This window comes from Bidens hawaiensis, unplaced genomic scaffold (assembly GCF_021521415.1).
Source record: "Bidens hawaiensis isolate Kalapana, Puna unplaced genomic scaffold, B.hawaiensis_p1.1 tig00031086_1, whole genome shotgun sequence".
In the NCBI taxonomy this organism is placed as follows: Eukaryota; Viridiplantae; Streptophyta; class Magnoliopsida; order Asterales; family Asteraceae; genus Bidens; species Bidens hawaiensis.
The window spans coordinates 203,026-275,114 of NW_027505200.1; the positions used below are offsets into that span (position 1 = coordinate 203,026).

Here is a 72,089-nt window from a genome sequence, read left to right on the forward strand (position 1 = left end):
ATGCGAAATTGAGCCCAAAGTTTCCAACTCCCATAAATGAGCAAGTGAAAATTGTCTTGGTATTTTCGTTGATAATATCTCCTTGGTGTTATTATCTTCATTAGGGGTATTTTGGGTATTTATATTTTCTTCTCTTTGTTCGAAAGGTCTTTCGACACTCTTTTTCTTGTAAATTCGACATAAAACCCAATCATCCAACTGAAAAAAAAACATGCATAATTAGATACATCTTACTATTCTTTATCTAATAACAATAAACATGTCATGGAGTTAATGAGCTTACCCGCATGGACCCGATTTTCTTAGTAGGTTGTGATTTTGACTCGTTTAATCGGTATTCATGCATAATCCAATCAGTCTTAGTCCCCTTTGGAGGCCTACCTTTATAGAACACCAAAGCTTTCTTTACACCAACGTATTTTGATCCATTATAGATTGCTTTATCCGTCCCAGTTGCTTTCCAATATCCTGACACAGCCGCCCTATTGGGTCGAACCCCATTAGGGTATTTTCTATCACGAGGTGTAAAGAAATACCATTCTTTTTCTCCAAATTCAGCTTTCTCTACATGCCATAAGTTTAATACTATTTAACACAAACTTCTCCAATAAAATAAAAATAAATACATAAACAAAAAAATCATACTATTAAATAAAAGACAATTTCATTTTAAAAACTAACCAGGCAATTCCCAAGGATCAAACTTGTAAATATCAACTTCGGGAATAATAGAAACCGGACACGGTTTTGATAACGCTTGGTTTCGTAAATAATACATGATCAATTCTTCGTCGGTTGGATGAAACCGAAAACCCGGAGGGAGACTAGAGTTGTCCCTTCCAACCATGTTAATTAAAAGTTATGAAAAGGGTGTTAAAAGACAAGAGAAGAGAGTCGATAAATTTAGAAAGAGGGGGAAGAGAAGTAAGAGTGTTTGAAATGTTTGCAAGGAGAAGGGATGGGAATTTATTGTAAGTTTTTTTTGTCCACTTGTGAAGAGATTACATCACTCATGATTTTGATAGGCTGATTTGACTTTATTAATGCATTCCAATGGGGACTTGGCGTGTGCCCATACTTGGCAGGATTAGGTCACACTTGTATTAATTTAATAGGAATTATCCATACCATACTTACCCATATGGGAGAATATATATTCTTTGTGTGGAGCTTACAAAATTCTTTTGTATGGGCATGCCAAGTCTTGATTAAGTTACCTATACTTGTTGAAAATAAGGACCAACTATATATTTTTTTCTGTTCACATTTTTTTTTCTTTTATTTGTTTGTCAAAGACAAAACACAATTTTCTTTTAACTATTGGGTCTAATCAAAGAAAAGTTGTGTTTGCAGCTTGATTTATTCTTAGTACAAATGTTTTCAAGAAAATGAAGCATTTCTGGTTAAAAGTCATTAGCCAATGATTTCCTGTTCAAATGATTATGATGATACATTTAGAAACTTCTTTTATGAAACAAGGAGATTTTAGATTCAACCTTCATATGTGATGAAAAAATAAGGGTTTCATGTGAATCATGGGATTTTCTCACATATGAAGGATTTCCTTAGAAGGGTTGTTTTCTGGTCGGAACCGATGGGATAAACTGATAAACGAGCTTCCATTCAGGGAAAACCAGGGAATGATGATGATCTGGTGGGTCCGTGGCTGTCAGTGATCTAAATAACCATTTAAATAAAAATTTAAAAGTTAATAGACTTACTACGACCGGCCGATATCCTTGTGTTTGGGTTGACGAGGAAAACACGCTTGTGTGGACATTACAGGAGTGTCCCCTTATGTTGGGCTCAAAGATAGTGTGTTTGGGTTGCAAGTGGCGTTGAAGGCAGAATTGGAGAAAGTGGCTAAACAAGAGAAAACTTGCTTAGAGAATCAGCATGTATCCATCTCTTTCGCTTTTGATACATTTGATTTCTTAACCTTGAGGCTATGGAATTTTTGAAAACGTTCAGCGGGTGGTGCATTCTTTGGCCTCTAAGACCTCAAACTTTGTTTTTTGTAGGATTAGTTTCAGCGCAATTTGTTGTCCACTTACCTGTCGTTTTATTGTAATCAAATTATTTTTAAATGGAATGCTAGTTTCACTAAAAAAAATAAAAATAGGTTCATTAATACTGTTGTATTTATCATGATACATGATTAAGAAAATGGCATTTGTAATGGCATATGATGTAATGCATGTTTGGAAGTTAATTAATTGCGAATCAAATGTTGATCAAGATCAAGTCCAAGGTTATCTGCAAAAGTAAAGGCCACATGTGATATTATATTAATATATACACACACATATTGAAGTTTTGAGAGTTGAAACTTCAATTAAAAGTACTCGTATCGTATGAACCTACAAAAGTTGTTGTATGTGGTATGGCCACATTAGTCAATGAAAGTATATAAATGTGTAGCTATTATAAAAATTATTTGGAAAGCCACGCGTTAGTTTCATTTCAATATTATTAGATACATTCAAGATATTTTTTAATAAGAAAAGTATTCATTGAAGTTTTATCGACCATGTTGCATCATAAGTTTTGGACATATATTAAGGATTTAGATTAGATACTTCGTCTAAAGATACAACCTCATATAGTTATCAACTCATATATTAAACAATAAAACAAATTAGGTAATTCATTTCAAAATTTGAATATTTTTACATTTTGTGGGAGTTTTATTTATACTTTTATGTTTTGTCACAATTTGTGTTTAGACTCCTTTGGGGAAGATGTGGTGCATTATAGAGAGTTTTAGGGGTTCAAGTAACGACACGATTTGATTAGGATGTTTTTTGGCGTATTCAGGTTTACGGAGATTTCTCTTAAGAAAGGAGTACTTATTAATTCTTAACAGACTAGTTCGAAGGAATGTTAACACTCAAACCAGTTGACATTTTGGTCTTTGGATGAATAAGAAGGAAGCAAACATGTGTAGATCTAACAAGGCCCCCCCCCCCCCCCCCCCTCTTGTGATATTGGGGAGTAATCTCTTTACAGTACGCCAGACTGCATAAAAATATGTTTCATGCAAAGTGATCAAACATGAGAATACGTGTCTTGACAACCAACATATGTTTATAGCTTTATGCATTTGCATTTGATACTTTAGATCTTCTTGTTACTGAAGCTATGAAGCTAGTTAGTCATATCAATGAGTCATGAATACCAGCCTAATTTTACTATGAAAAGGAGTTAATAGCGTAACTTATTACCCATTTATCTTCAATTTCAATTTAAACAATACAAAAAATTCTCCATTTATGATTTTTGTTTACCCAAATGGATAAGGATGGTGTAAAGGGTTTGAAATACAAATGTGGGCGGCTGCTATCCTGCCACATCATAAACAAGAGTTCCTATTGGACATTTAACCGTCAAGATTAAAGAAACATCATCGGATGTAATGTTAGTTGTCCGCATGACATAGGATTACAGTTGCCAACACGTGGCGTGGTTGAATTGTTCATCTCTATGAATGGGATAAAGCAGAATATTCTAGTCAAACATTGACCGTTGGATTAGGATGAGTCACATGTTCAAGCTCAGTTGTGGGCGGCTTGTCTTTATCGACCAACCTACCACCTTATAATATTATTGTTTGCACTCTTTTGTTTTTTTTCCTCATGTGACCAATAGTAATATAATATGATGTTATTATTTGCAATGCGTGTAGCGATTGAGTTGTATGTAATATGTAGTGATTTTTGTAATAGATATATGTTGGGAACATTTCTAAAATATTATATTTGTTCCCTTTAATTTTTGTTTATAGAATTTTCTTCAACCTATCGCGTTGTCGGTGAATTGTTTGATATTTTCGGCGACGTGTTAGCAAACCAATCATAGAAAGATGCGTGTATAGAATTAGTCGTCAGCGTTGTGTTATCCAGGCTATGATCATGTCGCACGGTATGTTGTCTGCAACCTATCGCGTCGTCGGGCTGCTCTTTAATTATGTCTACCCCTACCCAATGTAAGGCCCCGTTACCGGTAGCCCTACTTTCGTGTTGGATTTACTCATGAACACAGTTCTAAATATCAGAGTTAATTAAAACATTCGCGGAACATTAAAAACATTCAAACCATTACATTCCATAACCATAATTCTTGTCTTATCGAGCATTCATAGTCGTTCAAAAACAAAACATCGTCTTTTAAAATAAAACATCATAGCAAAATCTTCAGATGCCAGCTTCGTCCAACTCTGCCATGTGTCCTCCTCAAGCTACCTGCCTCATTCTACTCACCTGCTTGCATACTAAAAGTCAGCTACGCTGAGTGAGTTCTAGTTAATCACATAATCATACAATACCTTCTTACATTTCATATTTAACTTCTTAACTTTCTTTCATACACACGTAAGTGCATATACTTTCATTCTTACCTTCATACTTTCTTTACATACATAATCATACGTTTTAAAGAGCCTTTCGCCCTATAACCTCACAGATATTATAAGGGTCTGGTCCCTAACATCACAGATATGATAAGGGTCTGGTCCCTAACATCACAGATATTATAAGGTTCTGGTCCCTAACATCACAGATATTATTAGGATCTGGTCCCTCTTCGTTACCATACAACCATGCCTTTCCTTCGTTTATTAACTTTTTCGCATTCATACATATAAGCAAATACATTATACTTACCTTATACGTAACACTACAACCTGACAGTACGTGCAATATCCGAAGATCGTTCACGTACTAACCAGCAATCACTCATACATTTCACATCATTCATATAAGGCATACACTTATCACTTAGGATAAGTGTATTAACAAACATATCGAGTATGCACACAGCCCCGAAAACATAACACAGAAGTGGGGCTAGAAACTCACCTGAATCCTGTTACGCTCTCCGTTAATCGTTATTCCCTTCTTGAGCTGTGCACGGCTAACTGTATAATATTTACATGTATCAATTAACTACTACTACTCATGTTGTATTTCTATCTTTATATAACCCACAACGAACGGGGGTCCGGGGGCAGCGCCCCTGGCAGCGGGGTCTAGGGGCGGCAGCCCCTAGCAGGGTCCAAGGGGCAGAGCCCCTGGCTGGGGTCGAGCTGCCAGGTCAGCTTGAAAATATTTTATTTCCATTAACGGTCTTAACACATTTTTCATTAGGTTTTTAATTTATTTTCCAATTTGCTAACTCCAGCGAACTTATCATTAAGCGAACTTAACAACAATAAGCGAACTTAATCATTAAGCGAACTTACTGTAAGCGAACTTAGTGTTAAGCGAACTTAACATTAAGCGAACTTACTGTAAGCGAACTTAGTGTTAAGCGAACATATCACCAGGCAAAATTATGGCTTGGCGAACATATAGATAGGCGAAGTTGTTGCTAGGCGAAGTTATCCTCCAGCGAACTTAGCTTTGCAGGCGAAGTTGCCTACCATGAACCTGCTTACAGCGAAGTTATCCAGTGACGGCCACTGGTTTGGTTTTAACTCCGCTAATCGGCTATATTTCAACATATAAACCTTTTAACCGTCCTCGTAAACATTCCCATAGCCAACCTCGGACAAGACTTGACTCGGATAAGTGTAAAGTTTGGACCTTTAAGCTAGAACGTTTAACACTAGATCTTAGGGTTCCATTTTAACGAGCCGTTTATGTTCTTGGATTCGTTCGGTTCGTTTTAACATCAAGTTTATAACTTTACATTTTGTTTACACTCGATCTATCTCCGTTCTAAGTTTCGAGGCTAACCGATCCTAAAAACATAAACTTTAAGATCGAAATCTTACCTTTATGTGTTCGGTTTGCGTGGTTATCTCGTATCTAGCTCGTATATCGAAGGTCTAATAATGGTTGGCTTGATTTTGGTATCGGATCCCGTTCTCTCTCTCCCGGCCGTGTGAGGTGGAGGATGTGTGTGTTTTTGAGTGTGTAGAGATTAGGATGGAAAGAAATGAGGGTTTAGGGTTTTAGGTTGGTTTAAGAGGGTATTTATACCTCTTGAAGCCCATGGACCTAAAGCCCATTACCACTTAATCCACCTTAATTAATCTAAGTCCATGATTCGTTCTTTACTCGATATTAATTAATTAATAACGCGAAATCACTAAACGTAACTTTCTTTATTTAGCATTGTACTATTTTAGGATGTTACACCCAAAGATGTTAGTAGCAAATCACGTCATCTTCGTCTAATGTTAGTAGATCACGTCATCTTCGCCTTATTTTAGCAGTAGACCCCTAATATAAGGCCCAGACAACGTGATCTACTGCTAACATAAGGCGAAGATGACGTGATCTACTAATATAAGGCGAAGACGACATGATCTACTACTAACATAATGGGGTGACGACTAGATATAATTAAAGAGCAGCCCTGCGACATGATAGGTTGGGGACAACATACGGTCGACGACTAATTCCGACCACACGTCTTTTTATAATTGGTTTGCTAACATGTCGCCAGCGACGCGATAGGTTGGGGACAATTCTAGAAATAAAAACTAGAGGGGATAAATATGGAATCTCTCTCTTAAAAGCGGACATGTTAGAGTTTTCCCTTAGATATATTTATGAAAAACAAGATTGGAAGAGATGAAAATTACTATACTCTCTAAAATAGTTAGATGTTATGTCACTTGTGTGTTGATGATCATTTGCAAATGTTCTGTATCAATGTATCATGACCAGTATAGTACAATACATGTATCTATACCAACCGTCATACCTTTTCATGAAATGTTATAGTTCATGAACTTATGAAAGGTTACTTTAACTTCATAGTTACAGCGTTTGTGAAAATATGGCACCTTTTTGTTATGGTGTGAAAAACATTTGATGCATGCATAAGTCATAACAAGTTAACCACCATAAGGACTTATTAATGCATGTTGGGCAAAAATAGTTATTTAATTGAAAGAATCTTATTTTAATAAAAACACTTTACGTAAGTCTATAGGAGCGTTCATTCCGTCCTTCCTAACCTATATGATGGGTATAAAATAAGGTAATTGATGACTTTTAACAATTAAAAATCTAATTGTTCATGAAAAGGAATTAAAATACTTGATCATGCTTTTAGATTCTAATGTAAGAGACGCATATATAAGAAATTCCTTTTTCTGTTTAATTACCATTTAATAATCTTTGATTTCTTATTCTACGATCATTAATCAATCGCTAGTTCGTACCCGACAAACTAGTTGCCAAGTGCCAACTAATCACTATTGGTCATAATCGATCAAAATTAAAAATTTTATATATATAATATGGTATGTACATATGTATATTTGAAAAATTACATATAAATTTCAATCTGATTAATCGTTGGTCTCTACCCCGTAGTTCGAATAGCACCTAGTGAGTTCTACAACACTCATGATTAAAGATGAAAGACACTTAGGGTTGTGGTGAGTAATCGGAAAACAAGTAGAGCTAACAATAAAGTGAGTGGAAAACATATGTTTATCTCCTTTTTGTAATTAATAATACTAACAAAGTAACAACAACAATAATGATAATAGTACTAATAATACTAATAACAATATATTTCTTATATCAGAAGATAAGTTTAAAGGTGTGTATAATGATATGTATGCATTTCTTAAGTAAATATTTTATAACTTGATAGAAAGCGAAGCCCAAAAAATATATAGTAAAAGCTGAAGTTAGAAAAACGAAAGTACAAAACAAAATTCAAGTCAACTTCATTCTTTACTATGATTATGAAATCTTAGTTTTAATGCTTATCGTATATACCAAGTAATATACTTTTATTTTAAGTGGTAAAGGTAGGTGCACCTGGAATTAGTTTGTATTTTTGTTTTCCCTTCGATTAAATACATATACATATATGTCACATCGTATATTGCGTATAGACTTAGTATAACATGCCACAAACAATTCATTAATAAATATATGATTTTGATAGACTATTCATTGTCACATATTGGAATATTAGTTACTTTGACCCGTACCCGACCATTCGATATCACATATTGAAGTATGTACAATGTTCACTACGAGCATGGAGAATGTGGACCTATGTAGAATCAAAAGGGTTATACAATTAGCTTCTAGTAAAGAATAATAGTACTTGTAAGTTGTAACCACTCAATGGGTGTGGACATTACATGGCAAGTTGATTGAGACCTTAATGTGATCACACATGCTTAATAACTAAACAAATGGTTAATTTTACCTTAACATCATTCTTAATTAATCCGAATTATAATTTAATCATTTGATAGACTAACCAAGGGAATATTAATTTTAACACATGGAGGTGACAACAGGCTAGGGTGACGGGTTGCTACAACACCCTCTTTAGAGTCTCTTGAAGCCTACGATGTGCATACGTGACAACACTTTTTCATCTTAAAGTTCCTTTAGAGCCCCATACAACACTTACTCTTAGATAAGACACACTTATATGTATTTTTCAGCTCCATTTGACAGATGACATAGGCATATAGCTTTTCAATTTTATTTTTCTATAAGTGCTAGAAAAATAACTATATATTAGTTAACCTTTCATTTATACTTTAACCATTAATTTGTAACCAATAATTATTAATCATTTAATGTCTTACCCTTCTACTCAAAGACATGTCATCAGTGCCGGCCCTATAGTGTAATGGGGTGAAGCTTGGGCTTAGGGCCACCCAAAAAATTAGGGCCACATTTTACTAATTTTTTATGATATATATCCAATTAAACTGTTGGGAACTTGCAAAATTAAAGGAAACACCTTAGAAAATGGAAAAAAAAAATAGTGTTGTTCTTTTAGCAAATCAAAGCGTTAATACCAATTAGAATCGTAGCAGGCCCATGAATCTGTGCTTAATAATTAAATGAACTAATTGAATAACGAAAGGTATCAATTAGTATAGTGATATTTGCTTATCAGGAAATGTTTTTTTTTTTACTTTAATATGTTTGTTTCTGAGCATATATCATGTTATCTTGATTAAAATTTTGCATGCCTTGGAGTAACTAAATAAACTAAGCACACTAATGTTAGTCATCCTTTAATCTACCTATTTTTCTTCATGATGCAATGCAAAACAACTTTTTTACAAACATATATCAACATTAAAAGGTATTGTTTACATTGAAAAAAACGAACAACAACTTATTATATATTATTATTATTTTCTTGAAAGGCCCTAAATTTATCATCCGCTTTAGGCCTTCGAAAAGCTTGGGCCGGCCCTGCATGTCATCATGGTTTTCCATAATTAACCATCATGATGGTTTTGTAACTATGTTATGAAACATGCCTTAACAAAAAGAGATTGTAACTCAAGATTAGCTTCAATTATTAGTCTAAAATATTGCAAGAAAAAGGATATTAAGTACTTTAATAAAGTATAATTTAGTTACTTTTTTTCACAGTTGTTTTACTTATGATATATATGCCAACATGAAAGTCGTTTTCTTACTTCTATTTATAAGTTGTTGCGTCCATCTTAAGTTTATAACTTTGGTTCCTCATGCCAAAAGAGTGGGTCCTTTAATCACTGATAGTGTGTTCACACTAGATTGATTTGTCACATACTTTTCATTTAAGATTAAAGATTCTATAAAATTATTAAAGATGACGAAATTGATTTATAGAGTTTCAAATCGATGTTAAATAATTCAGTCTAACGGAAGATATCACCAATACACTAACCTTTCCCTAGTTTAAAGGTAGTAAGTAATTATCACCTTAGTACAATCGTTTCACTATTTCAAGAAAGTGATAACCTTCTTCGTTTCACTAATCTCAGTGATCGTCTCTCTCACAAATCGCCAAACAACCAAACTTCAAAGTTTTTTATAACATGTTTGTAATTGAGACAAAAGGGTTTTTGAGATATATTATTAGTTTATGATAAATCTTGACTTTTCAAATGGGAAAAAAAATCGAAAGGATGTTAAGAGACACACTATGATTCATCATTCTTCATTATCGTTGTAATTTAATTAAAAAGTGTAGAATATCCTGCCACATTGATGGTGAACTTTAACTAACCAATATTTAACAAGTTGTTATGTTTTAAAAGTAAATAAAATATTTTTTTAAATAAATGTGTGTGCATGTGATTGGTGGAGGGTAGTAGACTCAACCTCTTTTTTATTAATGCCTTCCTATATTTTGCCTTTATCAATGACCCACCATCCAATTGGTAGAATTTATATTTAGTTTTTGAAATATATAAATATATACCTAATTTTATATGAAAAATTTTCAATTTTATTCGAGTTTGACCAAATAACAATTAATCAATTACTAATCAATGAAGTAGAAAGTAGCGATTAATCGCAACCTGAACAAGATTTTTACAACCAGACCCACAACATATAATCTAAATCATCTAAGACAACATAATCAATTGCTATTTATGCTATGTGTGAGAGGTTAATGCCCTTTGTCAGATTGCTCAAAAGGGTTTAACTTGTATAATATGATCTTTTACCGTATTGTATAATATAATAATATTTGATCTTACATACTCATCTATCATCTTTTATTTATCTGTTCATAAATTAACTTGTATATATAAAATTTAACATGATATTTTATATTTTAAAAAATATTCCAAGATTGGCATGAAATATTTTTCTTTGCAATCTATAATTCTATATAACATAACATGAGAAAAAGAGATGTGAATTTCATGTTCAATATAATATTTATTTAGCTCATACCATCAATTTTAAGAGCCCTCAATTATTGAGATTCCATTTTATCTATTATCTATAATGTTATCCAATAATGAAATTATAAAAGTTTTTGAAACTGATGTTTTGGTTTACATTTCCATTTATGCTTAACAAATAGCCATGAAAAAACAGATATTTTCATAGGACTTCATATCTCAATCAAACAGGTCCTCAAATTCAAACTGTGTTGGATTACTTATTTGATTTTTAATTCTTTTAAACAACATATTCAAGTAACTTTAGTATCTAATTATGTTTTATTTGTAATAAACCACATAAACTCAGGGAAATTAGAAAAATGTCTTTTTAGAAGGGAGAGATTCAAGAATTGTTTTCAAAACGAAAAAATTTCAGGAATTTCGTCTCCAAACTTGGTGTCGGCGACTTGTCTTTTAGACGCCACAACGAGTTTCTTTTTCCAACAAAAACGAATCTTAAGATTTAAACCATACATATTTTTGGTCAGGACGCGTAGATTTTACAGATTGTTGGTTGGGACGCCTAGTTTCATAATTTTGGTTAGGAGACATAGATTTTTTAAAATTTTGGTCATGACACATGGATCTTTCAATTTTTTTTAATTACGCCACCCTGTTTTTAATTACAAGTGTTTTTTTGTTGGACAAAAAACTCGTCGTTATGACTAAACAATACTTTGCCGACGACGTGTAGGAGGGGACAAAATTGGAATTCGATTTTTTAGGGTATATATTGAATATCTGTCTTCAAAAGGGACATTTTGGGATTCCGTAATATCTCATTGTGTTCTTTTTCTATTTCCTACTATATTTATGAAACATTAGACACATAGACATATGTCTAGTCCCACCTCAAATACCACAACGTATTTTGGGCATATTGATTGTTGATGAAACAGGAAATCCATAAATAAGTGTATGTGCATGCATGAGAGTACATTTAGGATACGTGACTTAGTGCAAAGTCTTTATTTGACCAACCCAAACAACACTGTGAACTTATGACAAAACAGATAGTGTTAGCTTGTATGAGGGCCAAATGTTAGAAATGGTGCGTACCAGAACCATTTCTGTATTGTTACGAAAAATGGGAAAACCTCATGTACAATAAGTCCCAAAAGGTTCGTGACAAAAAAAATCCCGAATTATTCCTTCTACATAAGTAATATTCGAACATAAGGTATGTCCGCCTCAAGTACCATCTACGTGGTCTAGGTGAATCGGTTATAGACTAAATGAAAACTCCGCCCTTAATTGTTACTGAGTGGGAGTAATTCTAAAACGGATGATCTCATGAGAATTCTACATCAAGGCAACCAACAAATAAAGACAGGCTCCCGGTGGGAAAAATGTAAATAAATGGTTGGCATTAGAGATGTACCATATATATGTTACAATATCTAATAGCATTGCGTATAAATGTTTGTTTGATTATCTACTGAAAATTGGTTTTGTATAAATATGTCATATATTAATTAGGAAAAAAAGTTAAAAATATATAAAACCAATTTGAACTAATTTGAGTCATGCAAAATAAATATACAACATAGTGTAATTATATGAGACGGAAATATGAAATGTTACTAAACTTTTTTCTTTTAGGTATGTGGCATGTATACTAATATATATAGATGATGCTAACATATTTACTCTAGGTGTTTACCCATTTAAAAACCGAATATATATAGATGATACCAACATAGCTACTCTACGCGTTTACCCGTATAAAAACCGCATGTTATATTATATTATACAACTAGGGTATAGGCCCGCGTGACACGCGGGTGGAATAACATGTCACTAAACATAATCAACTTAAACATCAATTTAAACAAACATATATTTCTTTAATTATTAAAACTTGATAAATTTACATTGTCACTAAACACATCACCATACCAACCAAAAATTAATAGATTTACATTGTCTTAATATTAAAACTTTCAAATTACAAGAAGTTAATTTGAGCATAACAACCAAAACACATCAACAAAATAACTAATAATGTTCTTTGCTATTAAACCATCATCATCATCTTGAAAACTTCAATCAAAAGAAAATCATTTTTCCTAACATACCTGAAAATTGTTACAACACAATAGCAGATTATATAAAATATAAACCACACAAAACAACATGTATAATAATTAGTAACATATAAACATTACTAAAGTTGTTATATGTAACCAATAAATCTTAACTTTCAAATTATAGTTATTAGAAAGTGTAAAGAAGTGTTGATCATCTACTACTTGTATTAAATCTAACAACAATATCTAAGGAATTTATATTTTACCTTAAATTCGGAATATAACTGAAATCTTAAATGTTATTAAAATTATTAAATATTGTCTAAAAACTTTTTACACATATAATTATAATTAAAATTATGTAGTAACAAAAATTATATATTGTTGAATAAATTGTGTAAATTAATATTATTATTTACAAAACATGCATCATATCATGGATTTTAATTTGAATGGAATATTTTTTTTTCAATTTTGGCAGATATTTTGGGTTTGAGAAATTATTATGACTAAATTTTTAGTGCAATAATGTATGGTATAATCAGGGAATTTAAAGATAAAAAGAATATTACATGGTAAAATCTTTTGTGGTATATTTTAGGGATTCATTCAACATATATACCCTTAAAGATTAAATATGGAAGTTGTAATAATGTTAATTAAAATTGTGTAATAAAAAATAATATATTTTTTTTCTATGTTGATTTAGTTAAATCGTTAGAAATTATGATTATTAAAATTAAACTCTATAAGTTATGAATTTATATTATTTTGAGAATCAGAATTTGATATTTGGTTAGATATATATATATATATATATTATTTTTCACATCTAGGAATAAATATATTAATGAATTTAGTTGAAAGTGACATTAAAATCATAATAACTTGAAATATTTAGATATGGTTATTAAAAGTTATTTTTTTATTTAAGGCATGAATATTGAAAAAATTATAAAATGGTCAATTATTAATTAAAATTCGATTATTTATAAACTGGTGAAAGTCAAAACGTATAACATATTTTTGTAAACTTTATATAAATGGTGAGAATCCGAATTTGAATGGTAAAAATCGGTTTCTAAAATGTCATATTAAATATGTATTATTTAAAATGTAAAGTACGATAATATTGTAAAGTATAATAATGTTTTAAATTGAGTTGACATTGATGATTGGCAGTGATATTAAATTTCAAATGAATCAAAATAATTAAAATATAATAAATGGACTTTGACCCAATAATACAATATTGATTATATAAAAATCAAATAAATTACATAAATTGTGAAAAATACATGAATAATAACAAAAATATACATCAATATTAAACAAAAAATAAGAAATCGTATCAACAAATTCTTAATCCATGAAATTAACTATATCAAGTTGGAGACATAACCTGAAATGAGAAAATTAAATATTAATATTAATATTAATATCACAGTTAACTAAAATATTTGAAACATAAAAAAAGTTGTTAAAAGGGTAGGAGCTTACACTGTTGTAGAAAATTTGATTATGAAAAATATGATAAACGATTATGTGAAGGGTTCGTATTATATAGTAGGATGTGAAGAATATACATTTTGGTAAACGTATTATGTATAGAAACTTTCTAAACATAAGTTTGAATATAATAAAATCGATTTATTGTAAATATTTTTTTCCTAAAATAACCGATTAATTATATTGAAAATGTATATTTAAAATTGATTATTATATTTAAGGTTAATCAAAATCAGTTAACAAAGACAATAATAAGTTGCTTAATTTAAAAATTAAATAATAATAAGAATAATATATAAACATTAAACTCTCTCCTTAATTATCGTTTTTATAGTCAAACATTATAATATATTTGAATTTCAAATTAGTGAAAAATAAAAGATTAGTGTAAAATAAAGGATTAACATTTTTAGAAACTTCTAAAATATATTATATTTGGAAAAATAAAAAGATTGATCAGAAAACAAAGTATATTTAGAATCTATGATTATATACTATTATATAATTTTATTTAATATTATATAAAAACATAAATTATTTCCTTAATTACAGTGTTTTTAGTCAAAACTTTAAATATAGTACGTAATAATTTGAATTTGAATTTCAAATTATAGTCAAAAGGTCAACTAATAATGGAATCAGTTATCACCATTAATATTTGTATAAAATTCTATAATAAATTTTATTTGGAAGATGAATATTATAATTTAATATGTATCTTAAAGATCAATATTATAATTTAGTTTAGTAAGTTTAGTATATTTATAATTTACTAAATGTTAATAAAAAATTAGTAATTTTATAATTAATATTTCAGGAATATTGAATTAAAAATTAAAGATCATAACCCAATAAAACGTTAAACAGTATTGAAAGAAAACCGGCCGGAAAATATAAAAAATTGGACGGAATTTATGATTCTTAATATTTAGTAAAGAAAAAAATAAAAAATTGGACGGAAAAATAACATAAATTAGACATAATTTTAGAACTGGAAAAAAAAACAATAAAAAAGTTGGGCCAATTTGAAAAACAACATATTTGTGTTATAACATTGATATTATGGAAGATTATAATTACAATTTATAGCCGGATAATTTAAATGCGTCTTACCGAAAAACGAAATAATGATATTTCCAATGGATGAAGGCGATTTTTTTATTTAGAACCTAGAAGAAACGACATGTAAAACAAAAAAAACAGGAAAGAGAAATATAAAACTTCAAATAAATATAAAACAACCATTGTTATAGGTATAACAAATAACCGGAAAACATAACGGAAAAACTTACCGGAAAAATTTAACGAAAAACGTAAATACGTCCACATATTAGCTTCATCGCCGTTTTTGATTTACAACCTAAACTGATTTTAATAAAATCAGTTAACAATGAAAATAAAGATAAAATGTTAGAGAAAACAATAACCGGAAGAAAATATAATGTTGCCGAAAATATATATATATCAACAATCGGAAATTTTTTATAAAATATAAACTTAATGGAAAACGATTAATACAAATCTAGATCTAGATTAGTCGGAATATTTGAGAGGAAAGAAAAATATAAAACTTCAAATAAGTATAAAACAATTATTGTTATAGGTATAACACATAACCGGAAAAACTTACCGGAAAAACGTAAATACGTCCACATATTAGCTTCATCACCGTTTTTTATTTACAACCTAAACTGATTTTAATAAAATCAGTTGACAATGAAAATAAATATAAAAATGTTAGAGGAAACAATAACCGAAAGAGAATATAATTTTGCCGGAAATACATACATCAACAATCGGAAGTTTATTATAAAATATAAACTTACCGGAAAACGATTAATACAAATCTATATCTAGGGTAGCCGGAATATATTAGAGGGTGAAAAGAGATCCGGCTAATAGAGAAAGAGAGAAAAATTGTTTATGGTGAAAAATTATGAATTATTAACTCAAATATACATAGGATTTATTTCCATTTTTGAGTTAATTTCCATTGTCCAATTCCTATACAATGTGATTTCTAATATATAGAATATATTTTTCATTCTTAAAGATATCAAGATAGCTTAGTTGGATGGTTTGTGTGCTATGTATTAAGACTTTGATCTTGCTCAAAGCCCAGGTTCGAATCCTAGTCCACGCAACTAATTTTTGATTTATTAAAAAAATGTCTGATGACACGTGGCAGAATATTAGAACACATGAGAATGAAAACAAGAATGCCATGTGTCCACATTTTATTGTTTTAATAGTATTTAAAGATTTTTAAAGACTTCAAATGTTCATAGTGTGCATCTAAGCCTAAGTAAGAATATCAAATGGACGATAGAAACATTAGCCACAAATCCTCCAATACGTAACACATTTATTTAAGTAACTTGTTTTTATTCCCCGTATTATGGGGGTTGTTTTATATTTTTGTTCTAATATTTTTTTTTGTTTTTTGAATTTATATTTTTTATTGTATGAAAGTTAATAATATACTTATGGTTTGATGATAAATTGTTTCACAAATAAATTAAACGTTATAACCTGTTATAAAAGCTATATGGTTTTGATGAGACCCAAGACTCGTTTATTTTTTTTACTATAAAATTGATTTTTTAATTATAAATAATATTTATGAAAGTTAATAATATACTTATAGTTTGATGAGACCCAAGACCCGTTTATTTTTTTTACTATCAAATTGGTTTTTTAATCTAAATAATATATATATCTTTTTTAAAATAAATAAGATATTAATTTTTAGTATATCCTATTTTATAGGACTTTTACATCAATAATTTGGTGAGAATAATTTTATAATTTAATGAGATGTTATAACCCGTTTAAGGAATATCTGGGTTTGGTAAGACCCATACCCATGAATTCGGGTCAAATGCATGAGAAACCTTCATTTAAAAATCAAGCAAATCTGGTGACTCCAAAAAAATGGGGAGCGACCACATCACGACACGTAGGATTTTTATATCTTCGTTTATATATTATAGATAATATTTTAAAAGTTTTACAAACTTAAAAATTATAATCTGTCACTCATAAGTCATAAGCATAAAATGCAACCAAACGGATCAGATATTTGACCCGACCCGAATCCGTGAACCATTCCCGTCATGCATGGCATCATCTTTTTACGTCATATCAACCTAAAACTTGAATCTTTATCGTCATATAAGCATAAAATTGAACCTGGACCGTATATTCCAGTTAAAGCTTATCCATTATAATTTAGTTGCTTCTTTTGGCACGTTTACGATTAAAGGTGGTCGTGGAAATGGATATCCATTAATTAAGCTAGTGACTTATTCGACTTTAGATATCAAAAAATGATATAGATAAAGATAACTCATTGGTCAAAAGTTGCTCATCTGGTCAAATAAAACTAATAAAAGAAATACAAAAAACAAGCATGGATTAGGGTTGTAAACGAACTTCCCATCAAACGGTTCATGATGAATTGTTTGCTGAATGTTTGGTTCGTTTACAACTCTACATGTGATTATACAATTTTGTATTTTGAACATGCATTGATGAAGATCATATTATGTTGTAGGCTTCATATTTTATTTCAGGAAAAAAATTTGAATCGTGTTTCAGGTCACTTTTCAGATTAATGTATCTCACTTAAATATATATGGAATCAATAACCGGATAATAAACTAGTGTTTTTTTATGTTAATATCTCAACATTTCAATTGGAGGTTTGTGGGCGGCGGTTATAGTTGTCGACAACTAGGTAGTTATAGGCTTATAACGGAGGACAATCCTCAACTGAAAGATCCGTGAGTGGTAACTTGCTACTCATGGTAGTTTACCGTTGATAGTCATTTTGCACCGACGACCTTTTGCTACCAATTATTAGCAGCCATTCATTTTAGTTCCAACTGATAGAAAACCCCCATCAACCGGACGATGCTCTCTTGGAACTCCCATGGTTTAGAGGTTTCTACTCCTAGAATCATCGGGTTTTATGATGCTTGAGATCAGAATATCCACGGCTTCCAATCCGAGCCAATGTTTATTTTATTTTCCTGTTTTGTCTTAAAAGTATATCCGTTTGTTTATAATAAAATCGTACCAATGACAATAAAATCACTAGCACATGTCACATTCATGAAATTGTTGATTAAAATGAACAAAACACATCAAACCAAAATGACAAATTAATGGATGAACAATAACGACATTTAATCGTTATATGTGATGAATTTTCAAATGGTAGACCATCACACCAAGAAACAATTACTTAATTGTGGCATTCAAATAGAAAATGGCCCACGTGACATTGTTAACTAAATAATATATTTGGACTTTTGGAACTATGTTTGTACCTATGCTACTATTGTCTATAACTCTATATAGTTATTATGAACTTCACCTCCATAACTTCATATATCAATTATTTTATTGACTTACCACTACGATATTTCAAGTTTTACTTCATTTTGTTATTTTTCCCGTTTGTATATGTTTTCCATTAACACTTCCCATTATGTAGATAAGTTGAAGCATTACAGCGAATCAGACATTAATAATAAGCAAAGACGTCTTAACTATGTAGGGAGCCTAAAGCAGAGTAAAAAGCCAAATCTGATTATCAAATTATATTATTACAAAACTCTCCTACTTTATCAAGGTTTAGAACTGAATCTCTCTATATCCTTTGTTTGTTAGCGAGATAAAAAGTTGATATAGATTATAATATGTATCAAATTTATTTGTTGACTTGGTTAGTTTGTATTACTAAGTTATTTGTAGCATCAAAAAAAAAAAATATGCATAACATGATTATGTTTTGGGTGAACTAATAAAGAAATAAACAAAGGTTGATGTGTCGTGTGCTTATTTTCTTTTTCTATAATTTTTGTTATTTATTTAAAGAAGAGTTTGATGATTACAATTTGGTCACATAACTCATTTATACTTTTCTTATACAATTTAAATGATCATAAATCATAAACTTTGACAACTCGGAAATAATATTAAAAATTACTGTTATGATTTTAAAGATGCTAAATTAAATTTACGAATTGTTCAAAATATATAAACATTTGTTCATATTTACGTTTTAATATAATTTTCGCATGTGTGATATACGTACCTCAAACCTAGGACTTACTAAAGGTCTTGTACTACTCCATTTGATTATCGGTATTGTGTGCCAACTTGCGATGAATATTAAGAGATAATTTTTGTTGGTTATTATTATTAATTTATTAGCTTATTAGCTAGTTATTATCTCAATTTTATCTATTAGTTGGTTGCTAGCTACTAGATTAGATTAGGTTGATATTCAAATATTTAGATAGTGATGTGATCAGTTAAGCTTCTCAATACCAATCTATATCATAGGCTATATTCAATGTAAGAAAAAGTCAAGAATACTCAATGTTGTTTTACCTCATGTTTATCAATTTCTATTTCTTTAGGCTATGGTGTAGTGAAAGAGATTATAAAATAGGACGATTTATAACATGTGACGCCCAGTCAATAAATATAAGGTTTTTGTATTAAGGGTGTAATGGTGTTGTAGGCTAATATATATATGTATATCACACACACACACATATATACTAGATGGGTGCCCCCGCCATGCAGCGGGAAACGCAGACTACGTAATAAGTTTATGGGTGTTTATTGTTCGGTTTAAAACCGTAAAACCGTTCATCTTTTGATTTAACGGTTGATTTTTTTTCTTTAACTTTTGGCCAGTTGTTTTCAACTTTCAAAAGTTTTGTCTTGGTTTTCGACGACAAAAAAAACTGTTATAACAGGTTTTGCTCACGGTTTAATTTAAAATTATCAAAACCAGGCCGAAACACACATACATAAAATGTATTTTTTTTAACTGAAAAAAACTATAACAATATCATACTCAAATTAAGGATAAAAATATGATCGTTTTTATGGTATAATGTTTTTAAAAAATATTAGCGTATGAAAAAGTTATTAACGTTTAAAAATCATTGGGGTATTTGGGTTAAAAGTGAAAATTAAAATAAGATTTAAGTAAAAGATTAAGGGTTATTGTTGTAATTATTCTTTAAATTTAATTATAATTAAGGGGTGAATATTGTAACTATATATTAAAAAAACGGTTGAGTTTTGTTTGAATGTGTGAATGACTATTTCGTTCCCCTATAAGGTTGTATCATATGAAACATTATTTGTAAATCCCTTAAAAAGTAGTGTTTTAATTTGCCCCTCTTAGCTATATCTATATATCAATACTATATATAATCCATGAGTGAACGGCCTCTTAAATCTTAATAGGTACAATCACCATTGCATAAATTATAATCATTAATGCAGACAATTTTGAAAATTTAGGGGATAATATAGTCTTTGCAAACATGATGACATACGGTTAAAATGTAGAAACAATTTAGTTTGAAAATTACTTACAATAATGGTCCTTAAACTTAAGGGTAAGTTTTGTTAACTTATTAAATAGTTGCACATTTCCCCCCTTAATCTAAACTAACTACCCCCACGAAGTTTTAACGATCATAAGTTTTTTACATGATAATAGTTTTAAAAAAGAAATTATACCACAAAAACGAGCATTTTATTCTCTTTAATTTGAGTATGGTGTTGCGATACTTTTTTAATTCTGAAAAATAACATGTTACGTGATTACGAGTTAAGACCGCAACGGGTCAGGTTGGGTCGGGTGGGCGTGGGTCATGTGTCAGGCCAAGTTACATGTTCACCGACAATGGTTACACGCCCGACGGCACATTAAACGCATACTATAGTCGGGCTACGTGCATACTATTGTGAGGTCACCGTTTACGCGTTCGATGTCGTTTTTGTATGTGTAACCCGCTGCATCGCGTGGGCACACAACTAGTATATTAAAACAATTGAGTTTTATTGAACAAACTCTATTGTTTCCATATATAACAATCACTTCTATGATTTTCTTAAAAATTAAATAATTCAAAAATTAATTAAATTAATCAATAACCCACAATTAATTCACATACTAAGATATTTAAATCATCTATAAACTAATTTTTAGCTAAAACCGATAATTTTAATATTCAAATTTAAATTTCAAACTTAAATCGAAGCTAACACAATGAATGTTTAATTTTAATATTCAAATTTAGATCAAAACTAAAAAAATAATTAATTCATATCCTTACTTAATGAATTTACTTTAAATCTAAATCATCTAAAAATAAAAACAGTGTAATAACTATTGTCAAACCCTTAAGTATTAGATGTCCAACTTTTAAAATTTCAAATTTCCACTACTTATTTGTCCTTATCTTATACTTCGAAAACCATTTCAACAATCATTTCTATAAATTTGGTATTCAATATTCATTTGTTTATATCATCATTTTCAATCTTCTGAAGCTGTTATAACTTATAACTACGACTTTGTATTCAAATTTCTATCGTTTGTTATTTTTTGTAATGAAATTCACATATTAATTTAATTATGTTGTCCTTATGTGGTATTTTGGTTGTTATGCAGACATGTTAGCTTGGGAATTAAATGTATGCAAACTGGTTAGGTGAATGATTCATTTTAAAATTTTCGTATTGTTAGTTCTACTTAAATATATTTCTTTTGTTCTTATTGTTGGTGTACCTTGAATGAAACTTAATTATTTGAATTGTTGGTATCATTTGCAGTTCATCTTATATGTTGCACACATCTTGCTGCTACTTAAGTAGGTCAGATCATAAAGTTTGACGACCATTCAAAGACTAGCTCGAGCCATGGTATGACCTGGTCACCAAATGTGTGTCCTGATTGATGTAAGATTTCTTGAAATTCATATTTACAGTTTTATTTTTATATGTTGAGAGTTCCCTCTATACATATTTACAGTATAAGGACCATTTGGAGACAAACTCTAGCCATGGTAGGACTAGGTCACCAAAGGTTTTGAGATATGCGAAAATATTGTTGATTTATTTCCTTAACGAAATTATTATGATAATTATTTCGATTACATCAATTGATAATTCTTACTAATTTTTTTTAATAGTTTAGTGTATCTAACATTAATTTATTTTTAGTAATTTCAATTTATGGTCGACCAACTTGGTAGATTGGCAAATTGCATGGAAAAAGTATTTGATAGAGAATAGGTTGATTATGTTTGTTTTGGTCATTACGAATGTATTTTAGTTGTTAATTTTCTATCATTTTTTATTTTATGTAGCTTAGAAAATTCATGTAAATTAATTCATTTTTATATGAACAACAATATTTTTTTTCTGTGTTAAAATTTTTGAATCTTATCTTGAAAGTTTTAACAATTAGTTATTGAACTTCCAAAAAAATGAAACGTTTTTTTATAATAATATTTACAATTATTTATTTATGTTTTAAAAATTCAAAGCTGACTACTATTGCAACAATCTTTTGTAGTTTTTAGTAGTATTCAACCTCAACAAACTTTCCATCTTTTATATTTGACCAAATTTTAATTAGCATAAATGACAAATTTAATATAGCTGGAAATTTTAAATAATTTGCTTTTGATTATACTCGAAAGTTAATAAGTTTTGTATTAAAAACTCATTAATTTATTTAACTAATTTGATATGTGTTGTAGTACTTATTTCAAATTTACATTTAAAAAATCTTAGATATTTACTATAATTACTTATTTATTTTAAAATATTCATCATCTTTAATTTTACTGATACATTCCAATCATTTATACATTAATTTATTTTTGTTTTTAAGAACCGAATTTGATCACTCTTTTTTAGTTTTAATATTTTTCGATCTCAATAAACTTTACATCTTTTATATTTGACCAATTTTTAATTAGGCAAATGTCAAGAATTACCGATTCGTATAAATTAAAAAAAAACTAATAAACTAAATAGAAAATAAAAAATTTCCATCTTTTATATTTGAACAATTTTTAATTAGGCGTAAATGTTAAGATTAATGTATAAAATTGAAAAAAAAATTATCTAATGAATTTATTGTTAAATAAGGTAATGATGCTAAAGTGTTGACAATAATTTCGTGATAATTAAAAAAATTAATAGTATATTGTTTAGTTATTGAATTTTCAAGAAAAATGGAAAGTTTTTTATAATAATATTTACATTTATTTATTTATTTTTTTTTACAAAACCAAAATTGACGACTTTTGCAACAATCTTTTGTAGTTCTTAATAGTATTAAATGTCATCAAATTTTCCATCTTTTATATTTGACCAATTTTTAATTATGCATAAATGTCAAGATTAATGTATACAATTAAAAAAGGAATTATATAATGAAATTAATTTTAAATAAAGTAATGACGTTAAAGAGTTTGGAACATAATTTACTGCATATTGCAATCACTTTAATTAAATTTTAATTAGGGAATAACCTCTATGTAATAAAATTAAAATTAACCGGCTTAATTTTAATTAGCTATATATTATTCTAATTAAACTTAATTACTGAAATTAGTAGAATAAACTTTTATTGCTTCGATTTAACTTAATATATTTAACTAAAAAGTCTTTGAATCGAAATAAAAAAAAGTTTAATTACATAATAATTTATAATAAAATATACCTTAATTTATTTATTAATGTTGAAATGAAACTCATAATACCTTATGACTTTAATTGTATATTTAATCAGGCTGCTATGGTTTATTTTGATTTTAGATTGTGAAGCAAAATGAATTTTTTTTTATGAAATGTCGAAGAAGTTGATGGTGGACTAATATGATTATAACATGTTCATGTCTTCGTTTGATATTTTAATTTAGGTGTATACTAAGTTTGTGTAAGTATTAACTTCTTATGTGCACAAGTTAAATGCTTAATATTTTGGTTACAAACTTAAGTTAACTATTTGTGTTGGTTTAAAATGTTAGTTATGAAATTTTATGGTTGTTTATATGTTTTCAACCCTTGTCTAACATGGGCTACTATTCTAGAAATACATTGGTGGGTTAGATACTTTTACATAAATGAATTTCTAAACATTTATGTCGATTCAAGTTAGCCGATAGTCTACATATACAGTAGGATAAGTTGTGTTATTGTTGTTTCCTATGTATATTTTTTATTTCCATGTCTTTAATATCTTTATGAACACCAAATATAAATAACCTACAATTGTCTCTAAAGTTAATATTATTTGGTTTCCAAGTTTTCTAATTTTTCTGTTTTATGTATTAAAATCATTTATTAAGTCAGCAAAATTGAAACATCATGCTCTATAAAATTCTGTTTTTATATTTATGTTGTTCTTCGTTTTCATATGCTAACAATATTATTTTATATTATAGATTTGCTCAAAATTAAAGGAAACAAAATTTTTGGGGTCAATCAACGTCTTTTAATAATAGGAGTTATTTAAACGGTTAGTCATTTTAATATTTTTTTTAGTTACCCTTCAAATGTTTTTTAAAAATGCATTTTTTTTAAACGTGCAGCTTTAACGCCAAGAGAACTTCTTATTAGCATTTTGAACGGTAACGCTTTATTTTAAACGTGTTAATACACTATATATTAGTATAATTTTTTTGTTAACTAAAATATAGTAAATAAAAATTAATATGTTATTAACTAAAAATTAGACACTTGTAACAGAAAATTATAAACGATTTTTAATATATTTATTATTAACTACATTATACCTTTTTGATAAACAAAGTTTTAATAACATTGAATGTATGCTTACACTTTTCTTTTTTCTATTTTTTTTAGAAATGATACGAAACATAATTTTAAGTTATTCAATACTATTTTATTTTCTTAAAAACCAATTAAAATATGTGTTTTAATTAAGATGTGTATACGAATCAGTTTATGTTAATTAGAGGCGCAAAGATATTTCTCCATTATTTTTTTACTTATATTTGCTTTACTAAATTTATATTGTTTCCATATTTAGCAACAAAATTCACAAATTTAGTTGTGGTCTATATAAAAAAAATAGTTTTTTGGTTTTTTAGTAAGATCATATCAATTATTTTTTATATTTTAATTTGAACTAAAACTTTCATAAACACATTATGCTAAATAAATTCAAAAAGACCGAAACTATTTTGACTCATAGATTGGTTCTAAAAGTCGGTGTGCCAATAATGTTACTAAGCAATATGGATCAGAATAATGGTTTGTGTAATGAAACTAAATTGCGAGTAATTAATTTGGGTTGGCGTTTTGTTGAAGTAAAAGTTATTTCAGGTACTAATACTGGTTATCACACTTATATAATTCGATGTGGTCTAACACCTTCATATAAGAAACTTTCGTTTAAATTGAAGAGAATGTAGTTTTTTCCAGTTGTAGTCTGTTTTGCAATGAACATTAACAAAAGTCAATGTCAATCTCTAGCAAGAGTTGACATATATCTCAAAGACCTGATATTTACACATAGACAACTCTATGTAGATTTATCAAGAGCGAATAGTGGTGCTAAAATTCTTATATTAAACAAGGAAGACAAAGTTACAAATAAAGAATAAATATGGTTTATAAAGATGTATTTTTTTGTAGCTTATAAATTTTACATTTTTAACCTTTGATTATGTTTTCAAAGATTGTAATTTGAATGTTATTTGGGTTTATCTTTGTGTTTCACAATAACTTATTTTCGTACCAATATCGTTTACAACTTTAAGTATGTTGCCGTCCCGAATAACATATAACAACTTATGTTGTCGTTTCAAATGACATGTGTTTGTTCAAAAATATCAATATTTCCACCCGTTTCGTACACGGGTTAATAACCTAGTTATATATAGTATAGATAATCATTTTCTTTCAAACCCGACGACAAATATTCATCCCCCAACTATCTCCCCTATTATTTTTGTGTGTGTGTGTGTGAGGGGGTGGGAGGGGGGTTCCTAAAATATGTCGCCCCAGCCGCCCTCCTTTCCCGCCCCATTACGTATGCTCTTATCATCCAAACTTTAGCATAAATTTTTGATAGCGAGAGGCGTGGGCTTTTTCTATAAGTGAATGGATTATTGCCAAGTCTTTTATGCTAATTTAAGGATATATAGCATTATTAACATTATGGTGGAGGCATAAAACTGTTAGTCTTTTCCTAGAGATTTCTATTTGCTAAGACATGACATCTAAGTGTATGACATATTTTTATAAAGTATTTACATATGCTATCACACAAGTTTAAATTAATTACACAAGTAATCTCATAAATTTAATCTTTTAATTTGGTAACCCTAAAGTTCCATTAAATTACACAGACAACCTCACAAGTTTTTAACACGCTAACGAATCGATACCGACCAAGTTTTCACAGCGTCCCTATGGCAACGGGCATGTTTAAAGCAACTAACTAGTTTCATCTATGTTTTAAAAACCGGTATTTTACTTGTACCGGACTGTGCTAAAAAAATGGTATAACCGGTTGAACCGGGTTATACCGGAAGGTTCAACCGGTTGAATAATTTACCTTATAATTTCCTATACATGTAACTTCAATGCAAAAATAACCCAAAAGTAAATGATTTCATAATAAAAAATAATCCAAAAGTTAATCCATATTAAAAATATAATGCAAAAGCACTCAATTTTTAAAAAAATCATCATAAAGTTTACACATTTGAATGTCAATTGTTGGGTTAAAAGTAATATTGAAAAAATATGGGACGCAAATATACAAAATCTCTAAAATCGGTTTGCCGGTAAAAACCGGTATTTTAGACAAAAACCGCCGGTACGATGTTCTACCAAACCGGCCAAAAATACTAGACTCAAATTACCAGCCTGCTGTGTGAAATCCGGTTTAACCGGTTCAACCGGCCGATTTAAACCGGTTTTTAAAACACTGAGTTTCATTGGTATAACTATACCGATTATATAAATATCTATCAAATGCCATGTGTCACAAATCAGTGACCTCAACCTACTCTTTTTCACTTCTCTTATTTCATTTTTCAAACATTCTTAATATATAATTTACAATTTGAAAAATTAAAGAAAATTGATTTCAATTTGAAACACACGTTGCATTTATTCAACTCGTGTAACACATGAGTTTCTAACCTTGTGTAGCTTGTTTCATGTCCGTCCGAGTCCAGATATTCACAATTATATAGTGTAAGCATATAAAAAATTTTACCCTTGAAAACTAAGAAAACTTATTGAATAACTAATAACTGGAAATTAACAAACGTAAAATCCCCAAAAATCAACTAAAATTAAGCATTTGAACAAAATAAATGACTGGGCTCAAGTATTGTGCAATGGGCCTGTTGTTTCCCTTGATAATATCAGCTAATGTGTCTATCAGCCAGGGGTTACTGGGTCAATTTGATGGCTCATGAGTCATGCCTCTTGCCTCATGTTGAATGATGTTGTGAACTTCTGATTCCAGACAAGCTAAATTTAGTTACTGTTTATTTTCTATTAGACATATAATTAACAGCATATGAAAGGATTCATATACTGAATGAAAGAGCATCTTGGAATGAATTATATTCATAAATACAATGTGTTTCTTAGTAGTTTCATATAACAACTGATATTATGTTCTTAAAGGCAATTCACTCAATTGGATAGAATAAAAGATGACAATTTAACCAACATTCCATTTCCATTTAACAAGAAAAAAAAAACCCTTAATAGTACCCATTCTTCTATTTTTTTTTCTGAAGTGTAAACAAGTGTAACCTATGTATTATAGGCTATAAACAATAATTCAATAAGTCCATGAAACTTGTTGGTTTTTGTTAACCTTTATCATACTTTAATTTATGTAACACAAATGATCAAACAATTTCAGCACAACACAAGAATTTGCAAAGAACATTTCTTGTTGAGAACAAATATAGCTTTTCTTCCATTCCAACTTAATTTGGAATCATACATATTAAAATTTCAAGAAAACTAAAACTTGCCCATGTTAGAAAACAAACTTATCCCACATTTGCAAAGAGAATTTACTCGAAAATAACCCTAAAAAGACCAACAAAACACATTAAACTTTCTTCATATCAATCAACTAATTATACTTCTCAATGCTTGTTTCTTCATTACCTTCCCATAAACCCCTCTCCCTAACCTCATAACCTTCTCCATCTCCACCAAACCACCACCACCACTCCTCTTCATCCCTTCAACAACCACCCTCAAAACCCGCTCATCGCCCCCCACCGCCTCCACCACGCTCTCCACCACCACCTCCATCGTCGGAACCCGCCTCCCCCACTTCCTCATCAACTTTTCCGATAAAAAAAGTTCCGAATAAACCTTCCAAAATGATGCCCTTAAGTACCCCTTCATTTTACCCCTAACCATCCACGTCTTCATACTTTCCTCCAACTTATAAACCATTGCACCGACATCCACCCCCGTCTCATACCTCGTTTCGACCTCACCCATTTCGTGTCTTAACGAAATATCAGTCTCAAACTTACACCTTTTACACTGACAATCAAACCCCCAATTTTTACCCATTTCTTTTCGGGTTTTTAACGGCGCAAACACATCGAAATAACCCAATGTTATCTCCTCACCTTCTTTAATATCTCTACTAGCATGAACAATAACATGATCACCAATGTGAAACCTCTTCGCATTCGGGTTACACGAATGGTTTATAAAAGAAGCCAAAACCCATAATCCAACCCCATGGTAATTAAATCCATTTTTACCCGAAAACTGACTCGAAAACGTTTCTTCGACAAGCGAATTCACATCCAAAATGTTTAAAATCCCCCTCAAATCAATCTTTTCAACCCCAAAACCAAAATCTTGATCGGCTTCCGGTTTAAACAAATTAATATCCGGAATGACAAGCGAATCCTCGTTTTCGCCAAACGACAACATCGACATCAAAAAACATAATCTTTTACATTTTGAAGTTGTTTCCACAACTTTATCCACAAAATTCTTCCACATTACCATTTGGGCATTTTCTCCGTTTTCCCCCAAATCTTCGTCGGGTAATATCCCTCGCTCGGTCGCAACGGCTTTCGTGACCAACAACACACAACCCATTTCAAGATTCTTATTAGCAACCAATCCTCTACCACTAATTTCAGATTTCTTGATTTCTAAACAATTAACATACTCTGCTAATTCAGGAAGCTTACCCTTAAACCCATTCAACACCCAATTCGACAAATCGAACCCCCCGGTTCTCGATAAAAACTCAAGCTTTTTACATTTTTCCAAATACCCGATTCGGGTTTCGGTATCCACATTACTCGGGTTCTCAACACTCGCAATCTTGAAACAGTTTAAAGCCTGATTATACCTATCAAGACTCATCAAGATCTTACCTTTACACATTAGGGTTTTGAAATGGGTGTTTTCAATCTTCAATGCTTCATCGCAATCCTGTATCGCCCCGTCGAAATCGCGGGCTTTGGATCTTGCTTCGGCCTGGTTTGAGTAGGCTAAGATGAGGGGTTTTTGGTGGTTCGGGTTGGAATGGGTTTGGTAAATGGAGATGAGTTGGGAGTATGTTTGGATTGATTGGCCCCATTGTTCGCGGAGGAGGTATTCGTTCGCTTTTAAGCGGAGTTGGTGGATTGATTCGTCGGTGGGTTCGGAGTGGTTTGATTCGTTCATGTTTGATTGTGGATTGAGATCATAGAATGAGAGTTTGGTTTGTGTATTTGAAATGGAAGAAGGTAACGGTAATATTGGAGTTTGAAAAAAGTATAATATTAAATTTTATGTTTTAGATTTATTTATTTATAAGATTCTTTTAATCTTTTGTAGTAACGGTCGAGTTAAACTAATTGAAGACATTTTGAATGATGGAAAGTTGAAAACAATTAAAGTCAATAAATTAAATAAATAAATAAAAACTTATATTAGTAAACACTTTCTAAATCACCTATATTGATAAATATTTTTTCCCTATCACCCATTTTGATAAAAAAAACTCCAATATTTGAACATATACTTTTTTTTCGTTTTTGTTTATGAATATATTTCATATTTAGTTGTTATCACTTTCAATTAATTGAATGGTTGTTAAAAGTCTCACCTTTAAACACGTTTGTTTCCAACAGTTCATAACTAACGGAAACGTAACTCCATTAGTCTTCGGTCAACGGCAAAAAAAAAGTTTTTTAGCTGGAAAACTCAATATTTTCGTCCTAAACCTTAGATTGGACCTTTAGGAACATTTTTTTAGTAAAAATCTCAATTATTAAGGTCGCCGAAACCCTAGGTGGTGGTCGTCGGATAAACGTTTTCCAACACTCATTTTTTGGCAGCAAACTCAACGTTTTCGTTCCAAACCTCTTTGTAATCTTAAACCGGACATTAGGAACAATTTTTTTAGTAAAATATCTAGTTATTGAGGTCGTTAGAATCTTATAACTACCGTCAGTGGTGGTGATGGTGTTTAGGTTGAATTTTCCGACGAAAAATGAGTTTTCGGCAAAAACGTTTTTCTAGTGACCGGAGAGTAACGAAGTTACGCTTTCGTTACTCGTGGACCGTTGGAGCAAACATGTTAACATGTGGAACTATTACTAGTCATTTCGTTAGTTGGGATTGGCAACGACCAACAAGTGATAGTTGAGATTATTTAAATCTAATATACATTTTCTATAGGATCTTTATACATCATCATTGATCTTCTCACACCACTTTCCGCCTATACGACTCTCATATAGGGCTATACGGGCAGTATAGGACCTGAGTTGTTAAATACCTATACAACTTGTATAATGCTATACGGGTCATATAGGCTGAAAAAACTACTTTTTTATGTGTCCTCCGTACACTTATCAGTCATGTGTGGCCTATACGGCTTGTATAGTCATATACATTGGCGAATGATAGTTGGGGCCAGGGGTGGCCTCGACCCCCTCCGTTTTTTTCGCAGTAGTGTAAATTTACCCGTTTTCGTCCAAACATTTTTTATACGTAGTGTAAGTTTACCCGTTTTCAATCGAAAATTTGATCTCGGCCCCCTCCGTTTACGGTTTTTTTAATGAGTATTTTCATCCGCCCTCCTCGATATCTTTGTCCAAGCTTCGCCACTGGTCATATACAAGCTGTATAGACCCATACAATCACCATAAGGATAGTATATGAAGATCACAACCTTTTTTTTTAAATAAAGAAAAAATGAAATGTTGGGTGCATGTTTTTTGTGAAATTAATAAAGTTTTGTAACAATACCTCCTCACTATTTCACTCTACATCTTATTTGCACCATACATATTCATATGAGGTGTGAATAATTTATAACTGACAAGTGAAGAACAGTATAAACACTAGCACGTATAGTTGGACAGAGAGAGTTGTCTATATTATTACACTAGACGGGTGCCCGCGTCATGCAGCGGGAAACGCAGACTACGTAATAAGTTTATGGGTGTTTATTGTTCAGTTTGAAACCGTAAAACCGTTCATCTTTTGATTTGACGGTTGATTTTTTTTCTTTAACTTTTGGCCAGTTGTTTTCTAATTTCAAAGGTTTTGTCTTGGTTTTCGACGACAAAACAAACTGTTACAAAAGGTTTGGCTCACGATTTAATTTAAAATTATCAAAACCAGTCCGAAACACACATACATAAAATGTATTTTTTTTAACTGAAAAAAATTATAACAATATCATACTCAAATTAAAGATAAAAATATGCTCGTTTTTATAGTATAATATTTTTAAAAAAATATTAGCATATGAAAAAGTTATTAACATTTAAAAATCATGGGGGTATTTGGGTTAAAAGTGAAAATTAAAATAAGATTTAAGTAAAAGATTAAGGGTTATCGTTGTAATTATTCTTTAAATTTAATTAATTAATGGGTGAATATTGTAACTATATATTAAATAAACGGTTGAGTTTTGTTTTAATGTGAAAATTACTATTTTGTCCCTCTATAAGGTTGTACCATGTGCAACATTATTTGTAAATCCCTTAAAAGGTAGTGTCTTAATTTGTCCATCTTTGCTATATTATACATAGTATAGATAACTACCTTTGTTATCACTTAAAGTGTTCCCTTTGCTTAAAAATTAATTATGTATAGAAGAAACTCTAGTTTGAACCGGGACCTAGCATGTATTTTCACATGGACGGTCACAACACGTCTTGAATCCGATGAGGAAGTGTTTCGAGATCTGCAGGGAGAGACGCTATTATCTTAGCAAAGGCTTCATCAAGGTCTCTCTGTTTATAAGGGGTGTGAGCACAAAGAATATATTGAGCGAATGGAATTGGAATGCTATTGGTCCACGTGTCGAGGGCATAATTGGGTTGCTCCTTTATAGCCGTCTTAGTGGAGATCATGAATGTTTCGAGCGAGGCCCACCTTTTAGCAGTAACGGATCCAGAAGATTTAGCTAGTGGATGCCAAAAAAAAGTTCAACCTAGAACTCGTCAATTCAAACTAAAACAATTCAAATCAAAATGGGTCGGGTTAAACCAAAACGGATTGAGTAAAAAATTTACATTAAACAAACTACGTATAGAAATGTAAAAATAAATTCCATTAAAGATAAACAAAATACATATTACAATTGACATGTACGTGATTTCATCTTTTGAAAACGATCAATTACAACTTTATTCGTAACACTTAAAAATGATTCTTTTTCAATACTATAAATCACACAAACATTTAAAAAATCTTCACCAATTCGATTATGTAAATTTGTCTTTATGATCTTTATTGCCGAAAAACATCTCTCAACCATTGCAGTTGCAATAGGCAAAACTAATGTTAGCTTTAATAATCGATAAACGAAATGAAAAGAGATGTGTTTCCTTGTTTCCACCATAACTCTAGCAAGATCCTCAATACCTTTCAGATTAACAAATCTTTTATCATTTCGCACACTATCAATGTGCAAGCGTTGAGATTCAAGAACAATTTTGTCCCCATTATCAAAATCACATAGATCAAACTCACACAATCTCATTAACTTTGATGCATCAAACTTGGAAAATGAATCATACGTATTGAAAGCCAACATGTTTTGAAGTAAATCCGTGTTAACTCATTAAAGCGAACACAAATTCTTGAATTTCCATATCGACAACACTGTTGAAACAATCAAAATTATAATAATGTTGATTGTTGATTGTGTACCTTTGTCTTTTGGGTCTATAACCAGTGTCATCGACATAGTTTTATGTCATGTTCAAAATTTGAATACCTGTTTGCCACAAAATGAATGCACTTTATCTAAAAGTTGATCAAATTCATTTTCTCTATATTCTTGCAACTGTCCTTTAGTCGTTTCCACCAATGAAATAAATTAACAAGTGATTAACCAGAATCATGAATGTTTGTTTTATATTAGAATAAAATCAAGAATTTGAAATCACAATTTACAAAATAAATCTAACCTGAGATATCACATATAAAGCCGCCATCACCCTAATATGTCTGTTTCCCACTAATTCCAAATTTTCAATTAAAGTGGTTGAGCAATTAACTAATATGGGCTTAATTGTTATTGTTGATAACAAAATTAAATTTTGGCTTAAAATTTAGAAAGTTAAATTTGGGGTACTAAAAAATTATGAATGGGTCACTAATTTTTTTTTAGATTGGTCACTTGGGTCTTTGGACCTAATATATTACAAATTTATAAAGGAAACTATGGACTTGGGTGCAAACGCTCCCCCTGGCCGAACACTGGATCCGCCCCTGCCTCTTAGTGTTGTTGTCTTTTTTGCGTGTCTGCAATAGTGGTCCCTCGTGTACTGTTTGTACAAGTGGCTTCGCCATGTTGGTGCCTTGACCTGAATGGTTCTGATACCAGCTGCATTGATCCAAGTGTACATTCTCTTACTTGGTGGTTTGGACTTGTCGCCCAAGCGTGTGCACTCTATAAGAGTGTTCCTTTTTGAAGTATTTCTCCTTATGGTTTTCTATTCGGGTCTTAGACTATATCTTTTCAGGGACTAAAAATACCTTGTTTGATCCTGAAATTGCGTAAATGGTGAACTTCAAAGTTTTATTCATATATATAATTCCAACTGAAATAGGTGAAACATGATATTTACCAATATTAAACCAATTATACTAACAATCAACCCGACACATCTAATATATGTATATACCTAAAGTAGTAATATAATATTAATTGGTTAATTAATAAATTGGTGCACCATTTTGCTTTAACATGTCCAGATTACATAATTTTTTTACATCAAATAAAATTTAAGGATCGTACTACAGTATGCTAGTTCGAATCAGATGAAAAAATAACTCCAAAAACAACGATTACCTTGTTCTTCGACTACAAATCACCTTTGACTGTTTGACAATTGTTTTTGTTATTTGAGAGATTGAAGCCCCCCGACAAGTATTCAAAATTCCCAGTTTACAAACCGATGATAACCATCAATCGTTAATCCGGAAAAAAAAATTAGAATTAGAATCCATAAATAGTTTTCCCTTAAACTAGCTTGGTTTGATTTTCAGGTTATACTAACATTGTGTAGTAGTAATGTTTTTTTTTCCTGTATATTTTGGTGTTAGAACTTTATTTGGACTTAATGATCCCTAGTTTTCAAAATGATTGAACTTATGTAACCTGTGTTAATACTTCCCTAAGGTAATAGGGAGATATGGAGATTATTGAAGAATGAAATCAACCGATGAAGGAATGTCACCTCATATTTAAAAAAATCATAGAGATTATTGTAAATTAGTAGGGACATCCATGGAGGATAAATTTCTTTTATTTCATTTTACAAGTTAAAAGTACATTTATATTTAAACAAAACGCAAAAATAATTAATTTCATAACTTAAATAAATATAACAAAACATAAAAAAAAAACTAAAATAAAAACATTACGTTAAAAAATCTTTCATTAATTAAAAAAAACATATCTATAACATTCATTAATTTAAATTAAAAAAACATAAACTTTCAGTTATAAAATATTTCATATTAATCCTTAAAATTTATATAGATATTTCAATTTAATTTTTAGTTTTTTAGTTTATGCCTAATACATTTTAATATTTATTCTTTTATATTAGAAATTTTTAATACAATTGTTGTCATTTATTAAATATTTCAATTAAGAATGAGAGCAGTATTGTAAAAATCGCTAGTCGTCAGTCAGACGGTGGGATGAGTACTAGTGATTAATATGATCGGACTTTAATATATAATTTCAGTTTTATATACACACACACACACATTTTTATATGTAATTTTTAGTCTTATACATAAAAAAAAAAGACATTTTTGGTTAGAAACTGACTAGAATCTTGGTGGAAACCAGTGATTTTTGTTAGAATCTCGCCGGGAAACCACTAATGTTAGTTGGAATTTTGCCGGAAACCGTTGATTTTGGTTGGAATATCGCCAGAAACCGCCGATTTTGGCCTGAACCTCACCTGAAAAAGCCAATTAAGTCCGATTAATCCTGATTTTGGTCGGATTTGTCCATTGACCGATTAATAGGTCAATTTGCCCAAAATTAATCAGTGAAGTGAGGATTGGTGATTAATCGGTGGCTGGTCGAGATTTTTGCAATACTAAATGAGGGAGATATATATACACAAACACAAGGATTTTACAACTATTTTTTCTAGTATGGAATGAGTTAATCATCCACTTTGGTATCTTTTTGAACAAAAATGGTGATGTTGTTCCTCCATTGATCAAGAATTTCGATTTTTGGCAAGTCTCACGATCATCCAGTAAGAAGGGTTTCAAATTTTTTAAATGAACGATTTGAAGACCTATTGATTCTAAAAACTGTGGATCGTTCGGACCTTTGTTATCAAACAACTAGATATTACTATTTCCTAATAAACATTAAATGGGTAGACCAAATGCACAATTTTAAAAGGATTTATCATGAATAAGTACATGGGTTGTGTTAGGTTGAAGAATTCAACCCATCAAACCGAAACCCGCTAACCGAACACCATTTACACCCTATATGTATGCTTGTGTTGACGACCATACGATGTATATCACTATGCTTTTTTATCGTTGCATATTTAAAATCTATGAATGTTTATTTTTTCCCAACTTGAATGAACATTAACTTATGAATATTAAAGCTAATAACTTATCAGCTACATACATCAGTATTCATTCATTACAAGCTTTGCACGTTCTTAGTAATTAAGTAGGACAATCTCGCTAGAAATCAATGCCAAGATATTAAAGAGGAGGTTCATATATTTCAACTAAATAATTGTAACCCATGCAGTAGAAGTTGTACTATGCATTAGATTTGTTAGTTTTGACACTTCGATAAAGATGGGGCAAATGATATGGTTTTCCGTTTCTTTTCTTTTTCTTTTTTTTCCAGAAAACTATGAAAATTTCATAGAATAGGATGTAGGTTATAATTGAAAAAAATTCACATAATAGGAAAAAACAGTTTTCTAATGTTAATAAATAGGCATTGATTTAGTAGAATAGGCAGAGCCTGAGGAACCAAGGATTTATATTTAGTAGAATAGGCTTTGCGATTCAAAAGGGGATAGCGGCGCAGCTTGTTGCTCGCTTACCCATTATCCAGATGTAGTTTGGTTTGTGTTATATATAAAAGGATCAATATTTTCTTAAAAAAAATAATAATAAAAAAAATAATAAAATAAATAAATAAATAGGTGCTCAAACTGTTTTTCCCCCCTCTAAAGTCACTCGAACTTCATTAGCTATTTTAATGTTATTAAAAAAACAAATGTTTAATTCTTTTAAAATATTTAAATGTTAATTTTTTAATACTAAAAATTAAGTCACCAAAAATAAAAAGTAGTAATACAAAAGAATAAAAATTACAAAAATCCAAGTTTCATATATATTTTAAGTCAGGTTGAAAACTATAATTAGGAAATGGAGAATTCCCAAAATAGTCTTTAGAAGAGAGAAATCGAAAATAGTCCAAAACATGTTCCCTTTCCAAAATAGTTCTTGCAAATCTGTCTCCTATGTGAAAATGGTACTTGTGACGTGAGATTTGGTTGACCAGTCACAGATTGACACGTGTAAAGTTAATGATAAAGTTTCATCCAAATCTGTCTCGACCGATAGTTTTGTAGCCAAAATCGTCTTCTGAAGAACCATTGTTTTGGAATGAAAGTTGTCCGTCACGTGAGGTTTCAAAATTCATCGGTTTCTGCGGTATTTTGAAGTTCATCGCGCCCGACGCATTTCAGGTGAATTTCGTCTCCTACGAGAAATTTCAAAAATGTTGCAAAAAAAACGATACTTTTCCAATGTATTTAGTCTTGTTAAATGATTTTCAAAAAAAGTTAAAAAAAACGATAATTTCCCAACAAATTTAATCTCCTTAGATGATTTTTATAAAAGTTTTAAAAATATGACAAGTATTAAGAATGTGGTGGGTGGTGGTGTTGGATGATGGCGGTGGGTGGTGGTTGATGATGGCGGTGGGTGGTGGTTGATGATGGCAGTGTGTGGTGGTGGTTGATGATGGCGGTGGGCGGTGGGTGGTGGTGGTTGATGATGGCGGTGGGTGGTGGATGGATAAATTTATCTTTTTCTAACATCTATTCTTTTTATGCAAAAACAAATAAATTTCATCAAAAAAACCATCGAATTAACATACTTTGTAACAAAATCTATTTTTTCTAACAACACGTCTTTTTATGCAAAAATAGACGAAATTCATTTGAAATGCGTCTAAAAAGATGAATTTCAAAAAAACGCGAAAATCATCTTTTTTTGAAACCTCACGTGGCGGACAACTTTCATTCCAAAACAATGGTTTTTCATAAGACGATTTTGGCTACAAAAATATCGGCCGAGACAGACTTGGATGAAACTTTATCGTTAACTTTACACGTGTCAATCTGTGACTGGTCAACCAAATCTCACGTCACGAATACCAATTTCACGTAGAAGACAGATTTCCAAGGACTATTTTGAGAAGAAAACATGTTTTGGACTATTTTGGATTTCTCTCTCTTCTAAAAGACTATTTTGGGAATTCTCCCATTAGAAAAAGTAAATAGGATTTAAATATTTTCTTTAGGTTACTTAATTTAAATTTAATAATATCTTTTAAAAAGTCTTGTAACATTGAAACAACTAGTGAAAACATTGAAAAATCTAGTGAAAGTTGAATGAGAGAGAGAAAAAAACATTAAAATAACTTTAATGATAAAGCTTAAAAACCTGATTATTATTTGATGAAATTATGTGTATGAAAAAAAAAGGAAAACACCTTTCAAAACATTAAAATCACAATCCTAACCAAATTAATGAAAACCTAAACACATTGAAGTTGCAACCCTAGCGACCCATGTTTCTTGTTGGGTTGGCTGTTGGCATATAATTCACTTTCAAACTATAATTCAGGAGGTCCAACTCATATTCGGTTAGCCGATTTTGGTGCAAGAGATAAAAGTAATTTTTGTATGGGTAAGGAATCGATCAATGATGTTTAGTGTATCTCGGGACGATGGGAAAAAGGAACGCATTTAACTTCTAAGGGGGTATAACGGTTTGGGGTTGAGCTGGTGTTTTACGATTCTGTTTGTTTTGATTTGATGGATATTTTTGTTAAAACCTCACTTTTTACTAACCCTTAATTTGTTGATGATTGTGTCTGTGATGGAGGAAAAAGAAACATGACATGAGACTGGTTGGTCGAATTGGTGAAACCAATAGACTTGTAACAAGTATTTGTTGGTAGGTTGTCCTACAATTCACTAAAATGTAAAACTTGTATCTAGTAGTTGTGCAATAAATATAATGAACTGATGGGACAAACATCTGGAAATAGATTTCCAAATATGAAATACGTAAGTGGTTTAAATATACCGATTTCCCAATCAGTTAGATGTGTTTTCCATATGTAGTTGAAATGGTTGTTAATAAGCATATATATAGCAATGTTGCAAAAGTCGCTAGGCGGTCCCTAGGCGGCCGACCCTCTTGGAGGGAGTACTCGGACATGATAAATATAAAGAAAATTAGATTTTTTGTAATATATATATTTCAAATATCATAAGTTTATTAATATTTATAACAAAATAAATGAATATCAATATAAATAAGAGAAATACATTTTTAAACACTAAATTATTCTATAAAATGTTAACCATTAATTAAAAATAATGATATTCGTTCTTTAATATTATAAAAATACGAATTATGTTGTATTTTTTAAGTCAAAATAGACCCAAGTTAATCAACTAGATGTGATTCAGGCTAATGTTGACCACCTTTGACCATTTTTTAGTAACTAGGCGGAGTTAAAGAAACTCCCCTCGACACCATATCTTGTAGCGAGTACTCGGTCTTGTAGACCTACTTTTACAACATTGATATATTGCATATCTTAAGAAGATGTAATTGCATGATTATTATATTAAAATGTGTGATAACACTAAACTCTTAACGTTTAACATTGTGGATCCAAACCATTACAACTTTTTTTGTAATTTATATAAATAAGGGGTTGGGTAAAAATTGAGTTTTATAAATGTTCATTACATACTTATTGTTATATTGTTATAAGAAGTATTAACCAAATCTCAAATTCCAGCCTCCCTAAAAATTGCACATCAAACCTGAAACAATTTTTTTTAAGAAAATAAACAAACAAAATATATCAACTTGAAACAACTGTAAAATATGGATAATGTATGATATATTGATATGTTATTCCGACTTTTGTGGGATGGTAAGGTAGTTAGCGTGTAGAATAAGTGGTTAATTATATAATTTATGCTACATAGAATAGAGAGGATAATAAATATACGTTATGATTTTAACATCTTTAAATAATCACTTTTAAGGCTTGATCAATAACATCTTATATTTATTGTTTTAGTATGTTTGGAAATCATTAAACAACACAAAACTTTTAACAACATATATATTACAATAGAAACTTACAAAAGATCGATGGATGGATGATGGACAATATGTTTAACGGCGAATATTGCTATGGGCTACCAATGAGGTGATATCCATGACGGATCAATGACAACCTCTTTAGTGTCAAATCATTGAGAAATCACTATGAATCAAAACCAAGGAATGTGAAAAATGTAGAGGTCTAGGAGTGCATGTGTATATACATACTTCCTGAAAAATACTTACAATAATACTTGAAGGAAGTATTATTTGAAAACTTGTCTTCAAATGCCGTAACGGATCATCAACTGACCATTTGTCCTAAAGTTTCTTTATTTGCGAGTAAATGAAAAGGCTAGAACATAATCTTATCGGTAAATGAATATAAACATATATTTGCCTGCTACTACGCTGATATGCGATGATTGCCGAAGATCACCCATGGTTTTCAAAATTATTTTTTGTAACGTTTAATTTGTGTATTATCATCTATGTATTTTTCATTAGTGGGTGCCTGTTGTAGTACTGTGTTACTGTGTAAATAAAAAATAAGAGCATTTACAACGGTACTTAGATGGCAAAGTTCATAGATTTTAAACCCAGACAAACCGAACCACTATACGTAGGCAAGGTTTGTGACCCTCGTTCAAACGTGAAGTCCAAAGACAAGAACAATGGTGGGCTTTAAATGTGGGACCCCCACTGACATTTGTGGTTTGTTTTGAAGGAAATCTGGAAAATGCTCTCATGTAGTCATATTTAACATGTTAGGTTTGGGCTTAAGATTCCACATGTAAATATAGAATGTACTATGGCATGCTTTATGGAATCAAAAGAGAAAGAGCCTTCAACGCGTTAAAACTTAAATACAAAATGATATAATAATCAATTATTTTAGGTACAAATATCTATGCTGATAACGATGAATTATTGGTAATTTAGCACAGTTGGTTGTGTCAAAATGCCAGTACTAATAATGCTTCATGACACATTCATGCGTGAAGGTACAAATTAATGCATGTTCAATGAGAGTTTGTGCGTGTACAAATATAGTAGTTGGGGAGGATTTTATTTGTTTCATGAGTTGGTTGCTATGAACTAGAATTGTTGGTACATTTGAAATAGTTGGTAGATATATTACTATTTGAAGAAACGTGGATCTACTCACTGGTAGTAGATCTACTTTCATCGGGTTTTGATTGTACTATTTCACCGATGGTTCTTCTGGATCTGTGTTATTCCACCTACAAAATGAACAACGCCGTTAACTTACCCCTCAGAAAGGGACAGAGGGGTCCTCTTTGGGGTAACCCTCCGGCGTGAGAATAAGTATGTGTAGGAGAAGATAATAATGTGAGAGTAAGGGAATCTGGAGAGTATTGCTTAATAGCTGAATACTGTATGATTGTGTGACTGTGTGTTTGTGTGTAACTGACTGTGAGTGAATGTAATTCAATATGATTGAATGTGATATCACTGCCTGTAACTGTCAATGATTGAGTATGAATGTCCTCATCAAAGTGGAGTTGATGCTGTATTTATAGTGCTAGGGTTTCCACTGATTGGGCTCAGCCTCGTTGGCCTCCTCCAATCGCACTGCGCCACGTGTCCTCTGGGACACCTGGCGCTTTCTCGTTGGTTGTAATCACGTGGTAGCACATGTGTCATGCTGAGTTGTCGACCTTTCATTTGGCAGCTGTCAACATCAGCATATTCTTACTCCTTAAAAAGATACCTTCTGGAAGGTTGTCTGACGTGCACAATCAAGGTTGCCCTAATCCTGATTTGGATAAGGACGAGGTCGATTATGTGCATGTGTGATATGCGCCAATCCTGAGGATGCGCGAGGTCTTCTCTTTATTCTCACGCGCAGATGTTTCATGCGCAGATGTGATATGCACGAGCATGTGATATGCGCCGCGCGCTGATGCGCCGCGCGCATATGTGATGCGCGAGCATATGTGTGCCTGGGCATATGATGCCTGAGCATGTGTGGTGCCTGGGCATATGATGCCTGAGCATGTTTTGTATGCGCCATGCGCATAGGTTTTGGCTTTGTGCCTTTATAATGTCTTATCTTGTGGGTTGACCCGCCTTGCTCGGTGTTGAGGCGGGTACATACCTCTTCAAGCCCCCCCAGTCTAATGTGTGTCTTATCTCGCGCTAGCGCGGTAAGATAGATATTAGACTTACTGATTTGGTCTTTTTAATGGGGTTTTGTCGTTTTCTTGGTTGTTTCCATCGTTGCGCGAAGTTCTATCCATTTGGTTGAAACGAAGGGTCCAAACACGTGGTTGGTTGGTGGTGACGTGCGCCGGAAACGTGTCAGACGTTTCGTGTGCTCGAGGTGCTACAGTTGCCTTTCATGTCCCCTCGCACAGCTGTCTGGAACACGTGTCGCGCTCGCATTGGTTTGCACCTGCGAGTGGGGGCGCGTCTCTGCTCCGTGGCAGTTCCGTTACGTTTTTATGTCCCCTCAACAGTGTTAGGGACACGTGCCGCGCCCTCGTTGGCTTACACCTTCGAGTGGGGGCGCGTGAAATCCGATCAGTTGCCACTTTTCTCTCTCCTGGGCCTATAAAAGCAGGCCCTTAGGAAAAATTTTTATCTTCATCTTCATTGTTGTGTACTCCAAAGCTTCTATCTTTTCGATTTTCTGGTTATTGCTTCCAAATACCCTGTTATCTGTTGCTGTTGTTATTGTATGTCTGATAGCTCAGACTCCTCTAACCCCTCAATCACCTTTATTGCCTCTCGAAGACGTCGTGTGAAATCTGTGGTGATGTCGACATTGAAGCAAAATGGCAAGGGGAAGAGGGTTGTTGAGACCACATCGGAGGAAGTAGTGAGGACCAAGGCCACGAAAAGGTGGAATGAAATCCCCTGCAAACTAAGGCAGGCCGATCTCGACAGCCTCATCTCGTCACAGGGTTTTCTCCCTGTGTTTGGCTGCATGTTGCCTGTGGCCGGGCAAACGGCGGCGGACCCGCCTCCCGGCTATATTTCACTGTACACCCATTTTTTCACCCACTGCAACCTTCGTCTTCCGATGACAAGGTTTGTAGGCGCGGTGTTACGGTTTTTCGGGATACATATATCCCAAGTACATCCGTTTGGACTTGTGCGCATGACTCATTTCGAGTTCATGTGCAAATCACAGCGCTTGGAGCCCACCCCTCGGCGCTTTCAATTTTTTTACAAGCCCAAGATCCAAGATTCTTGGATCTCCTTTATTCCTCGCAGTCAGAAGGTTAAGTGCAGCACCGTGTCATTCAAGAGCCTTCATGACTGGTCTGAGAGGTTCTTCTACATCAGGGCTGGTGTAATCCCCATCCGCATGACGATGCGCGCGATCGATTCTGCGCCCGCGGATGCGGATGTTATTAAGAACCCAACCGGCGCCTGGGTTAAGAAACTGACCGCCGAACCATCCCCCGCCAAGAAAATTCGCGAGGAGGCGCTGGTGGGGGTCGGCATGAGTAAGCTGTGGGCCGACAGCGCGGCGGAGCCTGTCATCCAAGTGGACGGCTTGCGTAAGTTATCGCATTGCTTTATTTCCGCGCTAATAAAATTTGCCTTTGCTGATATTATTTGTCTTGTTTTTGCGCAGTAACCAAGGAGTTTTTCCACGCCGCATACGACGATCAAGTGGAGGGTGGCTCCGTCCCGCTGGGCGCTGGGGAGGTGGGCTTCCCAGATCGCTTCGATGACATGTTCATCCCTGTGGATCTGGAATTTGACTTTGATAGCGACGCGCCTGGTAAGCCTTCGCACTTATGCTTATTCCTTTAGAATACCAAAGTTTATTAACAGTTCTGTTGCTTGTATTTGCAGATGCGCTCGAAAACTACGAGCTGGAGCTCGCGGAAGAGGAGGAGGAGGAAGAGGAGGCGCCCCTACTAAAGCGCAAAGCTAAGGGGAAATCTGGCGCAGGGGGCAGTAAGAAACAGAAGAAAGATGACACCCCTGTCGCTCATCCCCATGCTCAAACGAAGGGACCTGAGGAAACCTAGGTGTTTACCACCAAGGTTTCTTTAGCTTCCCTGCCTGTGAAAGTGGGCAGACCTCCTGTCCACTTGAGGTATGGTGGCGTGACCTCCTCCCTTCGCGCGGCTGAAGAGAGAAGCAGTGTCGCGCCTGCGAAAGGTATACTTTGCTTACCCATAATGGTTCAATGAGGGCGATTCTGATTGAATTATTATTAAATCTTTTCGCATTTGAATGTTTGCAGGACCGGCGACGGTAGCAGATCAGCCGCAGGCGCAACAAGGTGCTGAGGCTGCGCCGGGGGGTGCTTCGAAGTCCCCTGTTCTACCCTCAGAAAAGGGTAGAATGAACTTTATGGCGATGTTCGCCGCGCGAACAGAATTGCGCGAAGGTATGTTTTGCACCATTGTCTTCTGAATTTTTTGTTTTGGTCAAATCATAAACCCTTTTTTGTTGTTGATTTGTTCATAGGAGTTGTAGCTGGCGTACAAGCTGCTGGTGAAACTCCTGGCGCCGTTGCCGGCGCCGCTGGTTCTGCTCCTGCTAGTGCTGAGTCTCCCCTTATTGGGATTACAAAGGAGCAGGAAGCCGTATTGCGCGCCGAACTGGCGGCGTCGAGACCTCCCTCGCCTCCTCCTACGCGCAGCCCTCTCCGCGAGGCTGGTTTGGAGCCCTCCAGGTCGCAGGAGAAGAGGCCGATTGAAGAAGATGAGGAGGATGAGGGAGCTCAAGCTGAAGACTCCTTCGGAGTCCGTGCCAGCCCTGCGATGCCACTAGACTTCGCAGCGCATACTTCTGGTGGGGCTGGCGCTGACTTTTCTGCTTCATCCCCGCAGGTATGTTTTAATTTGTTGCTCCGCTGCGCGTACTTCCATATAAGTATGTTTTTATGACTTAGAACATTTCTTGTGTTTTGCAGGAAGGTGACCACGTTTACCGCCCGAGATGGAATATTAACGAAGACAGTTCTTTCCAATCCATGGGTGTATGCGAGGACTTCTGGGCTCATGCCGTGCCTCCTACTGAAAGGAGGTATCAGGAGGGGCGCACCCGCGCTGACTTGCTCAACGATCACATTTTCGCTGGGTCGGCTTTCTTTTCTGCCTCCCAAGAGCTTCATCGTGATTATATTAAAGTACGCGATGCTCTTGTGGAAGCCCAGCAAGAGGCTAAGGTGGCTGCCTGGAACCTTTCTGATGCTCGCGCACGAGCTGAGAAACTCCAGGCGGAGCTCAGCGAAAACCGAGCAAGTGCCAACACCGCCTTTATTAAGCGCGGGCATGAGCTCCAAGCTGCGCGGGAGAAGCAGCAGGTGGCGGAGGCCGAAGTTGCCAAGTACGCGCGGAGAGTGCGTGACTTGGAACTGGAGGCGGAGGCGCGTGACCAAGCTATCGTCCAGAATATCACTGAGAAATCATCACTGGAGAGTGAGGTTGAGCGCCTGAAGAAGTATTTGGTGGCCGCGCAGGCTGATAGAGATGAGGCCTTGGCGACGGCAGCGTCTAGCCAGGAAGCACTTGATGCTGCGCAGGCGGAGAAAGTAAAAATTTTGGCGGCAGCAGCGTCTGATAAAGAGGAGCTAAAAAAGACCAAGGAAACTGTTGAGTTATTAAACTCCCAGGTTCCTGCCCTCGAGACGTCTGTTGCTGGCCTCGCGCAGGATCGCCAATGGCTGGTGTCACAGGGCATGACTCGTTGCGCTTTGGCGATGAAATATTCTGGCGAGTTTCAGGCCCTTGTGATGGACTGCAATGCTGCCGCGCGCTTGGTGGGTCGAGCTGAAGGGTTTACGGATGGCTATGAATATGGCATGTTGAAGAAGAACCCATCCGAGTACCCTTACAAGAGCGACGCGGCTTGCGCGGATATGGCCGCGGTGGGGGAGAAGTATATGAATACTCCCATCCCCATCCTTGTGCAGGTACCTTGACCTTAATGAGTTTTTCTTGATTAATTTTCCAAGTGTTTTGTGCTCAATACTTTTCTAATGATTTGCAGATAGCTGCGCTTGCTGATCAGCCCGACCTCGGCGCGCTAAAGAAGTTGCTCGATGAATGCGAGGGGGCTGGTGGCGATGATGGTGGCGCGGGGGATGTTGCCCCTGCCAGCGGCTCTGGCGCGGCGAAAGAATCTGCTCCTGACACCGTCGTGATAGAAGACTCCATTGAGGAGGAAGAACTTGACTATGGTCAGTTTGGAGATGAGGAGCGGGCCGCGCCAGATGCTGCGGGAGATGATGAGGGTGATGAAGTGGCTGACGTCGACGTGGAGACTTGAGAAGCCCTTCATCTTTCTAATTTTTTTTTTGTTTTTTGTTATACTTGTAATTTGTAACTCATCACACTTGTAAATTTCAATGCTATGAAATGAAATTTGTTTTCCCTTTTTCACATCTTGCGCATTTCCATTCATCTCTTCATGTTTGCTAGTATAGATATAAGATATGCTTGCACGTTAAAATAAGAACAAGGTTGTAAGGAAATTATTTACTTAACCATAGTCCTATTTTGTAAGTGGTTTCGCAGTATCTTGTTTATGCTGACACGCGCGATGACTTTTCACTATTCCTTTTTTGCGCGTCGTTGTCGCGCGTTTTTTATATGGAATTATGAGTTTTAGCCATTACATGTCAGCATGTGTTACTCAGATATCCACTATGATTCCGCGCGCGACCTCGACCTGAGACCTTAACAACTATGATTTGGCATGTACTTTGCCTTAGTTGTGTTTAGGGATTCTTATGATCAGGCTGCGCGGGATGTAAGATGGATGTTTGTGAGTGTTTTGAGCTAAGGCTCTTTGTTTTGGGCTAAGGCCCTGACGTTTTTAGAGTTAAGACTCGTTAACGTGTTTGAGCTAAGGCTCGTAGGTTTGGGCTAAGGCCCTGACGTTTTAGAGTTAAGACTCGTTAACGCGTTTGAGCTAAGGCTCGCGCATGTATGTTTTACTTCGTTTTATTTTGTTTTGAATTCAATATAGTGTTGTCATATTGCTCCAAATTAATAAAGGAAGTGTGAAACATGTATGCAAAGGTAATAGAACAAATATTGAAAGATAGCGCGAATCATCATTCATGATGGCTTAAAATCCTTGATTACATATTTGAATTTTTACATGAAGCATTTTCTAAGCTGTGCTGCGTTCCACGCGCGTGGTATCTTTTTTCCATTCAAATCTTTTAAAGTGTACGCGCCTTTCCCCAATTCTTCTGAGATTTGATAAGGTCCTTCCCAAATGGGGGACATTTTTCCTGGGGGTATTGCGCGGCTAGCTTCATTGTTTCGAAGGACAAAATCATTTTTCTTGAAGTGGCATTCTTTAACGCGCTGATTATAATATTTTTCCAGCTTTTTCTTGTACTTGGCTTCATTGATGATAGCCGCTTCTCTGCGCCCTTCAAGCAAGTTGAGGTCCAATCTTCTTTCGCGCTCGTTATCAGTCTTGCTCATCATGAGTACCCTATGGGATGGGCATCCAATTTCTGCTGGGATCATAGCCTCTGTCCCATAGGTTAGGCTGAACGGGGATTCGCCATTGCTAGTTTTGCTTAATGTCCTGTGCGCCCACAGGACATTAGGTAACTCTTCGACCCAAGAATGGGTTTCTCCCTCCAACCTTTTCTTCAGCCCATTTAACAAACTTTGATTCGCGCGCTCCACTTGGCCATTCCCCTGAGGGTGGTAGACCGAAGTGAAGATTTGGTTGATGTGCAATTCTTTGAGCCAGCTGGATATCTTCCTGTCAGTGAATTGTTTGCCATTGTCGCTCACAATTTCCATAGGAAGGCCAAAACGGCAAATGATGTGGCTCCAGATAAATTGCTTCATCGCCTCAGATGTGATTTTTGCTAGTGGCTTGGCCTCAACCCATTTTGTGAAATAGTCTACCGCCACTACCAAAAATTTCACTCGCCCTTGCGCTTGCGGCAGGGGCCCCACAATATCAATGGCCCATTTGTGGAAAGGCCATGCGGAGGTCACTGGAATCAAGTTGTTCTTTGGCCGCATGGTGTTTGGCGCGTAGCTCTGACATGCCTTGCATTTTTGGATTTCTTTTAGCGCATCCAAGTACATGCCTGGCCAATAGTAGCCTGAGCTCATTGCCTTGGCAACCACCATGCGCGAGCCAGCGTGTATTCCGCCGATTCCTTCGTGAATCTCCCTAATCACATAGCTTGCTTCTTCAGCATCCAGGTATTTCATGAGCGGTCCAAGATAAGAGCGTCGATATAATGTACCATCAAGTAGTTCATAGTTCTGCGCCTTGTGTCTTATCTTTCTCGCCTGTGCGCGATCGTCCGGTAACTTCCCCTCCTTCAGGAATTCCATTATTGGAGTTATCCAGGATGAAGGGGTTGTATGAATTACAAGGACAGATTGCGTTTGCACTGACGGGTTGCTCATCACTTCCACCCTGACATCTTTGCCAAAGTGATCAAAATTAGTTGATGCCATCTTACTCAACGCGTCAGCGGCCTTGTTTTCGCTGCGCGAGATGTGTATGATTTTGAAGAAGTCAAACTGCTCAACGAGCTTTTTTGCCTGCTCTAGATAGAGAGGCATGGTGTTCTCCTTGGCATCATAAAGGCCATTGACCTGTGCAGCTACCAAGTAAGAATCAACATGGGCCTCTAGCCTTTTAACTCCAAACTTGCGCGCAATGCGCAGACCAGCCAGCAGGGCTTCATACTCAGCCTCATTGTTGGTACTCTTGAAGTCCAACCTAATAGCATAAGTATATTCATGATTATCAGGGTCCACCAGTTTGAGGCCTGCGCCGGACCCTTTGCTGTTGGAGGCTCCATCAGTGAATAGCCTCCAAACATCTTCTTCATCATTTGCTCGCGGAGGGTCTACCTCGCGCTGAGCTTCTTCAATCTTTCCCTCTGGGATTTCCGTGATGAAATCCGCTAAAACTTGACCCTTTATTGCTGGACGGGGCTTATAGGTGATCGTGTGTTCACCTAATTCCAGCGCCCACTTTGTCAGCCTTCCGGAGAGCGCGGGGCGTCGCAAGACTTGCTGGATGTTGTAACCTGTCAGAACTTCAATAGGATGACCATTGAAGTATCTATGAAGCTTTCGCGACGCGTGTGTTAGTGACAAAACTAACTTTTCCATGATGGAATAGCGCGTCTCAGGGTCTGTCAGCACCCGACTCACATAGTATATTGGCGTTTGGATCCCCTTGCGATCCACCAATAATACTGCGCCGATGGCGCGGTCTCCAGCTGACAAGTACAATGTAAGGGTTTCGCCAGGAAGTGGAGCTGTGAGCGCGGGCAGCTTTATGAGACATTCTTTTATCTCACTGAAAGCTTGCTCAGCCTCAGCCGTCCACTTGAATTGGCTCTTCTTCAAGCAGTTCCTCAAAGTGTTAACGAACGGAGTAGATTTGCTGGCGTGGTTCGCTAGGAACCTGTTGATTGACACCAATCTACCATTCAGCTTCTGAACCTCTTTCATGGTGGATGGTGAAGGCATGTCAAGGATGGCTTCCACCTTTTCAGGGTTCACCTTGAAACCATCCTTAGTGACCATTACACCAAGAAATTTCCCCTCTTCCGCGCCGAAAGTACATTTGCTCGGGTTGAGCTTCATGTTGACTTCCGTTAAGCGCTGAAGAGTTTCCTCGATGTCTTTGAGCATTTGTCTCTCCTCCCTGCTCTTGATCACCAAATCATCAACGTAGACCTCTAGATTTCTTCCGATTTGTTCACTGAAAACCGAATCCATAAGTCTCTGATAAGTGGCGCCCGCATTCTTTAAACCAAAGGGCATTTTTGTGTAACAAAAAACACCCTTGTCGGTTCTGAAAGCAGTCTTGTCTTCGTCTTGTGGTGCCATTTGAATCTGGTGATAGCCTTTGTAGGCATCCAGGAAACATTTGAGCTTGAATGGCGCCACGGAGTCCACCTTTGCGTCGATGTTTGGGAGGGGGTAACAGTCTTTCGGACATGCTTTGTTGAGGTCCTTGAAGTCAATACACATCCTCCATGACCCGTTGCTTTTCTTTACCATCACAGGATTGGCTACCCAGGTCTGGTATCGGATCGGGCGGATGATGTTTGCGCGCAACAGGTCCTCAACTTGCTCAATCATGGCCTTCGCCTTTTCATCCCCCATGATTCTCTTTTTCTGAGCAATTGGCTCCACCGACTTGAAAGTCTTAAGAGAATGTTGCGCCAAGTCTCGCGGGACCCCAGTCATATCGGAGTGTTGCCACGCGAAGACCGACGTGTATTTTGTGAGCAACCTTTTCATTCTCAATCTCGTTTCGTCTGAAATGGTAGCGCCAATTGTGACCGTTTGCTCTGGGAATTTTGGGTTTAAAATCCACTTCTCTGGCGCATTGTCCGCCATTGGAAGTTTCATTCTCCCTTCCCGCGGCGTACTTGTCACTGCGCACAAATGATCGCGGTAAACAAATGTTACGCCTGTTGGTGTAGGGAACCCCAATGCGCCGTGCGCTGGCGACGGTATAGCATTAAATTGGGCAATCGTTCCCCTACCCAGGATCATATTGTGGCATGACGTGGTAGGCAAGACCAAGAAGTTGACAACTTCGGCTCGCTTGTGCTCATCATCCCCCATAGTTAGTTCAAACTGAATTTGACCTAGGGGATGGATGATTTCATTTGAAACACCACAGATTGGTGCGTTCACCATCTCGAGCCGCGCTTGGTCTGCCGGGTCTAACTTTCTGAAACATTGCTCATACATAATGTCAGATTCGCTTCCAGTGTCCACCAGGACCTTTGACACTTCGTAATGAGCAATGTGTGTGGTGATGACGAGAGGGCTGCTGATTGAAGGGCCTCCCCTGATTCTTGGGAAGATAACTTGCTGCTCGCGCCAATCTCCGCTGATTTGCGCGCTTCTCTTTTTTGACGTCTGCCCTTGTCGTCCCCCCTCAGCCACACAGATTCTTTTGTATTTCTTGCTGGCAGAGGCTCCTTCCGGTTGCTCATCTTCTATTCTTGGGTTTTTCATCAAGTGAGCTAGCCTGCCTGATTTTACATCCTTCTCGATCGCATCCTTTAAATGATGGCATGCGTCGGTGTTGTGGCCCGGAGACCTGTGAAATTCACAATATTTGCCACTGTTTTGCGGTCCCTTGTAGTGTAGTTGCTTGGGGGGCTTGAATTGGACATTCTCAGTACTTAACACCTGTGAAGGTGTTTTAGTGAGGGGAGTCCATATTCTTGGCAGAGGTCTGCTAGGATCTCTGCCGCCCTCCCTCTTGTCACCCTCCCCGCGATTACGAACATCTTTTTGGGGCTGGGGTGAGCTTGGTTCGGTTTGCTTTTCTGCGGAAGAAAAACTTGTTGGTTGCAACCTGGACCATACAGAGTTCTGTTTGGCCCTCTTCTCTTTGCTGCGCGGTGATTCAGCCTGATGCGCTCTTTCTCTTGCCCTATCTTGGGCAATCTGTTTTTCATTTCTCGCTAAGACTCGCGATGCTTCCATTAGTTTTGCCCAAGTGGTGGGCATACCATCTCTGCTTACGAGAGCTCGGCGGAGTTGATCACTGCGCGCGCCTTGTATAAAAGCCACGCGCAGGAGTTGCTCAGTTATACCCCCGATTGCCAGAGACTCCCGATTGAAACGAGTGATGTAGTCCTCAATCGTTTCATCATTCCTGCGCACGCAGTGCATGATGTCATCAGGATCGCGCGTGTGTCTGCGCTGCTGTACGAAGTGGGCTTGGAACTTTTCCAATATTTCCTCGAACCCATCAATTTGCCCAGTCGGCAAGCTCTCGAACCAGACACGCGCCGCGCCCGTAAGGCAGCGGGCAAACATGTGACACCATGTTGGCATCGTCCAGCTCTCTAGGTTTCCCGTGTTATAGAAACCTTGCAAAAAGTCATCTGGATCTGTTGTGCCATCATATTTGCCCAGACCACTTGGCATCTTGGTCTTGTGCTGGATGGGGGCCTTAGCGATGCGCTCAGTAAATTTTGAGTGCTTCACTAAGATGGCCGGCCTGTACGGCGTGGTTACGTCCACTTGCCCCCTCACTGGCGGGCTGTACGGCATGTGCAGATCCAGATCTGCTCTGGCTCCAGGCGCCATGTTCACAGGCGCGCGGAGTTGTGAGCCTCCTGCATGAGTATCTCGCGTCTTCCTCATGCTATGCACTTCTTCATCACTGAACTCAGTGTGTGCAGTGTGAACAGAATGTCCATCTTCCGGCGGCGCGCGGCCTTTTTGTAGTCTGCTTATCAAACGCTTGCCTTTGTGTTTGGTCGGCTAGCTTTTTCTGTTTGACCATTTCATTGTACTTTTCCATTAGACGCCGCTGCTCGTTTATGAGCCATTCATTCGGATCATTTGTTTCTTCTTCTGGACCCATTGGTCCTTTCAGTTTCGCGCCGGCAAGATTTTGTAACGTGAGATCGTCTGGAGGAGTTTCAGTCTGGCCGTGAGGGGTTGTGATGAAGGAACGGTTACTGGTGGTGCGCGTAGAATCACGCGGCACCCTCAGAAACTGCTGTCCTTCATTGACACCCTCACGTTCAATATCCTCCAGAGCTTGATCAGCGTTACGAACGCCAGAAACCATGGTGATTGATTTTTTTTATGTAGATCTGATGAGATCTGATTGCCGTTTGTAACAGTGGATGGCGCCAATGAAGAAACGTGGATCTACTCACTGGTAGCAGATCTACTTTCCTCGGGTTTTGATTGTACTATTTCACCGATGGTTCTTCTGGATCTGTGTTATTCCACCTACAAAATGAACAACGCCGTTAACTTACCCCTCAGAAAGGGACAGAGGGGTCCTCTTTGGGGTAACCCTCCGGCGTGAGAATAAGTATGTGTAGGAGAAGATAATAATGTGAGAGTAAGGGAATCTGGAGAGTATTGCTTAATAGCTGAATACTGTATGATTGTGTGACTGTGTGTTTGTGTGTAACTGACTGTGAGTGAATGTAATTCAATATGATTGAATGTGATATCACTGCCTGTAACTGTCAATGATTGAGTATGAATGTCCTCATCAAAGTGGAGTTGATGCTGTATTTATAGTGCTAGGGTTTCCACTGATTGGGCTCAGCCTCGTTGGCCTCCTCCAATCGCACTGCGCCACGTGTCCTCTAGGACACCTGGCGCTTTCTCGTTGGTTGTAATCACGTGGTGGCACATGTGTCATGCTGAGTTGTCGACCTTTCATTTGGCAGCTGTCAACATCAGCATATTCTTACTCCTTAAAAAGATACCTTCTGGAAGGTTGTCTGACGTGCACAATCAAGGTTGCCCTAATCCTGATTTGGATAAGGACGAGGTCGATTATGTGCATGTGTGATATGCGCCAATCCTGAGGATGCGCGAGGTCTTCTCTTTATTCTCACGCGCAGATGTTTCATGCGCAGATGTGATATGCACGAGCATGTGATATGCGCCGCGCGCATATGTGATGCGCGAGCATATGTGTGCCTGGGCATATGATGCCTGAGCATGTGTGGTGCCTGGGCATATGATGCCTGAGCATGTTTTGTATGCGCCATGCGCATAGGTTTTGGCTTTGTGCCTTTATAATGTCTTATCTTGTGGGTTGACCCGCCTTGCTCGGTGTTGAGGCGGGTACATACCTCTTCACTATTTATATTTAAAACTTATGGGTTGGTGTCACGTGATGGGTTTGATTGGTTCATAAAAAGTAAACTGCAGTTTTCGTTCATATGGTTTATCTAAAGTTGCCTTTAATGTGAGTGGCACGTTGATGAGTTTTACGACCAGACTTAACAGGGTTAGTGAGGTCGGGTTTAATTACAAGTGAAATGAAACCATATGAACGAAAATCACAACTTTGAAACTATTAGACTAAAACCGCATATTTAGACAAACCACAAAGACGAAACCGTAGTTTACTTATTTAATTATGTTAAATTATTTTTAGCGTACGGTTTAATATTGGTATCGTTGATAACGACAGCGAATTCTACAATTTTAATAGTGTTAGTTAGCCGTCGCAAAGCACGGGTTTTTAGTATCGCTGATACCGTCTTCTTTTCTTTTTTTATGTCAAATTCTTTTTAGTCTACAATTTATTGTTGGTGCCGTTAACGACCGAGGTCAATGTTTTCGAATTAGTGCAGATTCCGTAAATACCGACCGAAGCCGTGTATGTTCGCCGCTGCAAAGCACGGGGTTTTGTTATTGTCGACACCATTTAATGATTCCGGGCGAATTATCATCAGTTCTTCGGTGCTACACGAATGTGTTTTTTTGTTAGGCGCATTTTTTTTATTTAAACAAAGCTAATTTGTTGAATTTAATTTGGTGTGGACGTTTTTTATGCTTTACTTTCGTGTCGGTTCACTATCGCATTGAGCGTTTTTTTTTTACAATTTAGTGCACCAGTCCGACGCAACACGCCAGATAAACACCCGGCTATTATTTATTTTAGAATGGACATTATGGTTGGGGTTTAACTAGCCATTAAACACGTGCATATGCTTATAGTTATTGACACTCTCCCACTTCTTTCTATTATATAATATGTCCACTCTTTTCATAGGATAAGCAAATAAAACTATCCTTTCCATTTTCATCTTTCACTTTCAAAATCTTCTCTCTCTCATCTCTGTTGTGATTAAACATATTACCTAGAGATCTTACAAGTTAAACATATATTGTAAGAACTAGGTACTTGGGGGTACAGGATCTTCTATTTCTGAAATTAGGGTTAAGATGGTGAAATCCGAGAAGAAGAAGAAACAAAACAACAATGGTAACATGGGTGTGTTAGGAGTTGGGATGAAGAAAGGTCCATGGACACCGGAAGAAGACCGAAAGCTACTGTCTCACATTCAACAGTTTGGGCATGGAAGTTGGCGATCTTTGCCTGCTAAAGCCGGTAATTATTCGTGTGATCTAGCATGATTCCCATGCATGCATCTTAATGTTACATGTGTTTTTATCCTAAAAATATTAAGTATTTTGATAATATGTAGGGCTTAAGAGATGTGGAAAGAGTTGTCGGTTAAGATGGACGAACTACCTCAGGCCGGATATCAAGAGAGGAAAGTTTAGCATGGATGAAGAAAGGACCATCATTCAACTTCATGCTCTACTCGGTAACAGGTACGTTTTTATTAGGGTTGTAGTGAACGTACTCACTTTGCTCTTTTTACTTGTTGTACTCTTTCTCTAGCTCGTCACACCGACAATATTTTCCTATTTTCATGGTAATATGTAGGTTTTGTTTAGGGTTGTAGTAAACGTACGCAATCTCTCTTTACTTGTTGCATTGTTTCTTTAACTCTTCGCACCAGTAATATTTTCTCATTTTCATACTAAAAGAAAACAAAAACATTTGATTTGATGTTTCAAACTAAGGATACGAACCTTTTGATTGTTTGTGCTTAAGATCTCCTAGGGTTACCGAACCCGTTCGGTAACCTTAGCTAGGAAGAGTTTTATATATTAAATTATTACTAATTAGTTGAAAACTGACAAACAAGAAGTTAGGATAAATGCACTCTGCCTAAAAAGTTTTTGTTGCTAATGTTACATGTTTACATTTAGATGGTCAACTATTGCCGCTCACTTGCCAAGAAGGACTGATAACGAGATCAAGAACCATTGGAACTCTCACATCAAAAAACGGATGACTAAAATGGGCATTGATCCAATGACCCACAAGCCAAAGAATGGCACCCAACACTTGAGCTCCACCTTGAACCACATGGCTCAATGGGAAGCCGCTCGGCTTGAGGCCGAAGCTAGGCTTGTTCAAAAGCCTAAGAACCACTCAACCCAACCATCCACCCTTGTTTTACCTTCTGTCCATGAGAATCAGAAAACACCCACAAAACTTCCACCACCACATCTACCATGCCTTGATGTCCTTAAAGTATGGCAAGGAAACTTATGGTCGAATTACGCTATCAACAACGAAAGCCTCCAATCGCTCATCTCGACCTCAAATGCCTCTGTTGCAACACCCGCCGTGCCATTATTAAGTTCATGTGATCAAGGTCCTATGATCAAACACGATGATCAAACCGCAACACAAATGGATCCTTTTGAGGATTTCACATACGTTGACGAAGCAAATAACTTTGTCAACGGAGATCCTTTCTGGGAAGAATTTGTTGATCTTCTGGATGGTGGTTGGAAAAACATAACCAATAACTTTGCCATGATCACCTCACCACCAGCTTCTCCTGTGTGCTAATAAATTATCTTGGTGACCAAGAGTGGTAATAAATGATAGAAAATGTGTTCAAATTGTGGCTTCATTTATGTGTTAGGGAAAAATGTGTAACACTAGCTAGCATGGCTATGATTTTATGGGTAGACCAATAATAATGTACTTTAGAGTTTTAATTTTCTAGCTTGATGGAATTCTTTAGAGTGACAGGTCGATGCCTGCATGCTCTTAGCTCGAATTCTATTTTTTTAACCGAATATATTAAAACAAAAACATGGAACTCCTTACAACAAAATAAGATGACAAACTTATAAAAGAAAGTTAACAAAATTAAACTTACACCAAACTTCCAAATATATCCAAAGGGATCGCGTGCCTTGATTCTTAAAAGAACAAAATAAAAATAAAATATCTCTTTAACATCCGCAATTACCCTTAGAGATCGTCTATTGTTTGCTTGTTTACTCATAAACAGGGGCGGATCTACGGTGTTAATGGGTGGTTCCCCGAAACCACCCGAGTTTCGAAATAATAGTGAATTTATATATAGAAAATACCAAAGAAACCACCTTATAAATTAGGAAGGAACCACTTAATTTATAATTGAAGCCTTGGTCCAGCTGGTAAATTGTTAGTTTGAAACCTGGAGGTCACATGGTCAATTCTTGTTTCCAGCTTTATTTTCTGGACTTTTTTTTTCATTAACTCAATCTTATAATAATTAGGGTTTTATAATAAAAATACAAAGACACCACAAAACAACAACGCCTCCCTCCCCTGACCCTCTTCAAACCTACTAGCCGTCCCCATTCAGCCGTTCTCCGACCACCGCGGCACCGCCGCCGCTTTTCCGGCCGACCAGTACACTCCTCATGCCTTCTACTCTTCCTCGAAGCTCGATTGCTCGAATCCTCCCACTTTGAATGTAAGTTTATATTCATTGTTAAATGTTAATTGTTCTTGACTTCTTGTTAATTGTTGTTGATTGTTAACTACTTAATTGTTAAGTTATTTGTTAAATTTAGTTTTAGTTTGTTAGATTGTTGGTTTTAATTTGTTAGTTTCTAGTTTTTAGTTTGTTAACAAGTTTCTTTACCCGCGTGCGCGACGCACGGGGGGGTCACATGTGTTAGATAGCGCACCGGGTAATCTAGTCATACCATGAGCTCTTTTACCTGTACCGCAAGTTGTAGATAATGCAATGGAATTATTAGAAAAATATACTTATGTTGAAAAGCCTAGTCACATTAGGACCTACAGTTTAGTAGAAGTTGACAATCATCATCAAGCCTTGAATCTGCAACCACTCTCTTCCCTTACTTTTACAATATCCATATAATACATCACCATCAGAGTTCCAAGTAATATGTAAACATTCTGTTAAGATATTTTAAAAACATGCCAGATTGAAAAGTTATGTCTATGGAGTAGACTAATTCAACAACAAATGGAGCAATAATGTTATTAATCAAATATATAAATTCAGTGTCATAGTGTATGAAATCTTTTCAATTATCCACAGATTTCAATTAAAAAAGCCCACTAAAAGTATAATGAGATGACAGAGATGAACTTTAATAACGGTGCCCCTTTTATTATTTTATCATATTTATATTACGTAATGAACTTTGCCCGATCCATCGAACTGACCCGAACCTCAAACCGACCTGAATTTTTTTATACCCGACTCTATAAAATTGAAGAATCTAAACGTAGTGCACCACCTGAAAAAAATTCCTGGATCCGCCACTGCTCATAAATATTTTCTCATTTCTCCATTTCCAAATCTTCCACACTTGTGCCACAAAAAATGCTTAGTTAAAACGCCTCTTTAATCTCCTCCGTTAATGGTTGCTAGACAGGGAACTCTAGTAACTTGTAAACGGAATCCATATTCCCGGCATAAGGCAATTGGACTAATAGTGCAAGTTGAGGTGTCCGGGTAAAGCCTACATGTACAATTAATCCTCAACATGTATATATCCTCTTAAGGCAAGCGCCATTCTCGTCGCGATCCTATTCAAATTCCGCATCCAAACGGTAATTAATGAAAATTCAATTGGTAATCTAAGACTGGTTAGTGGTTAAATTAAACATGCAACAGTTTAAGATGATATATGTTTACATTAAGAAACCCTTAAGACAGGTTTTGGAAGGATGGCGATGTGATATATGACGTGAGCTTGGTAAATTTATTATCAAATCTAATGATATCATTGACAAGAAGGTGATATCTTTTCTCATAAATGAAAACTCGATATGTTTAAAATTTGATGGTCCTTTTCCACTAAAAAGAGTAAAAAACTTATAAATAGAGTAACTTGTGAATTTGTAAAGGTGACTAATCGACCTCAATTGTCACACAAGAGCGTATTCGACTGCCTTTTGAAACATTATGGACGGTGTTGCCGCCCACGTGACACCCATTGTCATACCTTTATTGTTATGGGGTGCGGTCGCACCTTATAAATTTTTTCTAATTTTTCTTAGTATATATGTGATGTGATCCCAAGTAACATCTAAAAATTTTGAAACCGCCCTCAAAAAATGCTAGTAAACTCTTAAGAAAAATATTATCATATAAAGCAATAAACTAATTTACAATTATCAAACAACTAAGCTCACTTTAAACAATTAAACAAATAATCTCATTTTAAATAAACTCATTAACCACTAAATCAAAATACCGAAGAATTATTTTGAACAATTAAGCCCAAATATTTAATACGCAATCTTTTACAATTAAAATTGACCTAATAAATTAGAGAGAAAGCGGAGTTCTTTGATTATTAACCACCCTTATCCACAAGTTGACTTTGGATTGGTTTTGGCATAAAGAGGCAAGTTTTAAAACAATGAAACATTATGATAAACACACGTGAAATGAAAATGAGGACACATACATATTCCTAAACATGTTCTACAACTCGATAAATTGGCTCAAATCCCCAGCAACATCGCCATTTATATAGATGTCGTGGCCTAATAAAAAAACTAAATAATTTTGGGTCTTAATCAACTTAAACGAGTACGGAAACGTAATGTCGTCTTCACAGTTGAAAATGCTACAAAAAAACAATAAGAAATTAACATGATAAACTTTTGTTGTAAAAACTACTAAAGAAACGATGACCACACTTCAAGTTTCAAGTTATGGACGAATTGATTAATTATAATTCCTACCAATTGGAAAACCACGTACATGATTTATTTAGTATGAGTGATAAGTAATTAAAAGAGACTATTATTTGGTTAAGTTGCTTAACAGAGCCCAATCCAACTAATTGACACAACAATATAGTCTAGTTAACAACCAACACGCATATATAAGACTTAATAATAATCACTAGCTAATGGTAAATAATTCAATGAATATAAGAAATTAATCATATATATTTATGAATTCAAACCCATTAACTGATGATAAAAGCAAATCCCAGACAAATATTTGTGTAAACAATCAAAACAACGTAAAATCTCGACTAACCAAATGATTAACCAAAACTCAGATCAAAAAATAGATAGAAATCATAAATAATCAGTTTTTACTTAACACCTAGACCTGAAGAAGTCACAAGAGGTTTAGCATTGCCACAGTATCACGATTAACTCGATTGTTGATTGGGATCTTGAAACCATCAAAGAATTGATGATTGAGAAGTTTTATTTTACTATGGAATAGCTCCTAAATCATCCAAGGTTGCTAGGTTTTAAGAAGTTATGACTGAATATGAAAACCGCGCTTAAATACCTCTGAGAATAAAAAACTTAACCGTCACTTATGGTGGCTAGAAACACCTTACGAGTCTAAAGCACTGGCCTAAGACCCCCTCTTACGCCCAGCCATGGCTGTTACGACCAGGTTGTTGCTTACGGCTTGCCATGCACCAAAATTCCATGTTTTTCTTTTTCTTGTTGCGCGTTTACCTGTCCGACCCTCTGGTTGCTTCCTTTATCTGTAACTGGGTATTTACCATGATGAACGTTCCGAATTAAGTCGTTTAAGTACTAAACACCTACACATATAAAAACTCACAAAGTAATTGTGTTCGATATATAAATAACTAAAATACACGATATTAAACATGAAAAACACCTTTTACCCGCACATCATTTGTTATACCATAGTGTTTTGTTCTAATAATGGTATAGTGTTTTAGTTCTATATAAAGTGTTATAAGGTTTATGGTTTATTGAATAATGTTATGGTGTTTAAGTTAAAAGGTTTATGTTTTATTGAATACTAATGTTATTGAAGAGACGTGGATCGACTCACTGGTAGACGATCTACTTTCCTCGGGTGTGATTATACTATTTCACCGATGGTTTTCTTGGATCTGTGTTCTTCCACCTACAAAATGAACAGCACCGTCAACTTACCCCTCAGAAAGGGACAGAGGGGTCCTCTTTGGGGTAACCCTCCGGTGTGAGAATAAGTATTTGTGGGAGAAGATAGTAATATCAGAGTAAGGAAATCTGGAGAGTATTGCTTAATAGCTGAATACTCTGTGTGATTGTGTTACTGGCTGTAACTGTCTGTGATTGAATGTAATTGAATATGATTGAATGTGCTTGAATGTCTCTCCTTGTGGAGTTGATGCTGTATTTATAGTGCTAGGGTTTCCACTGATTAGGCTCAGCCTTGTTGGCCTCCTCCAATTGCTCTGCGCCACGTGTCCTCTGGGACACCTGGTGCTTTCTCATTGGTTATAATCACGTGGTAGCACATGGGTTATGCTGAGTTGTCCACCTTTCATTTGGCAGCTGTCAACATCAGCATATTCTTATTCCTTAAAAAGATACCTTCTGGAAGGTTGTCTGACGTGCACAATCAAGGTTGCCCTAATCCTGATTTGGGTAAGGATGAGGTTGATTATGTGCATGTGTGATACGCGCCTATCCTGAGGATGCGCGAGGTCTTCTCTTTATTCTCACGCGCAGATGTTTCATGCGCAGATGTGATATGCACGAGCATGTGATATGCGCCACGCGCGGATGCGCCACGCGCATATGTGATATGCGTGAGCATATGTGATGCGTGAGCATATGATGCCTGAGCATGTGTGGTGCCTGGGCATATGATGCCTGAGCATGTGTGGTGCCTGGGCATATGATGCCTGAGCATATGTGATATGCGCCATGCGCATAGGTTTTGGCTTTGTGCCTTCGTAATGTCTTGATTTCAAGCCTCTTGTCTATATCTTGTGGGTTGACCCGCCTCGCTCGGTGTTGAGGCGGGTAGATACCTCTTCAATCCCCCCCAGTCTAATGTGTGTCTTGTCTCGCGCGAGCGAGGTAAGATAGATATTAGACTTAATAGTTTGCTCTTTTAGTAGGGGTTTTGTCTTTTTCTTCTTATTACTCGTCATTGCGCGAAATTCTATCCTTTTGGCTGAAAACGAATCGTCTATGTACGTGATGGAGACGTGTCAGACCTTTCGTGTGCTCGAGGTGCTACAGTTGCCTTTCGTGTCCCCTCACAGAGTGTCAGGAACACGTGTCGCGCTCGCATTGGTCCGTTCCTGCGAGTGGTGGCGCGTGAACTCTGGCAACAGCTGTATTATTTCTTTTCGTGTCCCCTCAGACAGTGTGATTGACACGTGTCGCGCTTCCGTTGGCTTACACCTGCGAGTGGGGGCGCGTGAAGTCCGATCAGCACCAATTTTTCTCTCTCATGGGCCTATAAAAGCCAGCCCTTAGAGTTTTTTTATCCTTCATCTTCTTGTTTATTATTCAGAGCCTTTCTTTCTTTGTCTTCTGATTACCTTTGTTCTGCTTCCCAAATATCTGTTATTCAGAAGCAACCTTTGTTCTTTGTCACAGTTGTATGTCTGATAGCTCAGACAACACAATCTTCCCCATCCATTGCCGTAGGAAATCGTTAGTAATGTCTACATTGAAGAAGACCGGCAAGGGGAAGAAGGCTGCTGAGGTCTCATCGGAGGAGGTAGGGAGGACCAAGGCTGTGAAGAGGTGGAATGAAATCCCCTGCAAACTGAGGCAGGCTGATCTTGACAGCCTTATCGCCTCTCAGGGGTTTCTCCCTGTGTTTGGCTGCATGTTGCCTGGGGCCGGGCAAACGGCGGCGGACCCGCCCACCGGCTATATATCCCTTTATAGCCATTTTTTCACCCACTGCAACCTTCGTCTCCCGATGACAAGGTTTGTGGGTGCGCTGCTTAAGTTCTATGGGATTCATATATCCTAAGTCCATCCGTTTGGACTTGTGCGTATGACTCACTTTGAGTTCATGTGCAAATCCCAGCGCGAGGAGCCCACCCCTCGGCGCTTTCAATTTTTTTATAAGCCCAAGATCCAAGATTCTTGGTTCTCCTTCATTCCTCGCAGTCAGAAGGTGAAGTGCTCCACTGTTTCATTCAAGAGCCTTCATGACTGGTCTGAGAGGTTTTTTTTATATCAGGGCTGGCGTGATCCCCATCCGTATGACTATGCGCGAGATCACTTCTGCGCCTGCGGATGTGGGTGTCCTCAAGAACCCAACTGGCGCCTGGGTTAATAAGTTGACCGCTGAACCATCCCCCGCCAAGAACATTTGTGAGGAGGCGCTGGTGGGGGTTGGTATGAGCAGGAGGTGGGCGGACAGCGCGAATGAGCCCGTTATCCAAGTCGACGGCTTGTGTAAGTTTATCTCATTGCTTTACTTCTGCGCGAATATAATTGTTTTTGCTGATATCATTTGACTTGTTTTGTGCAGTCACCAAGGAGTATATCCACGCCGCATATGATGAGCATATGGAGGGTGGCTCCGTCGCGCTCGGCGCTGGGGAGGTTGGTTTCCCCGATCGCTTTGATGACATGTTCATCCCTGTTGATCTGGGATTTGTCTTCGACAGCGATGCGCCTGGTAAGCCTTTGTACTTATGCATTTTCGCATATAATACCAAATTTTGCTAACACTTCTGTTGCGTGTATTGTAGATGCGCTCGAAAACTACGAGCTGGAGCTCGCGGAAGAGGAGGAGGAGGAGGAGGCGCCCCAACTAAAGCGTAAAGCTAAGGGGAAAACTGGCGCAGTGGCCAGTAAGAAACAGAAGAAAGATGTTGCCCCTGTTGTTCAGGATCCTCCTTGTCACACCCGGCCCTGAGCGGCGGAAACAGCCGGGCGCGCGCGAGTGGGAATTGATACTTAAGCACGGGCCATTGCAAATATTCAAAGTAAGATTTTCATTGCGCATGAAAAGTTTAATACAAATACATTACATTGATTAAAAATTATAAAAAAACATCCAAGTATAAAAATTATTGAAGATTTCCACGCCATATCCCCATGCGCGGCGGGAACAACCACGCGCATCGAAGGGATAGAACTAAAATCTTCCAAAAAGCTAGTTTAGATGTTCAGCGTGAGGTGCTCTAAGTGTGACTCCATGCGCTACCTAGTTATCTCCTGAAAGACACGTAAAAACATTTGAATCAGTATAAACTGAGTGAGTTCACAAGTCTTAGTAACTTGATAAATCATATTGCATCATAATCTTGATACAAATCATTCTGAAACATAATTCTGATAGCATCATTAAAACACATGCTTGGTAAGACATAGTTATATCAACATATTCTGATAAAATCGTTCCGCGGGTTACGCGCGAACATTTCTGGGAACTGTGCTCGTCTATGCAAAGTGGCGCTGCCACTACGAGCTAAAATAAGTAATACCGTCCCGCGGGTTACGCGCGAACGTTTCAGGAACATGTGCTCGTCCATGCAAAGTGGCGCTGCCACTACGAGCTAAAATAATAATTCCGTCCCGCGGGTTACGCGCGGACGTTGTGCCGGAAAACAAGGCGCTCGTCCATGCAAAGAGGCGCGACCCCTACGAGCGGGTTCAAACCCATAGTACTGCCCCATGACCATACTAGGCACTCGTCCATGCAAAGAGGTGCGACCCCTACGAGTGGGTGGATCAAACCAGCAGTCCCTACCCTTAGAGTTCCAATGGTAAAGTGATCACTTACTCGAGTTCTAGCGCACATACATCGAAAACCTTAGATAACCGTTTGCATTACTCATCATGAAACATAACTTAAACACATAATCGCTTGCATAGCTTGTAAGTATACCATGATAAAACATTATTTAAGTACGTGTCCCTCGCCCCGAAAACAGTTTAAAAATAGTGAAAACAGTGAAAATAGGGGCTGTGAGACTCACCTGTGGTTCTTGTTAAGGGATTAATCGAGATTCGGGTTTTCTTGGTGTTGGCCTCGGAATCGAAGGTCTAGAATACGATTAAATAACAAGAAGTATATATATTAAGATCAAGAAATAGGAGAATATAAGGGTTGGAAAGTAGATCTCAAGGTTATAACCTCGGCTTACCTAGTAACTGGAACGGAATCGAAAATAACGGATGCTCGGGAGATGATTAGTGCAAGTTTGCAGTTCTTTGAAGTGTGTTTTGGGTGATAATTTAGGTTACAAATTTATAGGCAAACTCAAGGGAACACAATCCCTTGCTTTAGGGGATTGAAATCTTTTCATATCTAGGTGTAATGATGATAAAGTATGGAAATTATTATTGTTTATTGTTTACTTAAAAGTGGAGGAGTGGACAAAAGATCTTGATTTGATTTGGACAGGACATGCAGGTCTGGGGTTGGTGAGAATAGGGTGGCTGATAGTTGACTTTTCATGTTACAGTGTGCTTTTTCAGGTACTTTTATCAGTGTACAGTAAAAAAAAGTGGAAAATCTCTGAAACACGCTACTGTTTCCTTTTGGGCGGGAGAAATCTCCTTATGTCTGGAGAATAGACTAAGTGTTCTGTGCGCATCACTTTGTGCGCATAGCTTTCTGCGTGAAGGACATTTCTTTGCTGCGGGTAGGTGCGTAACCTTCTCGCAGTTGGGGATATTGAGTTTCATTTGTAGATTCTCCAGGTGGTCTTGGTATTTCAACATAGTGATCAGTCATGTTGAAGTCAATTCCATCTTGGAGCTTCAGACAAACTAGCTCTCAATGTTCCCGCCATGCGGGGAGGTTAGTTCCCTTCCGCACGCGCATAAACGATGTAGGATGCACCCGCCTTAGCATCATGCGGGATGGTCAACCCATAGACAACATAACGTTAAGTTACATGAAAACATAAAGCCAAAACATTCGCGCATGGCGCATATAACATATGCTCACGCTGGTTCTTAACATGGTGCGCTCGCGCAGGGCGCACATAACAAATGCACGCGCTGACTAACATGGCGCGCTCGCGCAGGGCGCACATAACAAATGCACGCGCTGACTAACATGGCGCGCTCGCGCAGGGCGCACATAACAAATGCACGCGCTGACTGACATGGCGCGCATCATATTTACAATCACCTAATTATTAGGTTGATTACTTAGTTTAAGGGATTGGGAATTTACCGGGTGTCACATTCTCCCCTCGTTAAACGAATTTCGTCCCGAAATTTAGGAGACGTTGCTGGCAGAAGCCATGTTCTGAAAGAGGTGTGGGTATTTCTTGCGTATTTGGTCTTCTCTTTCCCAAGTGAATTCAGGCCCACGCCTCGAGTTCCATTGAACCTTTACTAACTTGATTTTGCTCCTGCGTAACTTTTGTTCTTTCCAATCGGTTACTGCTATAGGTTCTTCTATGAAGTGCAGCTGTTTGTCGATGTGAATCTCTTCCATCGGCAAAATCAACGTTTCGTCAGATAAGCACTTTTTGAGGTTGGACACGTGAAACGTATCATGAACTCCACTGAGTTCGGCGGGTAAACGGAGCTTATAAGCAACCGGACCGATCCTTTCCAGGATCTCGAATGGTCCAATGAAGCGCGGATTCAACTTTCCTCGCTTGCCGAAACGGGGGACTCCTTTCCATGGAGAGACTTTCAAAAGTACTTTATCCCCTACTTGAAACTCCAATGGTTTCCTTCGCACATCTGCGTAGCTCTTCTGTCTGTCGCGCGCTGTCTTAAGGCGATCCCTTATCTGAAAAATCTTGTCTGTTGTTTCTTGGATCAATTCTGGACCAGTCATTTGCTTGTCACCTACTTCAGCCCAGCACAGTGGGGATCTACACTTGCGCCCATACAAAGCTTCGAACGGCGCAGCCTTAATGCTTGTGTGATAGCTGTTGTTGTAAGAAAATTCAACCAATGGGAGATGAGTATCCCAGCTACCTTCGAAATCGATTGCGCACGCGCGTAGCATATCTTCCAATGTCTGGATTGTTCGCTCGCTTTGCCCATCCGTTTGAGGATGATATGCCGTACTCATGTCAAGACGAGTACCTAAAGCTCCTTGTAACGATCTCCAAAACCTTGATGTGAACCGACTATCTCTATCAGAAATGATGGACACTGGGACTCCATGTTTTGAAACTACTTCTCGAATATACAGTCGGGCTAACTTTTCCATCTTATCGGTTTCCTTGATAGGCAGGAAGTGCGCTGACTTAGTTAGCCGATTCACAATAACCCATATTGTGTCATAACCCCCAGGTGTCCTTGGCAGTTTGGTGATGAAGTCCATAGAGATTTGTTCCCACTTCCACATGGGAATTTCTGGCTGTTGAAGCAACCCTGATGGTTTCTGGTATTCAGCCTTTACCTTCGAACACGTCAGGCACTTACTGACATACGTCGCGATGGCGCCTTTAAGATTGGGCCACCAATACAGCGTTTTAACATCTTGGTACATCTTGTCTGCGCCAGGATGTACGGAATACCGCGTCTTGTGAGCTTCGTTCAATACCTGCTCGCGCAATCCTCCCTTGAGAGGGACCCATATGCGGTTAGCGAAATATAGATTGCCGTTCTCTTTAAGTTCCAAATTCTTAACCATACCCCCAAGGCATTCGTTTTTAACAAACTCTGGTTTCAAGGCTTCTTGCTGAGCGTCTCGGATGCGGGTAGAGAGATCTGCGCGAATGGTCAACCTTAGAGCCTTGACTCGTAGCGTTTTTATTCGCTCCTTCCTACTTAGCGCGTCTGCTACCACATTCGCCTTTCCAGGGTGGTACTTAATCTCGCAATCATAATCGTTCAACAACTCCACCCATCTTCGTTGCCTCATGTTTAAATCCTTTTGATCAAATATATGCTGAAGGCTCTTGTGATCCGTAAAGATTATACACTTTGTACCATAGAGGTAATGGCGCCAAATCTTTAGCGCGAAGACAACCGCTCCAAGTTCTAAATCATGCGTTGTGTAGTTCTTTTCATTGGTCTTGAGTTGGCGTGAGGCATACGCTATGACTTTGTCTCGCTGCATAAGGACACATCCAAGTCCCTGATGTGAAGCGTCGCAGTAAACAACAATGTCATCCATCCCCTCGGGCAAAGACAAAATTGGCGCACTACATAACTTCTGTTTCAACATTTGAAATGCTGTTTCCTGATTTTCGCCCCAAACAAACTTCTTGTCTTTCTGAGTTAGCGCGGTCAGAGGTAGAGCTATTTTGGAGAAGTTCTCAATGAAGCGTCGATAGTAGCCAGCTAGTCCTAGGAATTGCCTCACCTCAGTTGGGGTTTTTGGCGCTTCCCAGTTTTCGATGGCCTTGACTTTGGAAGGATCAACGTGAATTCCTTTCTCGTTTACAACGTGACCGAGAAAGTGAACTTCTTTAAGCCAAAACTCGCACTTGGAAAACTTCGCATACAACTTTTCTTTCCTCAACAATTCCAAAATCAATCTCAGGTGTTGCTCATGCTCGGCCTTGGTCCGTGAGTAAATCAGAATATCATCTATAAACACAATCACAAATTTGTCCAAGTATGGTTTGCACACGCGGTTCATCAGATCCATGAACACAGCCGGCGCATTAGTTAGCCCGAAAGGCATTACTAAGAACTCATAATGGCCGTATCTAGTTCGGAAGGCTGTTTTCGGCACATCTTCCTCATGGACCCTAAGTTGGTGGTATCCTGACCGTAGATCTATCTTCGAATAATAACTGGATCCCTGCAACTGGTCAAATAAGTCGTCAATCCTCGGTAAGGGGTACCGATTCTTGACTGTCAGCTTGTTCAGTTCCCTGTAGTCAATACACATTCTGAACGAACCATCCTTCTTCTTAACAAACAGTACTGGAGCTCCCCAAGGTGAAAAGCTTGGGCGTATGAAACCCTTATCCAATAGTTCCTGTAACTGATTGGATAGCTCTTGCATCTCAGATGGAGCTAGTCGATAAGGCGCTCGAGCTACTGGCGCAGCTCCTGGGACTAAATCAATACGAAACTCGACTTGTCGCGGCGGCGGTAATCCGGGCAAATCTTCAGGAAAAACTTCTGGAAATTCGCGCACTACTGGTAAGTCTTCAATTCTTCGCTCATCTCCTTTCTTCTCTACGACATGCGCCAGGAAGGCGTAGCACCCTTTCCTTAGGCACTTTCGCGCCTTTAGGCACGAAATCAGTTTCGTCGCAACTCCCCTTCTTTCCCCTTGAATTACCAAGGTTTCTCCGTTCAACAGTGGGATCCGAACCTGCTTCTCATGGCAAATAACTTCCGCGCGGTTCTCAACTAACCAATCCATACCTACCACAATGTCAAAACTTCCCAAGTCTATTGGCAACAAGTTAATATTGAACCCGTGACCTCCCATGACTATAACACATTGTTCAGTTCTTTCGTTCGCGTATAACTGCCTACCATTGGCTAGTTCTATAGTATAAGGCGTGTCTAGTCTACCGGTTGCTAGGCCTAGGGAGTCTTTAAACTCGGCGGATATAAAACTTAGGTCAGCGCCAGTATCAAATAAGACAGATGCAAAATGTCCGTTAAGCAAAAACGTACCGGTTACCACATTCGGCTCTTCTTTAGCTTCGCCTGCGCCGATCACAAAAGCTCTCCCGCGAGCTTGGTTCCCCTTTTGCGGGCAATCCCGACTAAAATGCCCTGGCTTCCCGCATGCGTAGCAGTTGTCGCTTGCTCCAGCTTCTCTGATACGGCAATTCATCGTCTTGTGCCCTGGTCTGCCACATTTGGCACATTCGATTCTTGCGCATTCACCCTCGTGGTGATACTTGCATTTGTTGCACCATGGGCGAGGCCCGCTGTATCCTTTTCGTGGTGGCTCCGCGGCCTGAATCGCGTAAACCCTTGCGCTTTCCTGCTTCTTGAACGGTGGCTGCTTGGTGTCGGACCCTCGGTGGTGAGAGTTCCATTTCCTCTTGGGATCAGAGGTTCGCTGCTCGATTCCGCGCGTAGTCAACATACCCGCACGGATCGTATCCCTTGTAAGGGTAATGGCCCGCGCTACCGCCTCATCAAAGGTTGGAGGCGCTGCGGCGTTGAGCGGAACCCTAACAACAGGAGGTAACCCAAAAATATACCTCTCGATCTTCTTTTCCTCCGTGTTTGCCATGTCTGGCACCAACTGGCAAAGTTCGTTGAACCGGTTGTTGTAGGCGTCGATATCCGTTCCTACCATGGTGTGGTTCCAGAATTCCTGTTGTAGACTCTGGATTTCTGCGCGAGAGCAGAACTTCCTCATCATCATCTCCTTCAGTTCCTCCCAGGTCTTGTGGAGAGCAACTTCTCGCCCCAATGTTTTCGTTTGAAGCTTCCACCAAGACGAAGCTGCCTCTTGGAACATACAGGTCGCGTAAAGGACCTTCTGGTTCTCACTACATCCGCTAATGGAGAGAACTGTCTCCATCTTGTCAATCCAGTTGTAGAGCCCAATGGCCCCTTCGGTTCCCTTGAATGGCCAAGGCTTACAGGCCACGAATGTCTTATAGGAGCATCCTTTGTCCAAGGCTCCTGATTCGGGTTCTGGGGTCTCATTCTGACGACCCTGACTTGATTCGGCCTTGCTGGCCTCATGTGTCGCAATCGCCTGCGCGATTATTTCCGCGAGTTCCTCGGGTGTCATGGTAATTCCCTTGGCATTAGTTGGAGGCATTCTCGCTTTAAAAGAGTGAAAATATCAGACTTAGCGCATGTACTCTGAGCACATAATGTTATCATTATTTACTAGACAGTGTGACCCGTGTTCCTAAGTGTGTGTATAGTTTCTTTTGAAAGTATTTTCTTTGAAAAATATTTCATGCGATTCCCCAACGGTTATAGTCTAGGTTAAAACTTCTTTTCCTAGTTCGCTATAACCAGTGCTCTGATACCAATCTGTCACACCCGGCCCTGAGCGGCGGAAACAGCCGGGCGCGCGCGAGTGGGAATTGATACTTAAGCACGGGCCATTGCAAATATTCAAAGTAAGATTTTCATTGCGCATGAAAAGTTTAATACAAATACATTACATTGATTAAAAATTATAAAAAAACATCCAAGTATAAAAATTATTGAAGATTTCCACGCCATATCCCCATGCGCGGCGGGAACAACCACGCGCATCGAAGGGATAGAACTAAAATCTTCCAAAAAGCTAGTTTAGATGTTCAGCGTGAGGTGCTCTAAGTGTGACTCCATGCGCTACCTAGTTATCTCCTGAAAGACACGTAAAAACGTTTGAATCAGTATAAACTGAGTGAGTTCACAATTCTTAGTAACTTGATAAATCGTATTGCATCATAATCTTGATACAAATCATTCTGAAACATAATTCTGATAGCATCATTAAAAACATGCTTGGTAAGACATAGTTATATCAACATATTCTGATAAAATCGTTCCGCGGGTTACGCGCGAACATTTCTGGAACTGTGCTCGTCTATGCAAAGTGGCGCTGCCACTACGAGCTAAAATAAGTAATACCGTCCCGCGGGTTACGCGCGAACGTTTCAGGAACATGTGCTCGTCCATGCAAAGTGGCGCTGCCACTACGAGCTAAAATAATAATTCCGTCCCGCGGGTTACGCGCGGACGTTGTGCCGGAAAACAAGGCGCTCGTCCATAGCAAAGAGGCGCGACCCCTACGAGCGGGTTCAAACCCATAGTACTGCCCCATGACCATACTAGGCACTCGTCCATGCAAAGAGGTGCGACCCCAACGAGTGGGTGGATCAAACCAGCAGTCCCTACCCTTAGAGTTCCAATGGTAAAGTGATCACTTACTCGAGTTCTAGCGCACATACATCGAAAACCTTAGATAACCGTTTGCATTACTCATCATGAAACATAACTTAAACACATAATCGCTTGCATAGCTTGTAAGTATACCATGATAAAACATTATTTAAGTACGTGTCCCTCGCCCCGAAAACAGTTTAAAAATAGTGAAAACAGTGAAAATAGGGGCTGTGAGACTCACCTGTGGTTCTTGTTAAGGGATTAATCGAGATTCGGGTTTTCTTGGTGTTGGCCTCGGAATCGAAGGTCTAGAATACGATTAAATAACAAGAAGTATATATATTAAGATCAAGAAATAGGAGAATATAAGGGTTGGAAAGTAGATCTCAAGGTTATAACCTCGGCTTACCTAGTAACTGGAACGGAATCGAAAATAACGGATGCTCGGGAGATGATTAGTGCAAGTTTGCAGTTCTTTGAAGTGTGTTTTGGGTGATAATTTAGGTTACAAATTTATAGGCAAACTCAAGGGAACACAATCCTTGCTTTAGGGGATTGAAATCTTTTCATATCTAGGTGTAATGATGATAAAGTATGGAAATTATTATTGTTTATTGTTTACTTAAAAGTGGAGGAGTGGACAAAAGATCTTGATTTGATTTGGACAGGACATGCAGGTCTGGGGTTGGTGAGAATAGGGTGGCTGACAGTTGACTTTTCATGTTACAGTGTGCTTTTTCAGGTACTTTTATCAGTGTACAGTAAAAAAAAGTGGAAAATCTCTGAAACACGCTACTGTTTCCTTTTGGGCGGGAGAAATCTCCTATGTCTGGAGAATAGACTAAGTGTTCTGTGCGCATCACTTTGTGCGCATAGCTTTCTGCGTGAAGGACATTTCTTTGCTGCGGGTAGGTGCGTAACCTTCTCGCAGTTGGGGATATTGAGTTTCATTTGTAGATTCTCCAGGTGGTCTTGGTATTTCAACATAGTGATCAGTCATGTTGAAGTCAATTCCATCTTGGAGCTTCAGACAA

General features: G+C 36.6%; 3 protein-coding genes across 3 annotated transcripts in view; 1 reads left to right on the top strand and 2 right to left on the bottom strand.

The window, feature by feature from the left end:
- The window catches only part of LOC143611403 (NAC domain-containing protein 2-like), a 1,478-nt gene extending 518 nt beyond the window's left edge, over nt 1-960 (bottom strand). Inside the window, exons 1-3 of the mRNA XM_077085609.1 lie at nt 682-960; nt 284-564; nt 1-198 (exon numbers count right to left, since the gene is read on the bottom strand). The exon at nt 1-198 is cut by the window's left edge and continues 518 nt beyond it. Coding sequence (XP_076941724.1) covers nt 1-198; nt 284-564; nt 682-847 — 645 coding nt within the window. The 5' untranslated portion in view covers nt 848-960. The remainder of the gene's footprint in view (nt 199-283; nt 565-681) is intronic.
- Nucleotides 961-28,135: 27,175 nt separating this feature from the next.
- Nucleotides 28,136-29,877, bottom strand: LOC143611405 (methyltransferase FGSG_00040-like). The gene has a single exon (XM_077085611.1). It carries the CDS (start codon nt 29,755-29,757, stop codon nt 28,180-28,182), a length of 1,578 nt encoding a protein of 525 aa, XP_076941726.1. The 5' UTR covers nt 29,758-29,877; the 3' UTR covers nt 28,136-28,179.
- Nucleotides 29,878-54,335: 24,458 nt separating this feature from the next.
- LOC143611410 (uncharacterized) lies at nt 54,336-56,208 on the top strand. Its single transcript, XM_077085614.1, has 3 exons — nt 54,336-54,825; nt 54,923-55,052; nt 55,497-56,208. Exons 1-3 carry the CDS (start codon nt 54,660-54,662, stop codon nt 56,146-56,148), a joined length of 948 nt encoding a protein of 315 aa, XP_076941729.1. The 5' UTR covers nt 54,336-54,659; the 3' UTR covers nt 56,149-56,208.
- The last annotated feature ends 15,881 nt before the right edge of the window (nt 56,209-72,089 follow it).

Excerpts from the sequence above, each read along its gene's own strand:
- LOC143611410 (XM_077085614.1), top strand. The coding sequence starts at position 54,660 with ATGGTGAAATCCGAGAAGAAGAAGAAACAAAACAACAATGGTAACATG. Across the intron at positions 54,826-54,922 it reads ATCTTTGCCTGCTAAAGCCG|GGCTTAAGAGATGTGGAAAG; the intron begins GTAATTATTCGT and ends GATAATATGTAG. Across the intron at positions 55,053-55,496 it reads CATGCTCTACTCGGTAACAG|ATGGTCAACTATTGCCGCTC; the intron begins GTACGTTTTTAT and ends GTTTACATTTAG.
- LOC143611405 (XM_077085611.1), bottom strand. The coding sequence starts at position 29,757 with ATGAACGAATCAAACCACTCCGAACCCACCGACGAATCAATCCACCAA.